The sequence below is a fragment of the Melanaphis sacchari genome, unplaced genomic scaffold, assembly GCF_002803265.2.
Source record: "Melanaphis sacchari strain LSU unplaced genomic scaffold, SCAv2.0 Contig28_pilon_pilon, whole genome shotgun sequence".
NCBI lineage: Eukaryota > Metazoa > Arthropoda > Insecta > Hemiptera > Aphididae > Melanaphis > Melanaphis sacchari.
This window is the reverse complement of record NW_020271162.1, coordinates 2,936,509-3,008,597: the sequence shown is the minus strand read 5'-3', so window position 1 is coordinate 3,008,597 and position 72,089 is coordinate 2,936,509. Positions and strand designations below refer to the sequence as shown.

General features: G+C 31.0%; 2 protein-coding genes across 2 annotated transcripts; both read left to right on the top strand.

Moving 5' to 3' along the window:
• The first annotated feature begins 196 nt into the window (after window positions 1-196).
• Window positions 197-11,845, top strand: LOC112595626. The gene is made up of 8 exons (XM_025340903.1): window positions 197-385; window positions 5,044-5,189; window positions 5,281-5,430; window positions 6,946-7,096; window positions 8,792-9,027; window positions 9,400-9,555; window positions 9,628-9,723; window positions 10,428-11,845. The coding sequence occupies exons 1-8, from the start codon at window positions 336-338 to the stop codon at window positions 10,526-10,528; spliced, it is 1,086 nt and encodes a 361-aa protein (XP_025196688.1). The 5' UTR covers window positions 197-335; the 3' UTR covers window positions 10,529-11,845.
• Window positions 11,846-30,627: 18,782 nt separating this feature from the next.
• LOC112595613 (protein Wnt-1) lies at window positions 30,628-56,378 on the top strand. Its single transcript, XM_025340886.1, has 4 exons — window positions 30,628-30,950; window positions 39,698-39,960; window positions 48,096-48,388; window positions 55,113-56,378. Exons 1-4 carry the CDS (start codon window positions 30,838-30,840, stop codon window positions 55,755-55,757), a joined length of 1,314 nt encoding a protein of 437 aa, XP_025196671.1. The 5' UTR covers window positions 30,628-30,837; the 3' UTR covers window positions 55,758-56,378.
• The last annotated feature ends 15,711 nt before the right edge of the window (window positions 56,379-72,089 follow it).

Sequence of the window (72,089 nt, the reverse complement as noted above, 5' to 3'; positions counted from 1 at the left end):
ATACACGATGTCATTGGGCCTGGGTGTACGAAAGACCCTGCAAACTTTACCACCGGACCGCCGCCGTCGCCTCCACACTAGCCGAAGCACGGTGGGTGACGAGGTATTCCGACGACCGTCAGCCGACCGCGAGAAATCAATACTCGCGTCCTATATCGTGACGTTCGCCCCGCCACCGCGGGCGCAGCCCGGTCATCATCGCGATGGTTACGCTGCGTTCACGGAGACCGCGTGATAACACAACAGTTTAATGTCAACACGCACCTTATCAGTGGATTTATGAGTTCGAAAACCTCGGTAACAGCCGCTGCTAACACGCTGACGACGACCACGATATGCCGACCAAGTATTATTCTGTGTACAGTCACCGGTACATGATCAGCAGGTAAGCCGCACGTGATGTAGGTAAAATAGTTCGGTCGGGGTACATGACTTCACGGGCGCGAAACGTCACTCACAGTCGCGAACGATAACACACCGGGACACTTGCGATTTACGTGTTATTATCGCGCTGTAATGTCACCGTATAATGCTCAGGTCTAGTCGTGTGTTAATCGATCGGCGTGCTTTGGTGGCCCCCTAAGAAGTCGTCGTCGGTCGTTAGACGGTCGGTCGATTTCTTCTTTTAACGGGGAGGGTGGCGTTTTTATTGTATTTTTAATTTTATACTGCTATTACGTCACACGCCGTGCACATTAATTTTACCCTAAAGGTGTGGCGTAGCATTATTATTTTTTTTACATCATTATTTATTTTATTTCAAGAATTGTTTTTTTAATTTTATACGTTCTTGTACGATTAAACAGTATTTTGTTTTTGAGCAAGTTCTTAAATATATCACTGGAAGTGTTTCTGTTTCTTCTGTTGTTATACTAAGAAAAAAGAATGATATTTTATTAAGTATCTACCTACATTAAGTTGTATAAATAAATCGATATAAGTACCTATCGGTCTATAATTATAGACTATAGCGATCCAATACTTATATTATATAGGTAAACATTTTTCTTGACTGACATAGTTACGTCCTTATTTAACTTCAATATAATAAAGTGTTTTTTTTTTATACAATAAAAATTTGTAATATTAAGTATTATGAACTACATGAAGTATCGATAACAAGTTATGTTTTATGGGTTTTGATGCAGATACAGCAAAATTATTTGTATTTATGTCGAATAAATTGCCTATATGGTACCTTAACATTTCTAAATAAGGTAATATTATTTAAAAAGCTAACTGTCCAGCTAGATATTACTATAGCCTATAAGAAGCGTTCATTGTTTACATTACTGTATATTTATAAAGTTATATTATTATTTATTATGTTGATACTATAGTATATTATGTCATAATTAATTCTTAAAATATGTAATTATAAATATTATTTCATTTATCTAAATTTTCTAGAACCTTCAATTTTAGTATAATATACATGATTACATAAGCTGTATCAGTTTAACACTCATCTTAGCATTTTTTAAAGTTTTTTCTTTAACTTATCTATTAAAATAAGGTTGTCATTATAGATACTCGTAAGTTGAAATGTTATATACGCAAAATATTTAATATAATATAGTAATTTATCGACTCCTAAATAAAATTATACCAAAAAATTATTTATTATATTAATAATAATTATATCCTATACCATAGTAATAATAAGAGCAAGGACTTTCAATAATACTTGAAAATGTTCTGGTAAATTCTATTGTAAGCTTACACCATATAAACATGGTTGATATGCCTATAATATGGATTTATTTTCTATTTGTATGAGTATTTTACATTTATAATTGAAATAGAAAAATAATAAACATAAAAAAGTGTAGTATTTAAAAAAATATATTTTGATGGTAGTCTACTATAATAATAATTAAATAATGATTCAATATTAAAATTTAAATATATATATAATATATATATATATATATATATAGTATAATATTAAATCCCAGAAAAATATGATTTTTAATATTTTATTTGAAAAAATGAATAAGAAATTTACTGAAACACAGAAACATTCGTATAATTTCACCTATAAACTACACAGTAAGTTACTTATGAACAGTATTTATAATTATTTAAATATTTAATTTTTTCACATATTATAATCAATTTATAATTATTAATAATTTACTTTTTATGTTAATTACCAATTCTTTATTGTTATTTGTTTAAATAAATTGGTATAGTACGTAATAAATAAGTTTTTCTATATTTAGATTTTACTTTTATTTTAAGTAAATATATCATAATTATGTCAATTTTATTTCAAAACAAACTTAAAACAATAGTACATTGACATCTGACACAGTTTTAATAATATCATAAAAATAATTTGTTTAAAGAAAGTTATTAACTATCAAATACAATCTTCGAAATTGAAAAAGAATTCGCAGTGATAATTTTATAAAAAGTAAATTTACTATATGTGATTGTTGGACTTAAGACGTACGAATAATAGATTAAGATAACAAATCCACGCATAAATAAATATAGTTGGTTCACTAATTGTCTAATAACTATTGTTTACTTAATAGAGAATCATTAATCAATGATTCAACTATAATCATATAATAAATTATACTAACAGTAGTGAATAACGAAGATAAAAAACATGCATTAGTCATAATATAAAAAGGTTATGATTATAAGGCTTTTTTAATCAACGTTTCCACGAATGAATATTATATTTTTTATTGTTATTATTTGTTTTAGATTCTAGTACTTGGTTTAATAATGAAGTGTGTTTTTTTTTCTGAGCCTGATGTCACTTTTAAAAACAGTAATTAGATGAAATCTTAAACTTTGACGATGCTCTCTTTGATACCTGATTGGAATTATTTTCCATTAAAAGAAAATTAAATATATACAAATAAAATTGCAGTATATTTCAAAATAATTGGAAAAAAATTAAAAATTTAAAAATATTTACACAAAACTAGTTTTCTGCAAAATCTATTTGATTTTTTATTGACATTCATGATCATGAAGTTGGATTACCCACTTTATACAATTAACTCCAAATATAAACTAAAAAATAGTGAATAATTAATAAATAGCTGATTATTAGTAAATTGGTTTTCAAAATTAATAAGTAATTTTTATATTTTTTATGGTTAATTTTCAATTAAGTGAGGCAAGTTCAGGTAGTCCACCCATTTTATACGATTCGCTCTTAATGAATAAATGTATATCAAAAAATAGCAAATAATAGCAAGTTGATTCTCGAAATTAACAAGTCACTTAACAAATAGCAAATTAAATTTTACACTGAGTGGGCTAACTTCAAGTAAGTCTGTCCATTTTATTCGATCCACTCTAAAGATAGGTTTATATGCCGAAAATAAAATTAACCTAATATTTATCTAATTGAAAATGTATTACTTACAATAAAAAAAATAACTCGCTATTATTTGTTTTTATTTGTAATTTTGGCATATATTTGAAGTGGACCGGATAATTTGGGTACTAAATGGACTACCTGTATTGGGCTTTATTTTGAAAATGAACTTGCATCATTTGCTAATTATTTGTTATTTTTTTTTTTATTTATTTAGTTAAATTTGTGGGACAAATTTTAGGAGAATTTTACTGCACTTAACTCAAAAATTAATAACCGTAGAGACTTTATACATTCACCAAATATGTTTAAATTAGCTTTTTATATTATTTTTTTTTTAAATAGTGGTTTGTTTTGTGTGCTTTAATCTGTAACGTTTTTTAATTTTTAATTTATCTATTTTAGTTTTTTTTTTATTTATGTATGATACAATTTTCGTTTGTGAAAAAAAACTTTGAAAATTGAATACATGGTTCGTCATAAGTTTTTCTTATAGTAACCTAGAACTATTAAAAATACATATTTACATTTTCATATAGATATAACAAATAAAAATTTACATGATTGAATGTTCAAACAAAAAAAAAAAGATTAAAGTTATTTTGCTGTAATTCAAAAATTTAATTATTAGGGACTTAAAAGTTTTTACTATTTCATTAATTATTATTTACTAAATACAATAAGATACAATTTTTAAAATATTTAAGCAATTTATACCATGGAATCTCTTTAAACTGTTTTACTGTCCTAACCTGTAAGATAATATACGTAGTTAGTAATATTATATGTGATATTATTATGGTTATCATATAATAAAGGGGTTTTTTTGGCAAAAATTAGTTCAACTTAAACCTGTTATATTAATAACACAGAAATAGATTAATAATAGAATAAATATATTATAATTAAATTCAAATTTAACGCAGACATTATAAACCATTTGTATAGCGATCTACTTAATTATGCGGTGTATACTCAATATATTTTATGCAGCAGAATGAATTGTTTATATTAACAATGAATACGATAAAATTAAAAAATTTAGTAAATCTAATTAATAGTATTTTTTTAAATTTTTTTTTAAAACAAAAAAGTCGATAGTAACAATACTAATAACAAATATAATTTAATATAGATAATTTTTTATGATTTATTATAGTATAGTGTACGTATACCTTTAAATGTGTCCAGAATATAACTTTAAAGTAAATTAATTTAGATACTTATGGTAAATATTGATTGCATTATTTAAAATATTTAATAGAATGATTTGGTTTTATTTAAAATCGACATACTTGACATTAATGCATTTAAACTGTTGTATCATAGCAATAAAATAGTTTATTGTTATTACTTATTTATTTTGTGATAAAATTATTTAAAATATATATCATATGGAAAAATAATGAATAAGATGAAATAATTTAAGGTTAGGTACATGGTGCATAGAAAACATTATGTTTTGATAATATAAAATATTATTTAGTATTAAGTATTTTATAACTTTTTTTTAACTTTGTTTAATATTAATTTTTTTACTATTTTATTATACATATATGCTTTTGAATTATTTGAATGAATAGTACATGGATCATTTTTATAAATTGTATATGTTTAATATTATTTTTAATTATTATCGCATTTGTATTTGTATTAAATATTAATTAACTATTATTATTTAAATTGCTTGTCTTAAGGAATTTCACTAGAAAATATAAGAGAAAGGACACGTTGGGACTGTTGCCGGTTGTACGTGACTTGAGAAACGGGGCCGGCAATAGCGTAAGTGATCATAGTAACAACAGAACGAGAAAGGACGATTCGCTTTGCGACATCCTGTCGAGTAAGCCAATACAAACGATGATGGACTTCACGGAAATAACGTAATTTTTTCTTCGATATCCTGATGTGTTATTTTTTATATATTAAAATAGGTCCGTCATTCCGATTCGTTATCTGCTTGATCATCGTAATGGTTGTCTTACTATACAAGTCGGTTTACATGGATTATTTTCACCTGAAGAATGAAAAATCTTCCATAACAACTATGAAGACTTCATGGAACTCTACTAAAATGTTATACGGTCGGTAAATACGTAAACTTTATGCGTAATTAAATATTTAATTTATAAAACAACTTGTATAATGTTTTAGTGTATATACTAATACTATACAATATATTTTTATTAGATAAGTAGGTATTAATCATAAATTCATACAAAATAATTTCATAAGATTTTAAAATTTTCTCGTAATATGACATGGTGTTGCACATTTACACATGTTATTAAAAATAAAAATATAAATTCAGTTTATAAGCCTTATTTTTTAATACAGACTTATCAAAGAATTCATCTTTAGCTGTAGTGTGGAATTGTTATATCATATTATTATTCCTACAACAAACAATCCTTCTATCCACTAAATAAATTTAATCAATTAGTCTAGCTTACTTTTTATAAATAATATACTATTTAAGTACATATAGTATAATATATGTATTTTTAGGTCTTATATTTTTATTTGTTTCTCAAGTTTAATTGATTTCAAACATGTTTATTGGGTTGATACTTGTTATTATATCTAACTAATTTAAACTCTTAAGTTTAAATTATTATTAGGGTTCGTATTTATATGTGAATACATATTTTTATATATTAAATAATTATTCCATTTTCCTCACATATTTAAATAATTTTGATAGTAAATACGTTAAAAACTTTTTTGATGTATGCTTTATTTTTCCTCCAGAGTATAAAGTGATTAAAAACTTTTCATAAGTAAACTAATTGTTATGAATAGTATAATTTAATATCATCGGATCGGTGGTTTCGACCAGACGTATTTTTACATGGCTATAAACGTTGCTAGGTCAAACGATTAACGAATGTAGAACTCGACGTGTAAAACTACTATTATATTTTTTAATTATTTCTTAATACAATTTTTTCGGCTGAAATATCATTTCATCTTTAGACATACTTAACATGCAATATTGTTCAATAACATCGAGCTATGTTAAAAGATATTTTAGTCGGTATAAAACAATTTTACAACAAAATCGGTGATTCTTTGAATTTGAGAATTTAAATGTGCATGTCGTTATAAATTACAGCTAAGACAATTTATCATTTACCAATTAATATTTATTAATTTTTTTTGTTTAATTACTTAATTAGGTTTCATAAAACATAATACATTTTTAAACAATAAATCTAGGTCGTAAATATTTTGAGTTTTATAGCACATATTTATATACATGTTTTTATTATAAATATACACACATATATCCGAACACTTATTATAACATATCTGTCTGTTATTTAATTTGACAGTTTATAAGTATAATATATATTATTACCAAAAATATTATACTTACCTACCTGCTTAGATTAATTTTATTTCAAAATATGAGTATTGACACATTTTTAGACGAGGAATACTCAATTAGTTTTACAAGGTTATATTTTAATTAGAAATATTACTAAAATTATAATAACTTTATTATATTTTTATTTTGTTAGTACCTACATTTTTTCAATTTTTACTGATATAAAAAATTTTATTGATTACTAATCAATTTATATTTGTATTTTTAGGATATGACAACGGAAAACCAACAATTGAAGTAATTGAAATTCTACCAAATTGTGGATTACAAACCATTTGCTCGGACAATGCTTTTCCAATTCATATATATACAGGAAAAAACAAGACTGACTTTCCAAGATTATGTATTATGGGCAAATAGTATGTATTAAAACTATATTGATGAAAACATGTATAACACTTAACAATCGTAATTGAAAATGCATATAGTTATAATTATCATTAATCGTTTATAATAATAGTTTTACAACTAAATACATATATTAACTTTTACTGATTTTTATAATATTTATTAATCATTAAGTATACATAAAAAAGGGTAAAGAAAATGAGTGGACTTTGTCATCAAAATAATAATTTTTGAGTGGAAATCTAATTATGGGTAAAATAATCAGTATTTATATTTAAAACATTTTGTAAGACCTACATATTGAGTTTACTTATAGAGCATAATTAATACAGAGGTCGCCATCTTTTTCAATTACTCTAGAAGATTTGTTTGATGAGTAAAAATAAAAGATCAACAGTTGTTGACAGTCGAGTAATTGAGTTACAACTGATAATAATAAACTATTTTCATTATTGCAACTGACCGATAATGATAAATTCAATATACATATATGTAATATATAGAATAAAATATAGAATACAATATAGCAATAAATTATCTGATTATTTATTACGCGATTGACTGATAATGGTAAAATTAATTGTTATTACTATTGACCTATATTCCTAGAAAGGTTACTGGTTAGTGGTTGATAACTTCGGGTTTATTTTATGGATAGGTTAGGTTAGCTGAAAATAAATACCTTTTACTTTTTTTTTTAAATATTTGTAGAATTTATATTTTAATTTTACATGATTCAAAATGTTTATCGTAAGTCATAACTCGGAGCCATAGTTGGTATAACTGTATATAGTACCTATGCTATGAGTATAGTCTATGGAGGGGTGGCCAACCCAAACGATTTGGAAATATATTATAAAAGCTCACAGGCCGCGTACAAAATTATATATTTTAGATTTGAAAAAACCAAAATAAATTTTGGTATATTAATCAATTAAAATAAACAGAATAAATTTATAATAAACAAACATAGATAATAAAATAATTTTAATTTATTTATTTAGTAGGATATTTTGTTTCTACAATTTTTTTTTTGCAAATGTATGATAAATTTTGTTGAATGCAAAAATTTTCAAAGCGGATCGTGGGTTAGCTATCTCTGGTCTATGGTATTATATATCTGTTATATCTAATACGAGTTATACCAAACTGTTAAGAATCATACTACTGTCTATATAATAAAATAAACAACAAAAAATATATTTTATAATGTGAAAATAGCTTTTAGTTTTATAATTTTGTTTACACTTTACCATTGATAATCACAAAATTACGCTGTTTAACTTATTTTTATTTTAAAGACATTTTGTTCACATTTTTGAAAAATATAAAACCGAATTTCTGTTTAATGTTATATTAAATTTCTTCTTCATATTTTTGATCTATTTTTATAAATTGTAACATAAAGTAGTTTTTAAATCTCAATGTCAATTTTTAATGATTCTGAGTGGAGGAATGAATAATTTGAGTTTATATGACAATGATTTTTTTTTGTGTGTCACTAAAAAGACATTTTTTGGAACAGAAAAAAATGTTTCAATTATATCAATAATTAATTTCAATATAATAGTAAAATCGTGTCACTAATTTGGAATCGTACATACAAATTTTAAAGCACTTAAATTCAAAACATAATCATAAATATTTTTTACTTACATGATAATAAGTATTTGATATAAAATTTTTTTATTTTTAAATTTATATAGCGTTATGTCATTCAACCGAACTGCAGGTGGTCGTGGTATCAACGTAGCTGTAATAGAGTCAACTACATATACTATCATGGATGTTAAAAACTTTGATACGTATGAGTATAATAGTTCCAATTTAGACGAATGGCTTGATCATATGGTTAAAGTTGGGGATGTAGTAATATTTTTTACATTCGATGAGGCATCTAAAAAGTTAACAAAAAACACAAGAAATGTCTTATATAATATGGGTAAGTAGTACTTAGTGTATTGAAACAATTTAATTTGTGACCTTGTTAAAAAAAATATAATTTAAGATAAAAAGTTTAATATATTGTATTTATCGTGGGTTCATATTTATACAATGTTCATTCAAATCGATTTTATATTTCATTAATAATTTTTTAACTATATAAATCGTCTATATTCTTTATTATTGGTTTATAAATATTATTATTTTTAAAATGCTATATGTATATATTTTAAAAAGTTACATGAAAATAATTATTAATCAGGAAAAATATCTAAACACACTTATAATTTAATTTTTAAACATAAATTTAAGCAAAAATAATATTCTGTAGCCCATAACAACACTGATATTTTTGTTTAATAAAATTCAGGGAGTGGGAAAATTCAAGATTTGTGGTACAGGTGTCAATGGTACATGGTGACACAAAAAGGAATTCAAGGCATCACGCCGTATGAAAAAATTACATACTCTCATAAGAACAATTGGGCAAATGTATTAGATGAAAAATTATGTGTTCCATTTCAAAGTAAATGAGAAATATTGGCAACCATTAAAAACATGGCTTATTGTTATGGCTTAATTTTTTTTCGATTTGCAGTAACAGGAAATCCAATTGTATCTGATGATTTATCTAATCAACAATTGTCGTTTTGTAATAACACGTTTGACGAGTATACAATGTATTGCAATGAAAGTAAGCCATTTATTATATACATTATTTTAATAATTAAATATTTTTTGAAACAAATAGTTGATAAGATTTTTTAATTATAGTAAATTATACATTTACAATAACTTTAAAAATAATGTAAAATTACTATGTTTCTATTGTAGTTAAGTTTTAGTTAAAATCTTTAAATTCCAAAATAATTTTGAATAACGTAATAAATTTAAAACATTTGCTGTAAGTTATTGTTAAGTGTTCGTCATAATTAAATAGGTCAGCGTTATGCATATGTTAGATTCAAACTTTTTTTTTTTTAAGTCGAAATATCTAATTTATGTCAGATGACATTATGTGTATATATGATAAGAGACAAATACATGAGTACACAGAATAAAAATTCAATAAAGAAGCCAACCAATGATGAGTGATGATACATTAATGTTGATTTTAAAAGCTGTGAAATTAGTATTTATTTACATGTTTTTTTATTTATTTTAATTTAGATTACAATTTGTAAAAGGTCAACAACCGTTTGACTAATTATATTTTATTCGCATATACATCTATTGATAAATTAATTTTTTTATCACTTTTCATTCATTTTATGTTCGTTTGTATTTTTTATTTTTATTTTTCATCTTGGATTTTTAATTTTTGAGAGAATACTTGTAATTAATAGTACTACAACTGTTGTTTTTGTTATGATTGACGGATGAAATACTGTGTTGCAGGTAATGAACATCCTGGAAGCGTTAATTACGGTTACTCGAGAAGTGAGTCCCAAGAAAGTCATCGAACAACAACTAGTCGATTGCTTGATCAAACGGAATAAATGGGGTAATCGCCACCGCGATGTTGTAATATATTATAATCAATATAATATGTTATTGATACCAGTAGCGAATCTGTAAGTTGTCTAAGGGGGTAGAAAATTAATTGTTTATACGATGTTTATTTTTATTGATATATTATATTTATGAGAGATTTTTAATATGTGAAATTCTACTGTCGACAAATATGTCTAGTTCATAATAATACGTATATTGTTACCATAAAATAAATTATAGAATTTCAGAACTATGTAAACTATGCAGCTCCTTCCCGTATCCGCAATAGATCGATAAAATGCGTTTTATTTTATTTCGTTTTGATTTTTTTTTTTTTTTTCATACACATGTCTTTGCTACATATAATATGCCGAGTACAAACGATATGTGTAACGTGCCGATTATTCGTCCCTATATATATATATATATATATAGGTGTAGGTACATGTGCAATAAGCATATTAATATATTATTATTGTTATATGCATGATATGCAGTTCAATAATATTATATAGGTTATTTTAGCACTATGGAATAAAAATGGTAGCGAGCATGATAATAATTTCATCACGGTGGTATACGAAATATCGCCCACACATATTATAATTTGTTAAACATATTGTATTCTATCCTTATACATAATACTGCTGTAGCAATGGTCTGTACAGGGCGTCAATGACGGAGACCACTCAACGATTAATCAAACGATCGCCCTTTCGACGACCCTTTATCTTTTTCTTTCTTTCCCCATTTATTTTTTTTTCTATGGGTGCGTTAAACGATTTCACACGGGCTAAGTTTTCTGAATAAGACACCTATAAAAGTAAATTATAAACAGGATACACACCAAATCCGAAGATAATCGAACAAAAATGTGGGTAGACTGCCCGAAGTGACATTGTAATACAATACAAATTCTTATTTATAATATGTAAAATGCGGTGTGCAAAACCTCCAAAATTATAGTGCCTTTTAAACGCTTTATTACAGTGAATGCCTGATTTCATTGCCTTTTTTTTTTTATGTAAAATGTTCATAACGACAGTTTATGTCGAGAGTAATATATAATGTCATGTTCATAGGCATATTGTAACTTGTAAGTATAAAATGTCAAACATGATTTACTCAAGTTTCATTCATAACTATTTAATGAAAATTTTACACGTATGTACATGTGCTTACCTATGGTACATGATGTAATGAAATAAATACAAAGTTTTTAGTTTATATATGCGTATGCTTTTTAATACAAAGTTTTTGATACAATCAACAAGCACAGTGCTAATACAAACTGTATTTTAGTAATTTAAGTAAATAAATAATCATAGAAATTAAATATAGATAATTTATAATATTTATTGTTTTAAATCGTAATAATTTATATGTCAACTAGAAAATTAAACTTTTTTTTTTGTCATCTTCTTTACCTTAAAAAAATCTAAAGAAATGATGTAATACTGTACTTACCTACAAGGCTACAAATACAATTTATGTTATGAATTTTTAAAATTGTTTACTATTAGATAGCTTGTAGGTACGTATAGCTAGTAAAGGTATTTAAAAAATATAATATTGTATTTTATATGCTATAATTTTTAATATATATATAAATTATTTTTTTAAATATTTAAGTATTGTACTTATACGTTTTATTATGTATTTACGGTTGATGGTTTAGAAACTTTTAGTAACGTTAAACAAATTTAATTTTTTTGTTGAAAATATAACAGTGAATAAAATAAGTATTTAGCATAATTTATTTAAATAATATTTGTTTATTTATAAATAGTTTAACGAACTTAAACCTTTTATAATATAATTGAAGAATTTAAATAATTAAAAATAATAAAATACATAATATATGAAAAATGCATAGTATTTTGAATGTTCCACGAATGCTTTAGGATGAAAGTTTTATATAATATATTTTCAAACTAATATCTTATTATTTATACACGGTTATATTATTATACTCAGCACCTATTGATTTAAACAAAGTTTTGCGTATATTGTATTTAGTTATTTAGATTACTATTTTATATTGTATTGTGTTAAAAGACTTGCCTCGTAAAATAAATAAAAATAAAAAATATTAGTCAAATTGATAAGTCAAACTCTCAAAAATATTATTATTCATAACTAAAGCGCGGATTTTTATGCACTTAAAAGTATCGAAATATGGCATATAATATGCAGTAAAAATAATGAAAATATGCAGTCAAAATTATGAAAATATGCAAAAATATACAAGAATTTTTTATTTATTTAAAATTTACAATAAAACTTATAATAATTAATTACTTAAATACTTAATAATAAATAATTTCTAAACTTAATTTATTTTTAAAATTGTATTTATTATTAAAATTAATAATCATATGCATTTCAAGTTTTTCTTCTGTGAAGTTGTATCATTTATCGATTAACATATTTTTAAAGACTGAGAACGAACGTTTGACGTCAACCGAAGTTATTGGGGCATATTTGAAGCAACTTAGTATTGTCGGATCTTGATAAAGATCTTCAAGATGAACGTTTTCACTTAATAACACTGAATTAATTTTTCGTAGAATTTTCAGACCTTCGTTTTTATTGGAAAGTTCGTTTAATTTTGTTGTAAGTGTTACACCTTTCAATCCAGGAATAGAATGCATTTTTTCTTTCGTTTCGTCAATTATTGAAAAGCTTAGATATAAAGTCATATTTCGAGTTTCCAGTTTTTTTTATGACTATTTTTATCACTAAAAATGCCAAATGAATAGATATAAATTTTAAATCATTCTACTTGACAAAATATTATCCTATACATTTTTTTAAATTTTCGCTTCAATATGCAATAAATTTTGAATTTTGTCAAAATATGCAAAAATATGCAATAACCTTCAAATATGCAGAAATATGCAAAAAAAAATTTCACCATTAGCTTCAAATTATGATAATTCGTGGAGATAACTGACAAAAATCCAAAAATATTAAAAGGAAAAAAATATGCAATGGCATAGAAATCCGCGCTCTATTCATAACATTTTGAATGGCAATTTAGCTCTTAGATCCCTAAAAAACATAGAAAAATATGATTTTGAGTGAATGTTTGTGATCTATATTACGTGTGGGCTTAAGGAGGAAATCAAATAATGCGTTGACATATTCTTAGGCTTTTACAGAGATTTGTTGCATTGGGAATATCTTATTATTAATTTAAATTACACTATAGTTTTTACTAAAGCATATAATTATAGATTATTAATTATTATAATTTATAAATTGTAATATTCTTAATACTGTCTTAAATATGTATATATTTAAGACAGTAAATATATACATATTTACTTTTGTAAATCTTTTGTTATCTTCACTTTCTACAGTCATATTTTCTTCTACGTTCATAAGATAATATGCCAGTCAATTAATTTTGGTTTAAGCGCTACATTTTATTGGGTTCACGTTAATTAAGGTTGGAGATGAGACTTAATTGATTTTTTTGATTCTAGTACTATAATACAGGTTCGTTTATAATTTTCATATTTCTTTCATTCAATATATATTATTAAAATTCTATCTTATGTTTGTCGTATACTCGTCTATACGTTTTGTTTCTAGTATCAAAAATTCAGAATTATTACCACTTATATAGTTACATTTCTTTAGAAATCTCTAAACTATATCTTTTGTATTTTTAGAATTTCAGTAACACAATATCAGCCATTAAATTACTATTTCTTTTGTTTTATACTTGACATATTTACTTTATGACAATATTTTAAATCTTTATACTGGTAACCCGTCCCGTCAAAGATAAAATGTAATGCCTTTGTTACTAATCCTTGTGACATTGTCTATCACTATTTGTCAATCGTCATTCTATTTTGTTTTTGAAAAAAATTTTCCTAATATTCTACGAGTAAATATAACTATAATATATACTTTCCGTTGTTAACCCATTATGAAGTCTATGCATACTGATTGTTATATATTAAAAATGTTCATTCTGGTTTTGTAAAACTGTAGTGTAATAATATATTATTTTGTATGTTTGATAAATGAAATTAATTAAAAAAATATAATTCCACTAAAATGTTTTGTTAATTAAATCAAATCAAAAAAATTAAATTTTTTTAACTCGATTGATAAAATTATATACCTAAACCTTACCAGCTCTTTTTTCAAATAGTTTTGATGGATTTATGAAGTAATATAAACATACAGTTATTTAATTATACTTGAAAGATGTGTTTAGAAGTTTCAGACTTGAAAACATAATATGATATAAATAATTTTATAAATGTTATCAATGTGTTAAACTTTTATAATTTTTAAAACTCAATGGCAGTAATAGACTTCACTGAATCTCAATATTTAGATTTAAACAATTTGTTGTCCTTTATCAGATAAAGTTTTTACATGCGATAATTATATACGATAAGAAATAATTCTTTGGAATGTCCAAGTAATAATATATTAAAGGAACCCATTTAAATATATAAATATAATATGTATAAACTGTGAGAAAAATGTGTAAAAATAGAGTTGGTAGGTATATGTTTTTTTGTGGATTTCAGTAGTATCGAACTTACGAATAATATCACAAGCGCATTATGTGAATATTGTATTTGTTTATTCACTATGTTATATTATATTATCTGTATCGTAAAAAATAATTAGATGATTTTGTTTTATGAGTTAATCTACCTATAGAGAATATTTTTCCCTTAACGTAAATTATGTATTATTTTAATACTTAGATAATGTGAGTAAAAACCTATAGTTGCATGGAATATGCCCTATATTGCCGTAAAATACCATTATATGGAGCCATTTGATGTACAAACATCATAATTTGTAATTTTAATCACGTTAACAAATATTTTTCTTCTTAAAAAAACAAATAGCTTCATCAATATTTTAGTATTTTTTTTCCTGTTCAAATCAATTATAAAAAAGAATAAAATATAAATAATATATATATGTAACAAAAAAAATATTCATTCAGGATGAAAACACCTAAATAATAAATAGTTCAATGTACCAATCATTAAGACATTATAATAAATTTTATGTACCAACAACATAGAACGTATGGTTAATATAATATTTTACTTATAATATATTTTATTATATTGTAGGTATTTAATAATTTGTTTAAAAATTAAGATATCGTAAAATAACCACTTATAAGTACATACCTATAGATGATGTTCTTACCATTAAGTTTGATTACAGGTTATTTCACTCTAATATTAAAGCTTAGTACACAAAATCGGAACTGGCTTTACACAAATTTACTATGCTGTGTGTAGGTTATGCATGTTAAAGTTTACAAAACAGACACAAAACACACGCGCGGGTGTGGCGACCTCTTAATAAATTAATAATAACTACTTCTAGAACAGATGATCGGTACTATAATGTCTGTGCAATGGTGCGATTTTATACACAATAACGACAAAATGAATGAAATCGCAGTGGACAAGTATGAGCGATTTATTCATCATAGAGTCATTTATAAACGATACATAGGTAGGTATTAAACGAAGTGCGCAACGTGATTTTCGAGTGCAGACGCACATTTTCGTAAAGTGGTACTTACCATATAATAATAATACTGCTAAAATTAATAAAACATGCCGGGTATCTGTAAATATATCAATAATTTACGACGTTACATTATACAATTTACAATTCCGTGCGTGTATATATTATAATTAATATAAGATACCTATATTTATATTAAAATACTATAATACAAAAATGCAAAATGAAATCGCGTATAATCTGTTAATTTTTAACACGCGCACATCACTTGCGGTTTCCAATACATAATAATATTACATAATATCGTTTAGTGGTATGACGTACCGATATAATAATAATAATAATATTATGAATTGGCTTTATTATTATAATTTATTAATTTTTTTTTTATCTTTCGAATTTATAACACGACGGTAAAAATAACGTTGAAAATAAACAATCACACGTAAATATAATAATAATATTATAAGACATACCTATCATATTTAAATTGTCGTGCAACTCACGCGCATACCCTGCAACACCACAGATTTATCATATTATATTGTTACGCAGACGAACCGGTTTAAAATCGGTGGATATCGCGTGCGCGCATAAATAATATAGTATATTATTATATATTTTAATACGATTATTATATATTACTAGTTGTATAACCCCACTTTGCCCGTGAAAAGTTAACAAATATAAAATACGACGCCGTATAAGCGCGTATCTCAGTTTTTGTGTGACTCAGTTCACGGTCAAATCGGTATCAATGTACTCACCTCTAACCGAGATGAGCTATCTGCCCTAGCGTTCGGATACACTTTCAAAGGCAGTTCAAATTGTTATCAAAATTTGCTGCCTGATGTCTGTAAAATCTCTGATATTTTCGTCAAAATCAGTGGATTGTTTTGATTCTATTAAAAGTACTGACATTATTATTTGAACAGTGTTTTTTAATGAACCAATGTCTTAATAACAAACAATAAATTATTTATTATGTAATTAAGATTCAATAGCAATGCACTACGGCCGGTCGAATAGTCTTCATTAACTTTTATTTTTGTGATTGATATTGACAAAAAATATTCGATTTCCGTGACTTGGAATGAAGTTCATATGATGTGATTAATCTTATAGCGGTCTATTGAGATTGAAAATGAAATAAAGAACAATCGAGCCTCAAGGAATATGACTTATTCAAAATTTGGTGCTGATTTGTTCAGTAGTTTCCAAACCTGTAGGTTTAATAAAAACGCACTATAATTTATTTTTATATGTTCATTACAATATTATTATTACTAACTGATCTTTTACGGCGTTGCCTGTAACAAATTAATGACTGTAGTCCAGGGATTTACAATTCTTTAAGCTCTATTAATTATTTTAAACTTTACTGATTAAAAAAAAAATATATTCGTTTTTTTTTAAGTCAGAAACTCCCTGTGTGAGCCACAAAATATAAAATTTAAAAATTTAGCTTCGAGGTGCAGATGATTGGATATAGCCTATGAAGATAACTTAGATACCAAATTGCAGAACTAAGTACGATAAATTTGGCTGTGGAACACTTTTGCACACACAAACATTTCCTTGTATTGATGTATATACATACTCGTATCATAATAATATAGATAGATATTATTAATATGTACCTATGTCATACTAATACGTGATGTTACAGTGTTGTGCACCGTCACCAGCATGGCTGGCACTCACCATTGACCAGGTAACCGATTCGACCGTGAAGCTCTAAATTATTGGATATCAAGTGATAAAAATGTCATCGCGCCGACGACAATGGAGAGCCGATTGATTTAAAAACGGAGGCTTGCAGGGGATGCACGCAGCCCGCTCTTTACCCCCATAATAACAATAATAATGACTATAGTACCTAATAATAATAAATATAATAATATAAAAACGTCCGATTTCAGTGTAGGCGGCGAATCAAAGCGAATCGAAATAGTGGCGGTGACGGGGGCGCGAGCGGCGCTTACCACCGAGCTATTTCCCCGTATAACGATTTTAAAAACATTTAAAAATGTATATATATATATATATATATGTGTGTGTGTGTGTGTGTGTGTGTGTGTGTGTGTATACAATTGGTTTCCTTAACATTTTTATATTCGCTTTAACGAACACCTTTCCCACGTAGGTATACGTATAATATAATATGTACGTATCGCGTATATATATAGGTATTATACGCTTATTCTTTATATGATGCGTTTTTGTCGCAGCGCAGCAGCCGACGACGCCGCCGCCGTCCAAGGGTTGTCACGTATATCCACATACCCTCACGGAACACGTTATTATAATAATATAGGTACTATTATATTGGATACATCGCGTGGGTGGCGGGTACGATATAATTTAATAAATTTTTGACTTGCGAGGGGTGGCGGGCTGCTGGAGTGGATTAGGACGGGCGCGTGCTGCACCCCTCGCGCTTTTATCGTAATGCTGAAGTTATTATATACCGATGCGTGTCGTAATTAAGTGTATACAAGACCATATATATACAGTGCTGTAATACACGGATCGACAATATTATAATGTAACGCGCGTCGTCGATGTATAATATATACGATGTGTATCGTATTATATATATGATATGTATTGTATTATTACACGAGATTCCATTGATCCCCGCCGTCATCGGCGCGATTGTGACCGTGTATAGGTAGTGTTATATTATAGCGGCTACTATTTATTTCGGGAAAGAGAAAGAATTAACGCCGCGGTGAAAGACGAAAAAAAAAAATTACCAAAGGTGGGAAAATATATTATATAATAGTAATAGCAATAATAATAATAATAATGCCGGGCAGCAATCACGGACACCTGCGCGCCTTGGACTCCATACATATACATAAATACGTTTACGCACACACACACACACACACATATATATATACATGCATACATACATACACATAGGTAATAGGTATATATCATGATATTGGGTGGCGCTGAATGCGTGTGGTCTGGCCGGCGGCGACCGGCGACCGACACTCTTGTCTCTATATAAGATATAATAATAATATCATACACGCGCACATATATGCACCGCCGCTGTTTTCCCCTCTGGGCGCACGCGCGTAACTTACACCCACACTTTAGTGCGACGGGTCTTCGAGAACGCTGCGGTGACGATGGAGCCGTCGCGTGCTTTCGCGGGACCCAGTCGCACTATAAAGCGCGTAGTGCAATAATAATAATAATAATAATAATAATATATAATTTGTAAATTGTTAAGTTTTTCGCGGCGTACGTGAATGATTTGTTTTTGAAAACAAACCGAGTGAGGATGAAATGAGCGCTTAGGTATGTCTGGCTCGCTCAAGGGAGAACGTAAGACTATATCAATTGACTATTGGGAGTTTTAAAATTCACCAACTGTTTTGACACTTATTCGTCTATAATTTTTCCCCCCTTTTCGCGTTCGAAATCATAATACTTTAATGACGTGTAAATACTACAGGTGTACCTACGTGTAAATGGATAAGTCGTGGTAACACCACCTCGCTCGTACCGTATACATTATATAACAATAAATTATAATAGATAAATTAATATTGCTGAAATGATATACATAAGTATATCGAATAACTACCAAATACTGTTTCTGTATTGTACTTTTCGTTTTGACTAAAACTACGCAGTATGCGAATACAAATTTTCCAAATCATTTGAATATTTTGGTATCGGTCGATTGGATAGTTTTGTGATAGTCAATAGTTTTTTTTTAGATTTTTTGGCGATAACTCAAAAAAAATAAATAATCTTACGATTTAGATTTGAGTTACGGCTATTAATAGTCTATTGTTGTCTATAACGATGGTACTATATTAAATAGCACACCTATAATTATAGGTAATGTATTATAAATTAAAACAGTTTAATTTTTAAGACTTATGTATATATTAATATTGAAAATTTAATATTAATAATGAAAAGTTTTAAAAACAATTAGTGGTTCGTGTACTGGTATTGGTATAGGTATACAATATTTAGGCATGTATTTAAAAAATATATCCCTATACATAATATAATATACTGTCAAAACTATATGTATCTGTTAGTTGTTATTTAAGTGTTTTTTTTTTTTTTTAAAGTGTAAAAGGTTAGAAATGTAACGCCTACATAATGAATACTAAAATTAAAGAACTTAGAATTGTCCAAATATTAGAAACGTGGGTGGCGTAATGCAGCTCAGATTTCGAGAAAAATTATAGCCTTCCTCAGACCATACTTGTGTAGGTAATAATAGATACCTGTATATTATAAAACATATCCGTTCAAACGTTTTACCATCACGTTTTTCATTTATTAATAAATTATGATTTACAATTTATTACGGTTCGATTGATTTATTACACTATATAACCATGATAATATTACACCTATATTAAGGTAAATGGGCCATATATTATCATATTATACGAACAAGTGTCAATAAGACAATATTATATTATCAATGGTATACACATCACAAAAGATCTTTTGCTTTGTCGCTTTATTCAAAGGCTAGTAAAGGGTAAACCTATAAGGACTATAAAGACATATTTTATGTACGACATTATTCGAATCTTTGGAACACGATTTCGTTGAGACGGGGTACCGAAAGTTTTAGATGATGTAGGTAGAAAAATATGATTTTCTATAATATGTGAATTTATAATCCAAACATAATAATGTTGTATAAATCTAGCCATGGGTGAAACTGTGAAAAAATAAGTTTTGAATTATAATATTTGTTAAATATTAGAACCTTCCATTAAAAAACCCTACCTATATTTTATTTCATAACGTGTAAGTTGTCGAATAAATGTCTATTTATTTTCAAATAATAATGATTATATTATAATATTTTATAGACAATCGACAAATAACATCAGTCATCAAAATATAATATTACGAAGACGTTTCACCGGTATGTGTGTAATGTAGTTACTTGTATCACTTTACCTAATCTTACAAGTGAGTAACATGGTAATTATTAATGTTTAGCAGTTTCAGTAGTTTTTATATTTATAAATATAGAGGGCATTTATTTATTTAATTGATAACTTTAAAGGTAACAAGTCTTAATGCATTTTTCAATATTTAAATTGTAAAGAGAGTAAAAAGTGTGTAAAATATTACAATTTTAAAATGCTATGTGGTTAAATATTAAATGTTTATAACTAGTTATTACTCTAAACTCACTCTGAAATAAATAAAAAATTCTCGTTTTCTCTTTCGAAAAAAAAATCATAGAAGAATTAGTTGCTCCCTTTAAATTTAATGATTGTTAAATTCACTCATATAATATTTAAGCTAACAAAATACTAAACCCGAATTAATGAACGTAATTTATTTTTCTGATGAAGTCAACATTATAAAATGTTAGTGAAAGATGGTCTATTAAAAACATTATTATTTTGTTATTATTATATGTACTTTTTTTTATAGTTGTCACAATTTTTAAAGAAATTATACATTTATATTAATATATCGAGTTGCTAAGTCGTAAAGATCGTACGAAACGAGTTTTAAAGTAATTTGTATTAACTATTAACATACAATGTACGAATACAATATGATATGTTGATATTTTGGTAATGCAGTGGAACGAAATAAATAGTATTTATTTTATAAGAAAACGGAAAATATATTTTTGGAATTTAAATAAGACTTTTGGTAAGGTAATTTTGAAATTAAAAATAAAGTAATTTTGTTAGCTTAAGAAAAAAAACTTATTTTTAAACAACTGAAAAATCAATGAAACTTCGATGAACTTTTTTTTTAAATGGCATGGAGAAAATATAATAGATATTAAATAATATTTATATTTGTTAAGTATGAAACATATATGTATGATAAGTATTTATGCGTAACCCATAGGTAGTTAATTTTATTAATATACATATTATATTTTAACTATATATAAAAGCATATTTATTTAAAAAAATTTGATGGGTTTTGAGTAAGCTAATTTCCGATTGGAATTAAATGTTTTTTATAGGGGCTAAAATTATGAGTAACATTCACTCACTAACCACAATTATTTTATTAATTTTTATTATTGCCGTATTAAATGTATATATTATCACAATTTTTGTTTAATTTTATTATCGTATTGAATAAATACAATTATTTTATGTCAAATAAAATGTTAAATTTATTAAATATTAACAAGCTAATTATATTTATCTGGGATTTTTATCGGGTAAATTTATGAGTATTCTGTATATTAATATTAAATACTAATTTCGAGATCATTTTTCATTATTACATTCTTTATAACTGTATATTCATCATATTCATTTACAAAAATAAGTTTTTATTGCTAATTTTATTTTATTAGGGATATGTTATTATATTATTACACATAAGTAGTATATTACAAGAAAACACGGTGATTAAATTTAATGTTTTACAAAGTAATAATTTATAAAAATGCGTAGTCATTTTCTCAATTTTGCCATATGAATAGATTTAAATGACATTTATTGCCAATTTTTATTTTTAAAAGAGAAAATGTATATTATTGTTACAAAAGTGCTTTGTTACAGGTGTATATTATATTAATACCTATATTACATTGTGACGTCAGGTCACGTTTAATCCAATAACTTTGTAGTATAGGTATATCTAAAGAATCATGTTAGTATTGTTTAATTTCGTTCATTAAATTCTTATAAGTACTGAAAACTAAAAAGGTAGCTATTGCCTATTACAAATTTGTATAATAATATTCAATTAACATTTAATAACATTGCAATAATTATCTTTTAATGATTTTACAATTTTAGAAAATGTAACATTTTCATTTAAATTAATTATGCTTAATTAAACTTGAAACTTACTATCTTGAATATAGTACTAGATTTGAATAGTGAAAAATATATAAAACTATTTAGTTTCTATAGCATTAGTATATTCTTTAACTTTTTTGAGTTGGAAACTCGAAAATTGATAAATTATTTTTGAAATACCTTAGACGATACTTTCCTAAGATAATATTTTCTAGCTAAATTACTATTTTAATTACATAAGAAACTAAAATACTAATTTTAATTTTTTTTTTAAATTTTAAAGTCTTTTTTTTGTAGCTGTAAATTGTTGTTAACCAATTAACAATTAAAATAACGACTTCTTTTGTTTACGATGAATCCTAATGAATTTAAATATTACTCATTTGATAAAATATTAGTATATAATTAGTATCATATCAGATATTAATTGTGTTAATTTTCACATTTAATGTAAATATTTGACTTATAAAGTTGAATCGAATGCATTCAAATTTAGTTAAAAAAATATTATTTATCCTGGTATTTCTACGGTTTTTAAATTGTTATGAGATTTTTTTTTGTTTATAATTTTATTGCATCACATGTACCTAAATTACAGAATGTAATGATTAACATTTTTCCTATAAGTACATTTTTAGTTATTTTGTTTATCATATTATAAATAAAATTATATCTCATTAATGACGCTTCTTAAATTGATTCAATTATAACTTACATATTCCTACCTACTTTGACGCTGCGCTAAATTATTTAAGCCCACTTGAATGGGTATTATTTATTTCGTTCATAATTATTAAACTTTTGCAGTTATTTAATTACGTTTCGATGTTTCAAGGTAAACCTTAATGATAATATAATAAAAACAATTCGAAAAATACCCTTTTTATACTATTTATGTCTCCACGCATACAGAAAAATGTCTATAAAACTGCCATACGTAACATCGGAATGTTCTAAACAGTGGTTAAAAAGTAAAGACAATAAACAAGTTTTTATCATGAATTTTTTTGTTTTTTTTTTTTTAATTTTATTATTCTCGTTCAACTATTAAACACAAATTACCCAACTCACTGTAACAGCCATGCCGTTCTATGGATAACACGTATTTATATAATTTTGTAGTTTTTACTTCAGGTTTTCACACCAGCTGCATAATTCATCAGATATTATACATTATACTACTGTACAGTATAATATAATGTATATATAATCTATATAAGTATAGTAGAATATGAGCCACAAAAAATCACGTCTACACGCTACAAAATATAGCATAATATGATGAGTAGAAATCATGAACGAGGGGAAGGACGTACGCTATATACATATGTACATTCGTTGGATCTTCGTCCTTGGATATTATTTAATTTCTCGTCTATCCGTCAATGGTATAGTGTAAAGTATCACTATATTATAAAAATTCACGTATTCAGTGAACTTATGTATAAAATGCGAACTGTGGTGATTTGTATCTATTGTTAATATCCGAGGCCGCTTCGGTAGACAAATAAATAAATACATAAATAATAATAATGAAAAAAAAATCACCTAGAAACCTACAGGTTATTCGGTTCATTAGCATAATATTTCCGTGTACTTTTCCCACGAAAAACTCCATAAATCTCCCTCCAGAGTGTACAATATACATTCATTGTCTTCTGGTGTTTCAGGACCCATCATCGATGATCACTACATATATATATATATATATATTATAAGTTTAATATGTAGGTATACAAGTCGGAGGTCTTTGTGTAACGGTATACAAATACTTTACAAATACCTTACGATCGCTTAACATTTTCGTTTTATCACTTGATGAATAAGTTAAGATGATATAGATAAAACATTTTTTTTTTTTATAAATTATAAAAATATATTTTTTAGTTATAAATTATTATATCTTAAAAGTATACTACATTTTAGCTATCTGTAAAGTTGACCATGATATAAATTGAAAACATATAATTTATTAATATGATATATAATACTACAAATTATCAGTTAATATAATATAGTTAAAGCTGTATATTATATAAAGATTCATTCATTCATATTTTATATTATATAAATTCATGTTAATGTGTCCATTTATTTGCGTAGATATAATTGAATAATTCAGAATATGATCGTATAAATATTTAAGTTTGATTTCATTACACATGAATGAAACACTGTCAATGGAGTAAATTGGGTTATACGTATATATTTTTAAGCTCTTAAAGTCAAAATATTATACTCAAATCATATTAAACTCAAATTGTAAGATAGTGAAATTAAGTGAATTCTTGGGCGAGTACCATGTAGCGTTCTATAATGTGTATATTTAACATTGTTCAAAACTATAGATATTTTATCTATGTGCATTATTATATCTTCTTACATAGTAATAGCATTAATAACTCTTTCAATAGGTATAATGCACATAAGTACATGATAACTAAATATTTAAAAAGTAATGTCAACACTAAAAAAAAAAAAATAAAAATCGTTTTCCGTTTTAACCTACACTATGTATGTACAGGTAATATGATCTTTATTTAAATACATACCTGACCGCCTCGCGTCTGTATACATAATTTGAAAAGTCAGTTTATATTTTTCATCATAATATATAGGTATGTATAGTACGGCTATTATACATTAATAAGTTTTATACAAAATTATATATACATTATAAATGTGTTTTAGAATTTAATAATTTAAAAAACAAACTCTCAAATTTATTTTAATCGATGAAAATTAATGATTTTTACTATAGTTTAATATATCCCTAAGACATAAATTAAAAATTTTTTTAGAAAATAAAAATAAGTTAGTCAAATTAAGTAGATTATATAGGTATAGTTACCTACACAATACACATTCATAATATGCTACATTAAAAATGTTAACTAATATATTGTATTTATCATAATTTGAGGAAGAGGAAATTAATTTCTTGTAGTTATTGTACAACATAATACTTAAGGTAATGTCGAAAATTTCATTAAGATATAAATAGTTGAGTTTAGGTTGATTAAAATTGTATAAAATATTATTACTCATACTTTATATATTTATTTATAATATGTTATGTGTGTTTATATTATCATATTACAATATTCTTTCTCGATTTTATACAATTTGAATTGGAATGATTCTATAAAACTAGCTGATAATATAATACATTTTTAATACTATTCCTTTAAAAGTATAATCATGAGAAATTTGTTTTGATGACCAATTGTTTAGAATCATAATAATTGTATACATTATTACTTATTAGGTACGTATATCTTGGTTAATTGACGTAGGTCAGGCAAGTAAGATAAAAAAAACATTATAATGCAGTATTAATTATTTATGAATGTGTAAACATTATTGTAAAATAAACTACACTATATAATGCCTGTCGTCTTTGGTCTACAATGTGCCTACCTGTAATTAATTTGGTTTAATAAAAAGGTGCAAACAAATAGAGGTCATTATAATATTATTATAATTTTACAACAAACTTACACGCAAACCATATGTACCTACTACCTACAATGTGTGTACTGTGTACATATATAGGACGTACCTATAGTTGTTAATTAGCATTGCGTGTATACAATGTAAATAAGTTAAATCGTGCTTCATCATTGTTATTATTATTCTTAGTAACTGAACAAGATGATACGTCATTTAATATGGCAGGGGGTACGCCATATAAAAATAAACGAAACAAGGATTTTTATAAATTATATGATGTACATTCAATACAAGAATATAATAAATTATTGCTATGATATTACTATATATTATCTGTACGTCACACAAAAATATAAACTAATATGACATACACTATATGAAATTATTCGATATTCCGAATATTAATGTGAAATATTAACTTAAGATTTAAGATTTTATGATCACGGTGTAATTATTCATTTATAGGTATTACACACTGTGTAATGGATCATTTTTGTTGTAATAATAATACCTGCACTCAAGCATGCGTTATATAACCTTATTAATTTCTGTAATGATTTGTGTGTTTTTACATACATAGCTCAAGACGTTTAAGTCTTATTGTGATACTTAGGTAAACTGCGATATGTTCTAAGTATAGTAATAATATAGAGTTACTTGAGTACTGTATATAATTTATGATATATAATCATTCAATAAATACAAATAGTATTTAAAATGTTTAAATACTTAATGTATTTAACCATATTACATTAATATTATGTACATATTTTTTATTTTCTGTAATAAAACATTCAAGACGTACACGATACAATATATGATTCATGCTAGATAAATAGGTACAGATATATTCGTATGCTTATACATAATATAAGTAGATATACATATATGGTTTGAACTTAGTTTCGTTGTTCTAAGAAATCGAATAACGATAATGATAGTTTAAGTATTTATCGTTGGGTGTTGGTGTTATTTTTTAACACTTTTGGTTGTACCTACTAAAAAAACGCCAACATTCTCAAACACGTGTTAATCACGAAGCAACATTGTCCGTCAGAAATAAAACGGCCTGTGCAGTAATCATATTATAATATAGTATAATTATTTATAAATATTTTATTTTTATTTATTACGTACAAAATGCGTTTAATAATACGCAATAATATAAAATAACAGACATTTCTGAATTTAACTATAGGACAGTATAGAACAGTAAACAATGCTTTTTGTAATTCGATAATTATGGTAAAAATAAAAATGGCTGTTTGATTTTGTTCATACTACCTATACAGTACACATTCATAATATAATAATGTAATAAATTAAATAATACCTCAGTATTTGCAAAAAAGATAATTTTATAAATATATAATAATAACGACTTGTGTTGATTTCTCATCAATTATTATACTAAGATACTTGTGAAGTCTTAAACATTGAATACCTATATATTTATGAAAGCGGGCTGATTTAAACATTTGAAACCGATCGTAAAATTTTATGAACTCAATAATATACATATATATATATTATACGTAATAAGCTAGAGGTAAAAACCAGTGGGAAAGAGAAAAACGTCATCGTTATTACTATGGACGTGCGAGGAAATAGTAATATAATATGTATAAGGTAATATAGATAAATATCATAATAGTTGGGCGTAGCAAAACGACGAAACGTTCAAGACTAACGAACCAAATAAAATAATATTATATCCAATTGTATATTTCAATTATTTATATGTTTAAATTTCACTACACATAAAATACATATCATAAATATACGTATACGTATACATAAATATAAATCTATGTATAGGTAGAATCAATTTACCGCGCTATGGGCGAGTGCGTATATATATATATATATACACGCAGTGGTACATAATATGTATTTTTATATTTATCGATGTTGTAATTAAAACGGACGAGACATTGGTACTCACGTATTATATTATTATTATATTTAGTTGGTATCTATTTCTACCAATATATATATATATACACCTTAGGTAGTGAACTCGCGCACGTTTTTTCAATGGCGTCGGCGGTGTCCGTCACAAACATGGGTGGCTTTTATACATATATATATATATATATATAAACGGTATATTCGAATAATATATATTAATGTATTTAAGAGGGTATAAAAAAACACACCAAAACGAAACGGTTTGAAATCGCGATTTTTATTTTCCATCGCATAGGATGATATTATCTATATATACATTATACCTATATATATATTATACATACATATTATTACATATTATATATATTTATAAATATTCTGTCTATATATATTTATACGAGCGCATATGCGGGCAGACAAGTGTACCAAAGTCTTCGCAGCCGTCGCACATAATGTCGCGTGACGCGTGTGCGTTTCGGCTCGTAAAAAACCATCGAACGCGACGGGGACGAAGACGATGTTATTACGACCGTGCCGAGTGCGCGTGACGACGCGGTCCGTGCGAAAAGTTAATATTGAAGGATTATCCGACGGCCGGCCGCGGCGTGTCTCCGTCGCGAATGCACGCGATGCTGTGTACGACAGCGTCACGAATCACTGCAGCCGAATAGATGCGATAATGCATTATGCTCATATATTGTGTATATGTATTTGTGTCTGAAGTTTTTTTGGACTCTGCGGTGACTCAAGCGTCGCGGTAGGTGTATTATAAGTACATATCAATGTAGGTTTATCCTCGCTCGACGACCATCCATTCTGTCCGATATTAGTTTTCTCTTTTTCACGGCAGTGAACGTGTCTCTCTGACAGTCATAAACTCACAACTATATATAATAACGCGCGTCTTAAAAACACAAAACCCGTTGATATTTTCACAGTACCTACCTAGATAAATTCGAATTTTCGGCGATTGCCCGTAACGGATCTTACATATCAATGTACATCCACGGTGCCCGCACTAACATCTCAATAATATATAATATAATTTAATATAGATGGAAAGGGACTCGAGCTCCATAAAACTCGTGAGACTTATCGAATTTTTAATTATTAAAATCGGTCGCGTCATAATATATCTACCTATACCTTGCACCACACTTAATCATTATTGTTTTGATTTTGATTTTTTTTTTTTTTTTTTTTTAGGTGCAGAAAACTGTATAATAATCATTCTGTTGCGTTGTTTATAATAATATTTAGTAATTTATACTCCGAACACACATTATAATATCGTTATTATAATTTATAACATATACGATTCTAAAATCAGTATAATAATAATATAGTTATTATAATGTCATTGTATCGCAATAGGCGTAATTTAAACTCAATATTATATAATATTTGACTGTGAGTCATTTATACAAGCTCAGCACTACAGAAATTTAAATCCTATGTAGATAATAGTCGCGTAACCTTTGCGGTATAAGACACTCGCTGTATGTACCACAATATTGCGTCTACACATCATATTATACCTACCTGTTATATATTTATTTTTACAATATTATACGGTAAAACCGTTGAGGAATTATACACGGACGTGCTCCGGGTTAATGGCTATATTAATATTATATATTAAAACGTTTTAATTTTTCTGTTTTCCCCCCCCCCCCCCCCCCGTCGCGAATAAACAAAACAAATCCTAGACATACGAATACACACAATATATAAATGTGTTTATATGTATATTTAATATATATCTCATAACAAGGTGTACCTATGTGATATATGTGGCGCGTATTATATACCTGCCTATATCGTATTATACGACGGCCGCGGCAGTGGAAAGAGGCGTACCTGCAGCGTGCTCGCGTGCGTGCGCGAAACCAGCAACGTTCCCCCTTCCACGGTTGCCCAATAACCGCTCCGGCCGCCGCCAATAACCTGTGGTAACCGCCGCCAGACCGTTTCCGTCGCCGTCTCTCCTCCGCCCGGCATGTCGTCCCGTCTCGGTCGCGCGCGCGCCGACCGTACCTCGGACCGCACGGCGGTGGGCGGCCGGCGGGCGGAGCCTGGCCGGCATCCTCCTGCCTTGGTCCTCCGCGCCCATCCTACCGGACGGAGATGATTTTTTTCCGTGGTCCACGAGGACGGCGGTTTTCCTGCGACCCGAGATGTCGCGCATTCACGATCAGTCGTTCTGCTCGGCCGGACTGGGGTGCGTTCATCTGATTGTATCACCGCGTAGTGTTGTATGATATAGTCGTGTGTACCAGTCGTTCACAGACTCCTGGGGAAAACTCGTTTCTCTGGGCCGCGCTCACCGCGTTTCGCGTTCGTATCGTTTTCTTATTTTTTTATTATTATTATTTTATTATTTTTTTTTTGTACATTACGCATTATAATATCGTATTGCGGCCGATACTCTGTTTTTTTTTTTAAAAATTTTCCGTTTCGACATTTTTTAACGTTTTATTTTTTTTCGTCGTTGTGTCTCAACAACCCTCGAGGGCTTCTACACAGACGCCATTCGTGTCGTCGTCGTCGTTTGCCGGTCCCTATCGCTTGGCGCTGACGGGACATTTTTTCCACCCCATATCTGTGGTACCTAGACATGTGACATGAAGGTCACAATTGTAATCAAAACAATTGTACTGATGACCCTCGTGGTCGACGAGATCTCCAGAGCTTACGCCAAACACCGCGAAGGAAAATACAAAGGAACCCACTGGTGGTGAGTAATTTTGTTATCAGATCTCATTATTTAAAAAAAATTATTATAGATACGTATATTTGCGTTATTTATTTGTTTTTTCACGTTTATATACGAATCTTACTTTAATCATATTATTATCTATTTATTTGTGTATGATCAAGCACGGTCGGTCATACGTTGTGTGTATTATACTAATATTATAAAATCTAATTAAGTGTGCCAAATAGTTTTATCGAATTAGAAAATTATTTTATATTTCATAAATGTTTGATGGTATTTGATTTATGTTTTTTTAACTCTAAATATATAGCACGGTTAGAATTTATACATACATAAATATTTAAATAATAATGTGTGCATATCTTAATTCTAATTATTACAAAATCAAAATCATTTATTTTTAAGATTTATATTTATTTGATATATATTATGTTTAAACATACTCATCTTAAATAATAATTCAAATAATAATATTGCGTTAGATATAAAATTTAGTTAATAAAATATTAAATTCAGATACTTCAAATTTAATAGTTGTCAATGGATAGAGTAGAATGTCATATTATATATTTTTTTAACTTAAAATCATAGAGATTAAAGAAAACATATTTTATCAATATTGTATTGTAGTAAAATATAATTTAGTTAAATGCAATTATATAATAGTAAATATGTTAATGTACGTAAAAAAATAAAAATAAATTTAATATTTTAACAAGGTAATGAGAAATTTATAATTTTGTAAGACATTGGTAGTAGAAAATAGATTTTTGTTTCATAGAACATTTTATTTTTTATTTTTGAAACTAATGATAAATAATTGCTTATTTTCTTTGAAAATGAGTTTTAGTTAAGTTATTTCTATCTATAAATGCCTTAATTAAATAAATAAATAAATAAAAAGTTAAATTATAACTATATAAGCTTCTTCACTTCCTTATTATATATTTTAATATTTACTATTATTTTATGGCGTTACACGTTTTTCTCAATAATATCAAGAACAATCGCAAAATTACATTGATCTATACCTATATAATATTAAGTAGATACCTAATGGTTATACAACGGATTTAATTGTCATAAAAATTGTTCTGTGTAAAAATTTAAAAAATAACATATTTAATTATTGTGAAAATAATTTACTCAACGTTCCACAAGAAAATTTAAACTTGTGTAAATCTGTAAATAAAATCAAATGTATTAACTTACTCTGACCTATATAGTGTTATTTTAAATGTTATGCATGCAACTATTTTGTATTTACTGATAAATTTTGTGAGTAATATAATTTGTTGATAATTACTAATTATCAATAAAAAAATATAATTATGGTTAATTTATTTATATGATATTAATTTTATAATTATCATTAAGCAATAAAATGTTCAATATTTATAACACATAAAATCATAACTAATGAATCATCAAAAATTAAATGTTGCTTAATTTTGTTGTAATTCACGATAAAATTAATTTTTAAATGTCACAAAATGTCTATAAATTAATATCTGATAAATAGTTTTTATATATAGTTTAATTACAACCCAAAAGATACTACAAATTTGTAATATTATAGTAAATGTTTTATTAAGTTTCTTTTTAATTATTATTCATTATTAAATGCATATTTTGTTTTGAAATATTTGAAGTAGGAAATTAAATAATAAACTTCAAAATGTTAAAAAAAACTTAGTTCTTAAATATTATTTAATTCGTTAACATAAGAATAATACCTTTTATTTGTTTCACATCTAAATTTGGGGAGTAAAAAAAAAGAAAACAATATCTGGTAGGCGTTGTGTAAACGATATAAAAGGAAAACGAAAGAGGTAAAAAAAATCTAAAAAGAATGAAAAGAAAAGACAAATCTTTTTTATTCACATAACACAAACAGCAGAAGATCCAACATATTCTATACATTTCTATTGAAAATAATATTATTATAATACCCTTTTGAAAAATTTGAACCGTTCGATTCTTTCAAACAATTCAAGTGTAATCTAATTGGGTACCTAGTTTAAGGTTTATTATTTTATTATAGTATGCGAGTCAACGGTTATGACATAGAAACCGGAAGGAATGTCACCACGATCTCAGCGTGAATTATTTGATAATGTTACCTAGATATTTTTTTCTTAAACGTTTGTTTTTTATTATCTATCAGACATTAAAAGGGGTGGACAGGGTCAATTGAGAAGAACCCTAATAAGAGACATAGGGAACCCACCCAAAGTGGCCGTCTGTATGTCTAGATGGCTATCTGAGACTATTGTGAATAGTTGACAGACATGTATATACGCACGCGTTTCTATAGACGGCATCATCGAACCCCCCTATTAATTTCAATTTGCACTGATCGTGGGGGGGATTGCTCCAAAAATGAGGGCAATATATGTATAAATACGTAGAGGCTTTTACGTTATCATTTTTTTTTCATCTTTTAAACCATTGTACTGATATATGAATGAAAAAATACAAAACGCATTTTTCGATGAAACATTTTTCTGTCCCTTCAGTCCGAACAATATGCTTCGATTTCCGGCATCTTTTTTATTTATTTTTTTTTCTTATCTAAGGCAAATAATTAAGTTCTTAAAAATGAAAAAATAAAACAAATATCCGCTGAACAAATGATGATGTCATACACATACACACAAATGCGAGCACGCTATACACCATACATATATATTTTATTTGAATAGCTATAAACGTTTAAAAAATATAATAGTAGGTACTTATGATTTTTATTTTAGGTTTAATATACCGAACATATCTATTTCAAACTTGAGACGTACTTTTTTATTCTTTTCTTTCGCTATTTTATAACAATATAATATATTGTATAAACACATTGTTATATATATATATATATATATATACATACATACATAGAATATAATGGTCTGTGTCTACGCACTTGAAAAATAATACGATCGATATGTCTCTATAAAAATAACTGTTTAACCATTAATTTTATATTATATTATACAATAAATATAAACAAATTATAGGATGTACGTTGCGCTCATCATTGAGAATTATTTTTACTACGATTTAATTATCTATTTTATTCTTCTGGATTAAAATAGCGATATGCCGCGATATTGATACACGTGATAGAAGTAAGGATTATTTTATTATTTTTTTTGACTCTCTCGATAATTTAAGTCACTGAACAATAATAATAATGAGAATATGACAAGTACTCAAGTGATATTCTCTCACGATGACACTCGTAAGTCAAAACGGTTATAGGTTTTTTTTTCTCAGGTCCATCAATCTGTTCGGACCTGTTTCCGTCACACAAATATATATCAACGCCGCCCTTCGTAGACGTCTTCGATAATATATGACTGGTACACTCCAAATTACGCGTCTTAGCCGCATCTAGCGCGCGTGTATTATGTTATACTGTGGTGAACAGTAACTATAAGTGGTAGTAACAGTAAGTAGTAGTCGTCATAGTAATAATGATGAAAATAATAATCATAAAGCTGAGGTAAAAATCATTTAGAACGTTAATTACCTACCGCGGTATACCTCTTTACCATGGGACGAAAAATGTTGTTTGTTAATTAATTTCCGGTTTAGGATGTCAGGCCCAGGTGGTAGGTAGTAGAGTTATTATTACTATTTTTTTCTTCAAATTTATAACCAATAATAACACAACAGTATACAATACATGTGTAAGTATAAAGGTAGTGCATACATCGCGGGTTCGTTTCGAAATATGCTCGCGCACTGCACTAATGACACTATCTGTTATACAATATTATATGCAAGGTGGTGGCGGCGGCAGGAGAATACTATTTCGAGTGGTCTATTCACATGAAGTATAAAAATACTCTTGTTTACCACGAAATTCCATTTTTTGCCGCGTATAAAATACCATAATGTTCACAACGTCATTTTCTTTTTTCAGTGTTATACCCAAGTATATTATAATTATACGATATTTTACGACTGTTCACACATAACCTTTTTCAGTATGGATATAATATACCTATAACAATATATAGTCAAATCATTATGTATAACATGATAGTATAATATTATAATATTGTTATTTAACTTCTCACAGCAGTAAATGAAAGTCGTGTCGTGTTTTTATAAACAATTCGGTTGCGTTGGTGGAAGAAAATATTTAATAGTAATATATGTAGATGTATACATATATGAAATTTAACCAATATAGCATTTAAAATGACCTTTTCATATACCAATGATTGCTCTTGATTATCATCAATGTCTATAGATTAATTTTGTGCTTGGTCATATTTATAGTTGATGTAGGTACCTGTTTGCAATTGCTCTATATACAAACTATTGGTCATTTCAGTTTAAAATATATAAAAATAATCTTTGTTATATATATTACAAGTTTAGATGGTTAATTAAAATTAAATAAAAATATACAATTATAAATATTTCAGTGTTTTAAATACAATAAAAGTAAATGACAATTGTACAATGTTCATAATATTAATCATCTAATTATATCATTGTTGTAAAGTATTGTGTAGTACTGTAGTGCAACGAACCTATTTAATCAATAAACAACTTGTGAAAATTAAAACTTGATTTCGTTAGGCACTAAATTAATGTATACTTTTTTTTGTTGATTATAATAACATTTCATAAAATTCCTAATACTGTTAATTGGCTCCTATATTTATAAATTGATTCAACTATTATCATTCTAAATGCAAGAATATTTTTTAGTTTTTCGGAAACAAAATATATTTAACTAGTCATTAAGTAATTAATATTGATCGATTGTTTATTATAATATATAATTTTTTATTTTCAATTATTTTAGAGTAATGTATAATGTTTAATAATTTAATGTAAATTACACTAAGTAGGTTAAAAACATATTTGTCATCCCTGAAAGTAAAACTGAAAGGTAAGCGCAATATTAATATATTGATCATAAAATTTGAGAAGTGCAATTGGTATACAATTAAAATTAAAATTTTGTTTTAAGCGCAATTGATTCATAACCAATAGCCATATATACATATATATGTATATATAGAAATATACAATGCTTGCCGTAATCTTGGACCTTAATCTGACGCATTTTCATCAGTGTGCTTTGAAACGATTGGTTATAAATTATTATACTATTTATGTATGAACTTTTTTTGAATGTATTTTATTCTTGGCATTTTCTCGAAAATAGTTTTCTTAAAGTAATCAGCTCTTCTGGCAACGCGTGATACCAAAAGTTTGGCAACATGTGCAACGTGTTTAAAAATCGTCGACGCTGACGGGAGGGGTACCATTTTCTTTAAGAAAATAATAAATAACCACGTCCCATATAAGCGATGAGACATTATTAAGTCTACAGGTATGCACGAATTTCTTTTTATACTTCGACATCCCTTTATAATTTTTTTTCTTATTCACTAGCCACGTCGATATCACTCGCGGTTTGCTCATAACTGCACATTCGCGTGTAACACCCGCGTCGCGAACTGATTACCAAATATCCGCGCACACACACTGCATATACCTTTAGGTATACGATAATGCGTTTTTCGTAACGTAATAATATACTGCGAGACGTATTGACGGTGTAGTGGTGGATTCGTCTCGTCTGCGGGTGTACGCGTACATAATATTATTATATATTATTATTATTGCACAACAACGACGGCCAATAATAGACACAGTTCGTCTCGTTCGCAGCCGTCATTGTAGCACAGGTTACGCAGTCAGTCTTCTGCCCATTGTTATCGGCCGTCTTCTCGTGATGATGTTACGACAGCTCCCACTCGTCAACGTCCGACGACTTTAAACGTTCGGCGGCGGCTGTCGTCCCGCCGAGCGCACAACTCGTCGCCGCAGATCGGACACGACCGTCGTCGGCTGATTTGTCCGTTATCGGATCTATCGGATCGAAACCAGCCGTACCCACACACTAGTCTTTTGTGCGCCGCGCGCGCGTGGTACTACAATGAAGTCGTATCGCGTCGTCGTGTCTTGTGCGCTCGTTCGAACTATGCGCCGCGTTAGTGAACCGTGTAAGTTACGTGTGCGAGCGAGTGTGTGTGAGTGTGTATTTGAGTGTGTGTGTGTATAAATAAAATAAGAATCGGATGATTAACGACATTAAGAGACCTAAAATATAAAAATGTCGACCGGAATGAAGCCAGAACGCGAATATTCCCACGACAACCGATGATCAAGGGAGATAGGCTAGAGCTGAGCTAGTGATACTATAAATTACACTACTCACACATATAAACGCGAGCGCGCGCACGCGCATGGCGCTGTCTCCTCTCTCTCTTTACTTCTCTCGTACTCACAAAAACAAAACAAATTTATGAGGTAAAAAAAAAAAAAAAAACAAAAAACAAAACGAAACGAAACAAAAAGAAAGAAGGAAAGAGAAAAGAAAACGAGTTATGAATATAATACACTTACTTACTGCGCCCGCTCGCCTTGCCTACAATACTTTTATACATTTTTTTTCCCTCCGGTTTATATAAACAAGTAAATGTCTACCGGAACATTCCTCACTGATTTATCTTTTATCTTGCACGTCAACAGTTAACGTTTTACGATAATCACCTTTTAAAGTTACTAAATTACACGCGCACCGCTACAGTTGTCACGTCGTCGACCGCGCGCGATGACGCGATTCAAAAAATAAAAATAAAATAAACGCTGTGAATAATATCTCTTCGCCGAGGTTTTTACCCTCCGTGCGTGCGCGCGTACCGCACGAGCTTTTATTGCCGGTACATCCGAACGGGCAAACAGGTGTAGAGACGAGTAGGTACGTACCTGCGTATTATTAGTGACAACGTGTGATCGTTCGTGTACGAAATTAGGTGTATATAATAATAATAATTCACGTGCTTGATTTTTAAATGCGGGCAAACGGACGACGTCGGATAACGCGCCACACTAAATCTTCTTGATGCACGAGGCGTGCGTATGATATACATTTTTATAATATTATTTTATTTTTCACGTCACGTCGTATAACGTAACACTATTTATTATATAAATAATAACGCTGGCAAAAAAAAAGAAGTCTCGTCATCTCGAAAATTACATGCCAAAAACCAAACACACTATATAATAATATATTTAATCTTGTATACCTGCAGCAACGCCTATATTTAATATGTTATAACTTACGAGTGGTGTACCTATGTTGTGTGTGTGTGTATGAATGCTTATACACATTCGTTCTCGGTGTTGGTCATCACACGCGGGTAGTCCCATAATACTGCTGTACACAAATGTGTTATTTCTTTCTTTCCTCACATTTTTCTCTTAGCTCTCAACACTGCTGCTGCTGCTTATTTCTTTCCGCAGTAGGTTTTAAACATTTTATAATATATATACCGCCGATACGTCGACACGTTCAACAAATAATACATCCCTGTTTGTCCATTATGTGCTTAATTTCTTCATGTCCACGCAGACGGCATAAGTGTGAGTGTGTATTTACGAACACACGGACACATATACGTCGATCTCGAGTGCTTGGATCCATTGTCCGGGCATGTCGATTTCCCTTCATTCCCGTCTCGAGCACGTTCTATAGACGACAACGACAACGACGACGACAGCGACGACACTTTGACAGTGGCGGCCGAGACACACTTCAGACCTATCGCGTATTGTGACTGTATATGTAAAGGAAACATCTCAATGCATAATATTGACCGTCGTCATCGCACGGTTAAAAGACGAGTGTTTTTCGTACGTTAAAATAATAAAATACACCGGGCATAATATAACATTATTGTTGTGAGATTGAAAAAGTGACGGTTTCTGACACACACTCACACGCACATATTATAGCGCCAACGCGAAACTAATCTTCCGGTAGAGTTAATTCTGAGTTATTCACATCCTATTTGACATATTTTTATATCGACGTTAGAAAAAAATTAATAATCCGGTATCACAAACTTAAGTTGTATATATATATATATATTTATAATATTGTTTTACCATATACCATATAACTATTCAATATGTTAAACGAGTTGCTCATTGTAAATAAAGCCTTATGGCCGGGTTAAACATTATAGTTAGTCAACTACATATTATACACTACTTAACTTGAATGCACATATAATAACTATATATATTCAATTAGTTGAATTACTTTCTGTATAGCTATCATTTGACACATTATTCACATTCGTATGTCTTCTGTCTATATATTATTTTAATGTTAAGACCCAGGATATGTACAAGACAAATTGAAAAATGAATTGATCGTTTATTGGGAACGTTGAGATTGTGTATATAATATATATATATATATATATATATATATTAACATAATTTTTTATTTAGACTATCTATCATATGCATTATACTCGTACGCTTAATTTATAGATAATATTAGTTTTAACAAGAAGTATAGAGTGCATAGACTCTTGGAATTATATAATTACTTCGCAGTAGTTTTTTTTGTGATAGAATATAAAGTATGAAATATTATGGTATCTGTGCACTATGAGCTATTATTCATATTATTATGTTGTGTTTATAACATAAAAATATTTATAGGTATATGTGATTTAATAATAAGTATTTGTATTTTTAATTAATTTATAAAAAAGAACATTTTCAAAAATCGGTGAGAAACTTAGATCCTGTATTTAATATAAGACGTTTGGTGTCAATTTTTTACTATAGTTTAATATTTTTTAATTTACTTTTATAATAATTATATAGGTTAATAACAATTGTTTAATATATGCTTTATTTTTTATAAACAATAGGGGAATTGCAAAAGCTGGCGAACCTAATAATTTGGCTCCTATGACTCCTGGTTTGATGCTTATGGACACGTCATCGTTGACATTACTGCGCAATAAACAGAGGAGGATGATTCGTGAACATCCAGGTGTATTACAAGCAATCAGCAGAGGCGTCAACATGGCACTGCAAGAGTGTCAGCACCAGTTCCGAAATAGGCGTTGGAACTGTTCAACTAAAAACTTCTTAACTGGCAAAAACTTATTTGGGAAAATTGTGGACAGAGGTAAATAATATATGTTATATGATATATTTTTAAATTACCTAATCATTTTATTTTCTCTTATAAAATACAAATAAAATTACGCCATATTAAAAATAACTCTATTAACTTATCCATATATTGTAGAAAATAAAATATAATTTATTAGTCGTTGAACAATAATTATTGTTCTATACATATATACTCGTGTATATAATATATAATGAGTAATGACGAATCGTTGAAGCCTGTCAAAAAAACATTAAATCTCTATATCGACTTAATCGCGAATTAACACTACTACGTTATCAACGTTGACGATGACATACAAGTTACAAAGCTTTTACCCAGGAAAATTGTTAACCAGTTATGCCCTGGGATTGGCATATGGCTGTACCTAATACAATGTATTGATTATTATATTATAATACCGTTAAATTCACGTTAATTATGTTGAAAGCGCATTATACTTGTAAGTTATGCATTGTTCGCCTTCCAAATGAGGTACATAAAATATTATTATTATATTAAGTAGTCTGTGCGGGGTGATTTTTCACAGAGACACGTGCGTAAATATTCTATCAATAAAATTATTATAACAATATATAAATCATCTTATTGTATATAATATATACGAGGTAATGGTGTATTATCAAGACTTATTTATGATATTCGTGTTCTCCATCGTGAACATAAACAATTCGACTGACGTAACGAGAGTGTTATTGTAGTATAATACATATATACGTGTACGTGTATGTAGTATTATATCATTATTATTATACCTAGGTATGCCTATTTATTATTTCATGATTTTTAGTAACTAATAAAGTGAACATAATTATATAAACACGAACTACAAGTTTATATTGTCTTACGTTGATATGTGTTTAGATAAGGACAAAAAAACTAGTAAAAACAATTAATTGAAAAAAAAATTATTCCTTAACATTTTATCGACACATTATGCATTGAGGTACCCAGATCACATCTTCACAGACAGTGTTATCGTTGGATCACGCACGTGCCATAGCCGTTTGCTGTATTCGGAATAATCCTTAAAGAAATATAGTTTCATGTCATAATTTATTAAGGTATTTTACAAATTTTACAACATTGATCAAGTATTATTTTTTAAATAAAGTCATTATTAAAACAATAAATTATTTTACAATATATTTTAATTTATTAATACTCCGTTTTTCGACAAAATTGTGTCGTGCATTCGAAGCTTAAAATTGTTCGTAGGTATTTATAATTTTATACCAGATTACAGATTTCTATAATATTATGTTGATTTATTGATATTATGATGCTATTAAGACTAAATTAATATTAATCGATAAACAAATAACGATAAATTAATGTTAATGACTAACCGATTATACAGTCATTATAAGTCACAAATTATTCAAAACAACGGTTGATTTAAGAAGTATTAGTAAGCCATTACTTATAATAATAACATCGATAACATAACGTTATTCGACCGTTTTAATGTTTCATTAATCAATTGACGTATGAATGTAGACAAAATCTCGTCCCAATCTCAAACACTTTTGCACGTACTCGGCGTATATTATTATACTACGATATTTATAAAGACAACTCTACGTTATAACATAAAGTTATCGTGGTCAGATAAAAATTGAAAATTTTTTTATTTTATTATATCTTTAGATATTATATATACGCATATGTTTCAGAGCTGAGGACGATCGGGGAAACGATAGTGTTATTATTTATTATACGATATATCGACGGTTATCGTCAATCTCATTTCGTACGCGTATACACGATCATTATTATATATTATATTCCGGTCGGCAATCGTACAAGTGTACAACTACATATATATATATATATATATTTTTTTTTTTAATATTACCTATGAAACTTCCAACGTTTTAACAATATTACGTTACGACTTTAGTTCGACGAGGAAACATTATTATTATTATTATTATTATTATATCTGCGTACGCGTGCAGTGTATAATAAACACGACGACGGGTCGTCCAATATCGTAAAAAATATTATTGTCAAACGCGTATTATATTATTATCATATTATATATATATTATACATGTACCGTGTGTATTCTACCCGTCCCGGGGACCGGGTGTCCGCGATATTTATGTACTCTGCTCTGAAACGTAGTAATATCTTTGTATTATAATATTATATTACTTATACTATATAATAATAATAACTTATAGGTACGCATGTTATTTACGTATATAATATTATGGTGTACTTATAATATTATTATTACGTAGAGAGACTGAGAGAGGTATATTCGTTCTCCTCTTTCGCGCCACCGTTATATTGCAGTCACCGTCGTGTAGGTATATATTACTATTTTTATAGGACAGACCTGCAGACCGCCACGCTACTATACACTGACGATTATTGTTATAATAATATGTATATTGTTATTGCCGCCGCCGTCCGTTTCGTTTATTATTTAATTTTTATATATTATAATACATATATACACACATACACGTTTTTTTCTACCCAAGTATCATTTCAGTTCGGGCGTGATACGATTTTATCGCGAACGCGTACATGACCATCATACGACGTCGTTGACGATCACCGTGTGAACGGGGTGGGAAAATTGAGAGGGAAAGATAAAAAACGTGTCTTTATCACGTCGCATCCGACTAGAAAATATAATAATAATAATAATAATAATATTATTATTGTCGCGCGCGCCCGAGTTTATATGTGTGTGAGTGTGGCTTGACGACGTGTCCACCGCCTCGGGTACCTATATATACGTATAGGTACTATACGAGTATGTATATACTCGTCGCGGGACAGTATATTATATTTTTAGTAGACGCGCACGGGGGGAGGAGACAGCAGAGGGGATAAAAAAAGATTAAATTATGTAAACGAATCGTGTGAACCGCATGTAAAACGACGTCGTTACATACGAACGCCACGATATATATTTTAATGGACATTATTTTTTTTCTTTCACGAAAAAAATATAATAATAATATATAGGTATTAGGTATCTACCTGCCTCGCGCCATATTCCGGAAGATAAAAATTGTGTTCAAACGGGTTTAAGCGCGAAGAGTTTTTTCGCGTGATTCGGCGGCGACGGCAATCAATTGTATTGAATATTATGTACACCGACTGGAGCAATAAATTCGAATTATCCGCCGTTCGGTGTTATACGTGCTGACGGCGGCGCTGACATATTATTTCTGTATATTATTATATCGGGTACATTCAGGGTATACAGGAAAAATGTTAAATATTTACATAATATTAGTTTTTAATTTCTTTTTTTTTTGTTTATATCGTACATATATTTGGCAGTGGAATAAACACACTGTTTAGATTCGAATCTCGCGTAATAATTAAAATCTGAATACCATAATATTACGGCATTTCGTTATTAATATTATTATTAAATAAATCGTTCGGATATTTGTCGGACAACGACGGTTGACCGCCGTCGCCCGCCATCGAACACACGTCCCATAAGGCTATATATGTATACTTACATAGCGCACAGACAGACAGACAGACACACAGACCCACACACACACGCGTACTATGCGATCTAACTCGTAAGTTTCAGATAAAGTATTATTATAACCTACCACGGTTACACGACGATTATAATATTCGGACGATAACGATCGGATTCTTATGAAAATTCATTACACGGAGGAAAACGCATATAAAGTCGTTGGATGAAAAATGTGGTATCAGTATTAAGCATCTATGGACCGATGTAATTTATACAAATCCGAATGTATTTATATATATGTATATAGGAACCGAGGTAGGAACGTTTAAAAGTCACGTGACCGCACGCAACCCATGGTACACCGCCTATAATATATTAATTTGTACTACTGGAACCTAAACGCATTACGATTACTACACACATTATTACTAGGTTGTATAGTATATCTATATGATAGTGGTACGAACATGCACACACACACACACACACACACACACACTATACACACTTACAATGTGTCGTATCAATCGAACGTTTAAAATCTAACCCGTTTGTCCGGCGGCGAAACCGCAACGCATTTATCCGTCCGAACACACTCGGACGTCGTCATCGCCGCTGCACCGGCAGTCTCTCAATGAGACATCATTTATACCTACTAGTTACTACCTACTGTCATACAATTTAATAATAATAAACGCAAGCGTAGAATAATACATATATAGGTATATATTATTATTTATACACATATAACATATATTATTATAACATCGTCATACGCATAATAATAATTCACGGCAGAAAAAAATAAACAATAGTAGTCGCGTACTAATGCCGTTCCAAACGTTGGTGAAGAGAGGTAAGGGGATAAATCGTGTATGTCGTGTGTGTACGAGCCGCGACGACGACGGGAAGAAAAGAGAAGAACGTGTTGACATTAGACCTCCCGGCCGCCACCGTCGGATTATTAGTCGACTAATAACGTCATCATAGGGTTTCCCGCGGCGTGCCCGAACAGATCCCCCATCCCCCGTCCGCCTAGCATATTATTTATTACACGATTTAAGGTATACATACGTGTCTTTTATTTGACGGGTTGCACGCTCACTGTAAACCAGTCAAATTATTTCGTTTAGAAAAACGTGTTTGTGTGTGTGTGTGTGTGTAAGTGTTTTTTTTTTCGTCAGGTACTTTAATAATATATACCTGTCGGTGGCGGTGTATATAAACGCGTATATACAACAAACGCGTAATATGGTTTTTATTATTACAATAATAATATTTTAATGTTCGTCGTATTCGCTCTTACTATTACTAACAACTACATCGGAGCACCCGTTTTTCGAAGAACGTTTACAAATTTTGTGTGTGGGATTTGACCATTACGCGAGCGTTACAGGGGTCGGCGGGCGCCTCGAGCGTGCGTAACGGAAACGCGTCGAAACTTTTGGAAAACTCACGCGACGGGTATATCGGATTTCCCGAGTCGCCGTCACCGTTGTTTCCGTCACCGCGACGACGTACAAATCGGTCGTGAAATCCGGTTTGGACGTATAAGAATACCGGATTTCGCGTATTATTACCAATATATAATATTTTAGTGCACAATAATATTATATTCGGTGGGGCCGGCGTTTATCCGTACAAATTATTCGTTGGTAATCATTTAACTGCTGTGCTCAATTGATCGGTCGGTCGTGTCGGAGAACTACGAAAACGCCGCACGACGCGGCATAATGTACAGTACAAGATCGTAAAATTACATCCCTCCGCCGCTGGTGCATAATAATATAATATCGCGTAACGTATTCTAGATCGCGTAAAATATTATACTGTAAGGAAAAGCAGAGAGGAAGGTATTTGGATCTGGGCCACCCGCTGGTCGGCGACGACGATAATGGCGCGTAAACTTTGACACGCACGAGCAGATAGGTGGTGGACAAAAAAAAATAAAAAGAGAGAATAATATAAAACGAGTAGCCACTCTGCGGTGGTGGTGACATAATACAACAATGTGTATTAATAATAGCCTTTAGTATACTCGTATATAGTGTAGGACAGCGCGAAGGACGTACGCGTTTCGTATTATTATCGCACACCTTTCCCACCTTTTAAGTTACGCACATTATATATATACAAGCCGTATGCAATAATAATAATAAAATATATCACATCGATATGCACGGTGATATGCCCGTCCGGGGGGTGTCGTGGACGCGACTCGCATACGACCGGTCTGCAGATTTATGCCCCGTACATAATTTCCGTTCCCGTTTTTCACGCGCGACGACCGTGGCATTACAGGCATGGGTAGGCACTCTGCTCGTGCAGTGAAATACGCGCTTACCTACCACCTACCTATATATATATATATATAGAATAATACGAGGTATTGTTAACCCCGTGCAGTGCATATAACCCATAACATATATGGTATGTGTATAATATTATAATAATAATAATAAATGCTTATATATATATGTAGATACAATGCTCTTCGTGCCTCCGCCGCAGATGAGGGAGGTTTTTTTCTTTCCATCGGCCGATTCGCGACGCCGCGTCGGTGGCGGAATCCCGCAAGAGCGGGGGTGCTGCCGTGTAAATGTACCGCACGTCCGAACACGCTCCCACGGTGCGCGTATATACCTTCTATACCTCATCGCACTGCTGTAGCAACAGCAGCAGCACTCACGTGAAATCGCCACCGTTACGATATTACTATATCATCGTCATCATCGTCATCGTCGCGGTATTGTTGTTGTGCGAGTTATTTATTCGACGGGTTTAGGTCGGGAGGTTTTTTTTAACATTTTTTTTTTTTTTTTTATTATTATTCTTTTCTGTTTTTCGAAAAGGGGATCGGTCACTGTACGCGCGCGTATATTATGCCGCCGCGGCGTGAGGTCGTCATCGCAGGTCTTCCCGTAATATAATTATACGCACGGCAGTAGTCGTCGTCGTATGGCAATTATCCGTATCGCTGTCGTCGTCGTTCAATGCTCACACGTATAATAATAATAATATAGTATAGTCGCGACAGGCGTTATACATATTTTACGATTTTACCGTCGTAAATGTATACGAACGACGGTATATTATAATAGTATAACGCGTAATCGCGCTGACGTTCGATTATTATAACATTTATAACTATTGTGTACGCTTTGGTTTTATACGGTTTTCAAAACGCGAACAATGCACGACCGATGTAGTACTGTTGCTATATACTATATAGTATATAACACGGTAGTATTGTAAATAATTATATTACCGTAGTTAGTAGGTACTGGTATCCATGACTATGTTTGAAATAATAATATTTTATACGCCACGAAAAAGAATTTGGACCAGTCTGATAGCAAATTAATTTGTTTTATATTTAAATTTATATAATATATGAAACAGGCTTGCGCCCACGATTCAACAGATATTCTTTGTATTTAAAAATATATTATAACATATTCTGTGATAAACGATTTTACGATTATTGTTAAAAAAAAGGAAAACATTTAGTATGAGCAATTGATAATTTAATATAGATAATGACATAATACACGATAATATACATTATTATTATCATTAATTATCGATCCGATTTCATTACATTGCAACCGATTAATATTCAGACGTGCGTGTGGCCAGAAATTAAGTAATTGTCTGGTTTACTCGGCAGACAAGAATAAAATATACAAACACTTTTTTTTTAAACAAAATTTCAATTATGTCAACTTGGTTTTATAATTTTATGCTCCGGAAAACACGTCCAATTTATAATCGCATCTATATAATATACATAATATTATATTATTTCAAATATAATAAACATTACGACACGATAGTGTGTATGTTTTTATCAAATTATTCATCGATCCATGTTCAAGATAAATATTACTTATAATACCGTGTACATTATAGTAAATATCTTTATTTGACGTTTCATGGTGGCTTGACGTGTAATGTATAACAATATATAAGTATAAAACGCCTCTTTGACTCTTAGAAGTTAATTTTAATTAACAATACCTACTTTTTTTTATCAATGTTTACGTAAAAAGTACAGTTAACGACCGAATCACATAATATTTGAGTAGTATCTATGTTTTAAATGTTTGTGCGCGCACGCGCGCAAACGAGTTTCTTCGGTCGAGAAGAGACGACGCCTATGATGACGGAAGTATCTCGCGCAGTCACAAAAACCGTCGTCGTCGATGTCGCTGTCGCCGTTGACGTGCATCTTAATTAACTGTATTGGTATGCGATCGGAATTCGTGTTCAAACACGCGCACGTGCGCATATACTTATTATTATATAAATACAAAGTGCATTTACCACTCTGGTGGATTCGACGCGTTGATTGATTAGACCGTACACACATGAGCGTGCACAATATACACAAGCACGTAAAAAAAAAATGTTCTCGTGAGCGCGTGACTGTGTGGGTATTATCATACACACACACACACACATATATATATATACACAATATGTACATATAACTGTCGTTTATAAGTGTTTTTAATTTTCGGTTTTGGTATTTCCTCATCACCCCACATCACTTTCTTCATCCATCGACGACTTAATAATGTTTTGTAAATCTTAAACGGTTAATTTATCGACAAAATTATTAACATATGCGTTGTGTGGGCGTACGTTGTGTGATCCACAGGTTTCAGGGAGACGGCGTTCATCTACGCGATCACCAGCGCGGGCGTGACGCACGCGGTGTCCAGGGCGTGCGCGGAGGGCGTGATCGAGACATGTACGTGTGACACTACACACCAGCGGCGTGGACCGTATATTCAAAACTCGGTGCCGGGCGTCAAGGACTGGGAGTGGGGTGGTTGTTCGGACAACATAGACTTTGGGTACAAGTTTGCCAGGATGTTCGTGGACACTGGCGAGCGGGGCCGCAGCCTTCGGGAGAAGATGAACCTGCACAACAACGAAGCCGGCCGTATGGTGAGTATCTAACGTCTCCCTTAATATCATAAAATAAATAGTTTTATATGGGTAGCACATTATGTTTAAGTTATATAATTACATTATACGAGGAATTACTCAGGCATATTGTTTCAGACATTTGGGTGTAGGTAAATAAAATTGTAGTCTAAATTAGATAAAATATTTATTCTTTATTTTTCAAAAATGCGTAACCCATTTTTTATAAATTCTTCTACAGCCTCTTATTATTATCATTACATACGTGTTATTTAAAAAGTATCAATAGATTTTGGTATCTGAGAACTATTTTGATTGTAAAATTGTTTTCTCTATTATAGTGGAAAATTGCAGAATTACAGCATTATGGTTAACCGGTTTTGTGGTGGAAAACAATAACTATCACGTGATGATATTGCAGAAATAATTTTTTTATAATAATTGAATTGCGCGTTAGAAATAGAAACGAAAGAAAAAATTCGTGAAAGGGGTCAGTCGAAAATTTAGCTCCTTAACCAAAACGTTCAAGTGACACACCACTGAGAATTATTAGTATAAGTGTGTGCGCTACAACAATATGTAATAGCAACAGCAGTAGAAGTAGATATAGGAGCAGCAACAGCACCAGTACAACTAGTAGTCACTAGTCGGGGACGAAAAAAAAAAACAGATAAATAAAAAATGACAAAAAACCGAATCCCGGCGGGAAATTTTTTCAAATATGTTTCAACAGATTTTTGTCGCATGAACGGCTTTGGTATACTGCCGCCGCCGCCACCAACCGTTGTTGCACACACACACGGTATATAGTAGTTTGATTAGTCGTTTGGTATGCGGTTTACTCTTCATATTTGTTATTTTTATTTTTTGTCCACACACACATACACACATATATATTATATATATATATATATATGTGTGTGTGTGTGTGTGTGTGAAGTAATATTATTCATTTTTATCCACGTCTGTTGCCGTTGACCGTTTTCCCATCGTCTGGTTGGCCCGGGCCACCGGTTATCCTCCGCGCGGTGATACTACCGCCGCCGCCGCTGCCGTCGACTCAATTTAAATATAACGTAAACATCGAAAATACGACAAATCGGCGGTGGCAACCGCGTGTATATGTTATAACACATAATAATATTATCATACTTACTTTACATTTTAAGATATTATGTTCCAAATAAATATACGTATATAATACTATATACTTGCTGAGGGCAAGTGTTCCGGCGCGTGAAACGGATATTATTTGCATAGTGGTCGTTCATGTATAATGTGCAAATATATTACGTACATCCGGTGATTTTATTTCAGAATAAATACTAGAACATCGGGTCTAGTCGTCTAGACGCTGATATACAAGTCGTGATATAAAACGGTCCATTGAATATTTAATCATAGATTTTTTAGCGTATATTTTAAATTTTAGATGTAGATACACGATACACGTTTGTATTCATGCTTTGAATTCATTAATTCTTGGTGATTGTCTAATGCACCAAAGTCAATACTAAGATAATATTATTGATCTATAGGCTATTGGTGAATTTTTAATATTTTGTTTTCGGTTTCAATATAAATTTTCTATGACGTATAAAAGAGTTTGATTTCGATATTACTTAATACATCGTAGAAAATGTTGAACGTTTTTTTTATCCATATTTAAAATGAATTATGAAATTATGACTTATGAGCTTGAAGCTCATATCGTATACTTTTGCGCCAGTATTAGGAGCTTCAACCCCCAAAGCCCCGTTTTCTTACTACCTATCCCTTGTCTACCTTTCGATCGTGTCATCAAGTCCTACGCAGTAATATACACGTTAAAATATGTACGATATACATAAACATATACGTATATATATATATATATATATATATATATATATGGGTACTACAGTGAGACCGCACTGAAGCTCACGGGGAAAATAATAAAACGACTGAGCTGCAGATATATAATATATATATATATATATATATATATAGTGTGTATGACTTAAAACAATTAATAACGATCGCTCGTGCACGCGAGAAGAAGGAAGAAAAAAATCACCGAACTCGGAGGGGGCATCGCGCACACAGCGGCGGAATACCTGTGTACCTATATATATATATATAATATTATCGGTATTATTATTATTATTATTATTATTATTAGTACGTATATTGTTTTTAATTTATTCTCTCCTAACACCGTGTGGTCTGGCGGCGCGCGAGACAACGGCGGCGGCGGCGGTGGGCTCACGAGAGAAGTGTATCTAAATAGATTTGTGTGCGTGTGTCGGAACCAGCGAGAGAGCGACACACACGGAGAGAGAAGGAATGAGTGAGAGAGAGACGGACAGATAGACAGATAGCCGTCGCCGTACATAATATAATATTTACCTCGCGACGGGTCGTACAACGTGAGCGGCATCTATCATAATAATATTATCGTGTACCGTATATTATTATTATTATTATTATACTGCGGGCAGCATCATGACCCGCTGGCCGCCGCCCCGCGCCCGGCGGGTTTCGCTACGCTTACCGCGCGCGCTCGCCATGACTAAAACGCCCCGCACGGACGTTATCGTCGCGGTCTTTGTCGTCTTCGCCTTCGTCGTCTCCGTCCTCGTCGTCGTCGCGCTCGTCGTCGTAGTCGTCGTCGTCGTCATCGTCGCGGTAGTCGTCGTCGAGGGCCACCCACACTCGCGTGTGTTTACCGCGGCGCGAGCTTTACACACACACACACACACACGCGCGCAGTCCGTATATTGTAATGGGCCCTGGACAGCCTCCTACCGTCCCACCACACACCCCGCTCGGCCACGTCGTCGCGGCGGCATATCACAGCGTGCGGTTTCCCCGCCGCCGTCCGCGCGCCGTTTGTTGTAATTATTTCACTATATTACTTCCTATTGTACCCGACTGTATTATACGACACGGACCACGTATGTATATATATTATATAAATATATATATATATGTACATATACATTACATACCTCGACCGCGGTCGTAGTACCCGGAGCAGTATATTATCTACCACACGTCGTATACCTACTATATTAATATGATATGTATATCACGTTATTATTTATGCGTTTGTGTTCGTGCTGCGTGTAAATACGTATATACGACGCGAGCACGTAGGTATATCTATGCTGCGCATACGGCACGGCGGTGGCCCGGCGATTTGGGCAATCGATTATTAGGTATATATCAACTTTTTTCCTAAATATAGTTCTGTATTCGTACGCGCACAGAAATCTTTGTCGAATGCAGCGCGATGCGCGCCGACCCGGCTGCACTTGCACCACTGCAGGCGTGTTTGAGCGCGCCCACTGCACGCCACTCTCTGCCAATTAATATAATATAATATAATATATGCGTGTCAGACCGGCGTAATATTTAAAATTTTACTCGTTTCTTTGTTAAACATATTTTTCTCGACAAACTCCGATACGACTAACTTTACAGTTTTCATCATAGGTACTCGTCGATATTGATTTTTACGTCTGCGCACTACAATTTTTTCATCAAGTGATCGCACGACTGGCCGAATTATATAATAGATATATACGTTAATGTGTATACGTATTTGGTTTATGCCAAAAACAGTAATAAGTAATAACTAGACATTTTTTTTAAGGACAGGCATAGGGTTTTGGATGTTTTTTTCTGTTTTCTATAAAACTCGCCGAATGTATTGTGTTTAAACTGATTCCACGAGACTTCCCACCCCTAAACAAATAAGTCTGAATTCCGTCACTAATTTGCGGGTCGTTCAAGTCTCCGACGCGAGGAATGGCACACGGCAAACGTCGTTTCGCATTGTTACAAACACACACGCGTATACGGTATTCATTTATTATATATATTAGGTATTACATAATACAGCGAGTACGTTGTATAACTCGATCGGTATAAATTTAAATGCGTTTCGAACGGGTGACTATATATAATGCGCGCAGGAACGGTGAGAGGTTGTGTAGAGAGAGCATGCGACAAAGTGTGCGACAACGAGAAGACGAGTCTGCAGTGTATAAAGCCGATGGGAAGAATCAGACGAGGACATTATATTATATACTGTGGTAAGACGGCATAGATATATACGCGAAATAGAAGAGGCAGGGGTATATAATAATACTATAATGTGGCTCGTCGTATACGACAATGATATTATGAGAATAAGTGATGATGTCGCGAAAATAGTCGCCACCAATGAAGAAGGCTGCGCTGCGTAATAGATAACCGCGGTTGACAGCGAGCCGCCACCGCCGCCACCGGCCCCATTGAAAAGCGTTCACAATAAATTTATCAACAAGACAGTCAGCAGCGGCGCACACTGTACCGCAGCAGCCCCGGAGCTTTGATAGATCGTCAATACGCGTGCGCGCACCAATTGTCCTGTACATTATTATACGTATATACATATATATATATACCTGTACGGCGTACGCGATGTACGCATAACGATGGTCTCCGGACCGGACCGGACGACGACGACATGCGTATAGTTATATGCGTCGTCGTATGAGCTGAAGATGCAGTGGAATGAGCGGAAAGATAAATATAAAAAATATAAAAAAAACCACACTTACAGAGCGAGAGACCCACGGAGCGTATGTGTGTGTGTGTGTGTGTGTGTGTGTGTGTGTGTGTGCCCGGCAGCAGCATTACATCAAACGGTGTAATTGACATGACAATACGAGGAATAATTTTAGCTTTCACCCCGTTTGACATTGTCAATTATATGATCTCGAATCTTACATGACGTTTCTATAGTCTTGGTCGGTTTTTTTTTTCCGTCATTGATTTTCGCTCGTCTCCGCGTCTCTCTCGCACTCTCTCTCTCGTCCGCCTTTTTTTTTTCACAATAGACCTTCTGCAATATAATACTTTTTAATGTATTTTATTATTTATACTTTACCTTTTCAACAGTTTTTCCTCGACGGGTCGCCGCCGTCGCCGTTGCGCCATGTGAAACACAAACGCGCGATGACAATCCCGACGCGACTCGAAACCGTCTAATTACAATTTACGATAAAAATCGATATGCACGCGTATCCGTTTACTTTATATTTTATATAATACGCGCATTAAAATAATAATATAATACGACGATGGGCGCAACCGCCTACCCGCTGGAGGGGTATATTATACACGTACAATTATACGATGGCCCGATATAGTTTGTATGCATTTGTGACGATTGTGGCGAGAAGTGTTGAGGAGAAGGTACCTATCAGCGTTGCGTCTGTTCCGCGCAGTGTTATTTGTTCGTTCAAAACAGCCGCTTGTATCTTTATAAATTATTATCATTAATATCATTACTCTTTCCGCGTCCATACTGTTTCAGTTGTCTCGCGATAATAAGCCAAACGATATGATAATAATAATAATAATTTCCAGTCGGCGGACGTTTTCGCGGTACGCGCGGCGGCGCTGGATAAATATTATTTTATATTTCACGTATACTGCTGAACGTTTGACGTGCTTATAATTTACGCACCGTCCCGGGTACGCCTATAATACAATATTTTATCGTATTCTATTCCGCGCGGTTTCGGTTTTTTTTTTTTTTTTGTATTCACGTTTTTGTAAAATATATACGCGTAGGTACATTGATAGGTTTAATATGCATGTTATATATTATATATATATTACCTCTACTACTCGTGGGTGGCACACGGTGAGATTAGTTTCGGACGATTGCGCCGCGCGTTACTTTTGAATTTCGACCAACGTAATATATAACATTATATATTATGTATATAATATAAGCGCGTACCTCCTATATGTATATACGTATATATATATATATATATATATACAGCTATTACGGCGAGATCATTGTGCACCGGAATCACGGTACGCCATCGCCGTGGTAGTTTATTATAATATTATTATGTATAATATACGTGTATCATCATAATAATGTATGTATTGTGATGAGCACGGGCAAAGAGGTCAGTGTTGTGCGCGTACTTTGTATAAATTATACATGTGTAATGTATATATATATATATATATATATATATATATATAGGCACTGGCTATAAGTCAAGCGGTCATCCGCAGTCGAGATTTTTCAGAAGATCGGTCGACCTGCAATTTAGTGACGTGTAAATGGGCCATGACCCGTTGATTCTATACGCGTTTCCAAGGTCGTCTCGGCACGACATTGTGTGGTAGTACCGTGTGTCGCAGAATTCCTGGTCGGAGACCTGATTATGGTAAATCACTAGACTAATCGCTCAATAATTTTATTCTCGTTGTATCGCACCGATAACCACTCGTAACATCACAATATTCATGTATAGATATCTAAATAATAACATTATATAAGACCGTTATATTTGTTATACATTCGACTGGCCTCGCAGCAGTGCAGATGACGGCAGTTTTAAATCGTGTTTACTTCGTCGTCAAATGTCCCGAAAACAATTGGAGTTCTTACTCGACACTGACTAGGACTGCCCCCTACTTCGGTACATGGTATAATATATTTTTCCTATATACCTAGATAGGTACCTATAATAAAAATGTGATTATTATCCTCAAACGTGTAGCTACAATATTTAATTTATTATGTATATATGTATAACAAAGTATTATTCTGGGGAAAGTAAATTTGAACGGTTGCTGATCGACTCTATATTTTTAAGGCAGCCTAACTGTTTTATGTAACAGCTTTACCACAATAACCATTGTGTAACGTGTTCCTAACCTCACCTCGCGGTTTCTAATGTTTCAGCACGTACAATCGGAGATGAAACAGGAGTGTAAGTGTCACGGCATGTCGGGCTCGTGCACCGTGAAGACGTGCTGGATGAGATTGCCCATATTCCGTTCGATCGGTGACAACCTTAAGGACCGGTTCGACGGCGCGTCCAGGGTGATGGTCGGTAACGCGGGCGGTCTGCGCCGGTTGCGGAGCAAGGACAACGCGCAGAACAAGCACTACGAACAGCAACAGCAACAGGATCAGCAGCAACAGCCGCTGCTCGAACAGCAGCAACAGCAGCAGCAACAGAACGGCGGTGGAGACGGAGGCGGCGGCGGCGGCAGAAGGCGCGGCGGCGGTCGGAACAGGTACAACTTCCAGTTGAAGCCGTACAACCCGGACCTGAAGGCGCCTGGCACCAAGGACCTGGTGTACTTGGAACCGTCTCCTGGATTCTGCGATCCGAACCCGCGCCTGGGCATACTAGGCACACACGGTCGTGCCTGCAATGAATCGTCCATCGGCGTGGACGGGTGTGACTTGATGTGTTGCGGTCGCGGCTACAAGACTCACCAAGCCCTGGTTTCCGAACGGTGCAACTGCACTTTCCTGTGGTGCTGCGAGGTCAAATGCAGCGTGTGCCAGTACCGGAAGACGATCAACACGTGCCTGTAGACCGCTCGCCGCACGCGCGAATGCACCCACGTGGACCAGCTGACGGCGCACGTATGACATCATTCCATACATCCATCATTCCTAACGCACATGTACAAACGTTGCATGTCCGATTTACGGCATTTCCGTATAGCGTGCGCGCGTATATAATAAATGTAAATCATGATAACCATATGATTTCTGTTCTATAACCATTTTTACATTATCAATTTTATTTTTTATTTATAATATTATTATAACGCGCGCGATCTATGAAAACGAACATTCGGCACACGGCACAGTTCGCAATATCTCAGCAGCGGCCAAAAGTCCGTTCGCTCCGTTGCCGTTTTTTGAATCGTATATAGTTATTATAATGGCGTGTGTGCGAGACGGACGAACGACATACGAAGCGCATTTCGTTTCATAGATTTTTTTTTTTTTTTTTATTATTTTTAATAATACTTCTACTTTCTATTTTCATTATATCGTTTTTTTTTTTTTTTATAAAAATATTATGACACCGTCAAAGCCCAGAATTCTAACCGTTATTTTACACGTATTTTTGAATGTACGTCCTGTTTACCAAACGTCGTTAAATTTTTTTTTTAAATTAAACTCTATGCATAGAAAACAGAAAATGGTTTAATTTTTCAAGTTTTTATTGTAATTTTGTAATTATTATTGTGCAGACATTTAATTTATTATTATTTTGCGATTAATTTATTATCATTATTATTATTATTTTTTTTTTATATAAGCAAATTTTGGTTGTTTTTTTTTTATTTTTTTTTTTTTTTTTTTTTTTTATGAACAGTATTGAGTACCTCTTAACTAACATTGTCATGAACTTTTTTTAGTTTATATTATTTTTATTATTATTATCATTACTATTATTATTGGTTAAATTAATTCTTATAACTATAGTAGTATTCTTATTTAAAAGTTTAGTTCCTTTAGCTATATTATATTTATGTAAAGTAAATTTGGAAAAATAGATAAAAAGTTTTACTTAAAACGCAATCCTATATTTAAAATAATAATATATATATATATATATATATATATATATATACATATATATATTAATATTTAATACAAAAAAATTGAAAATTGTATTTGTATACTATTTAATAATTTTTAATTTTAGCTAAAGTACGCAACACTATACTTAGTTCTCCGACGAGATATTGTTGAAAAATACTTTCCTACTATAAACATGTTTTGTAAATAAATGGTTTTGTAATATTTTTGTATCTCTGTGTACTCGTTTATTTTGTATTCATCTGACCCGCTATACTCGAGGACCTTGGAGTTCCTATTTAAGTAAGGATGAGTGGAAGAAAAAAAATGAAACAAACATAATGCCTGCAATCACTCTCACTCACTCTATCTTTCTACCTTACTCTTGATTGCAAGACTTTTGTGCTAGAGATAAACGGTTATTATTAATTCTGCGCCGCCAAGGTTTCTAGAGGTTTTTTTTATATGCTTCGTTTTGATAAAGAATAATCTAACTACTATAATATACACAAACGACGGCGCAAACAGATTCTTAAACACGCATGTTATTGTAATACTTGGGCGCATTTAAATGCATATATGGTCGGTAGACGCAACCTGCAATGTAGCAAGGTTTAAGCAGATTTTTGTGTATCGACACAATACTTGCGCTGCATTCGGCAATGCGGTCATCGATACCGCCGTTATCCCACACAGATATTATAATATTCGAGTACCTACCCATCGACGACCGCTCCAACTACCATCACAACCGTGACCTAACATAATAAAACCTTACTTAGTCTGACGTGATAGTTCACGTACGCTAATGACAGAACGACAGAAGCGCTTCTATAAAATAATTTAAAAAGCGTTAAATTAAATCATGAAGGTTTTAAAATTTTTTTTCTTAAGAATCGTCTTTTTATCATTGGTATATAGCTGAAATACACTATACGAAATTTATCATATTTATAACGTCAATATGTCTATAACTTAACATTGGTGGTAATAGTAACGTAAGCATGCTTCATATTAAAATAATAATACGTTCATATTAAATTTATTAAAAAAAAAAAATCAAACGTGATTACGTTAAATTGAAATTTTTTTTTTTGTATACTCTATTCAGATTATTATTATTATTTATTTTTTTCGATCAAAATTCATAGTATAGTTATAAATTGTTAACACATACATTAGAAATACAGGGGTTTATTTTTTTTGTAGATTGAAGATGACTGTTTCGAACAGGATACCACCTTTTACAACCTTTACAATAGGAAAGACTAATAATAATATTATTAATGGAAATTTTTTTTTTCATAAGCTATTTAAGTTTTAGGGTAAAGCATTATTTAATTTCAATCTTTTTTTAAATTTTTAAAAATATACTTTTCTTTTATTTAAATTCTAAGCGGTGTGATGAATATTTTAATATTGTACAATGGTTTATAATAACGATTTTAGTTTAAATTTAAAGAGTGGTTTCAGGAAGTAAATTTATATCTAAACGATCTAGTTTGTACTCAAGAGAGATCAAAATAATCGTAAAAATAATAGGAATTTTTACTCAAATCCAGTTTTCAACAAAATTGGCTATGTTTCTTTAGTATAATAACTCTAAAAGAATAATCCATAGACCTTATACTCAGTACCCTTAGTATAAGGTCTATGGAATAATCTTAGATATTTGAAATTTGTATCAAATGTTTAAATGATTATTTTTAATAAATGATATAATTTTTGATATACTTATATTATTTTTGAGCTATTTGAAAATTTGAAATACCTACTGCAGAATTAAATTTTTATATAATATTATACCTGGATGTGTATTTATGTATAATTTGATTAAAGTTATCAAAGTAAATTAAAATGTTTATTCTATACTTAATTTACTATAAAGACTAATAATTATTATATTTTAAATAGGTTTTATATGTTCTAATCATTATTAATACGTCATAGATAAATCTAATTTACTTAAATAGTAAATATACACAAAAAGATACCCCAATTTTTTTCCAAACTTAACCCGCATTGTAAATGACTTTATTGTGTCATAAATATTAAATTGAAGTATAATAATCTTTTTACCGCAAAGTAATAATAAAAACATATCTATCAATCTATTTAAAAATTATAATAAGAAAACGTTCCAGTATTTTTCGGAGCAGACCGTCTGGTCACGGGATTTCAAACGTGTGTATTTTGTATGCCAACAGATTTCTCCGCGGGACGAGTGCCGCCGTCATCGCTGGTCCAAGACGTATCGCCTTTCACTGGATATTCTACTTCTATTTATTTTTTATATTTTCGTTACATCGAATTAATTTATTTTCGACAGATCCTCGCTCGTGACATATCCCGTGAGCGGTAAATATTATTATTGTCATCACCGAGAGTCGGCATTCTCTATACGCATATTTGATATTTATACGGTTATGGTAAATATACGAGTATACCTATACTGACCGTAGTCGGTTAGCACAAGTAGTCGCTTAAAATGATAATGTAATAGTAATACTCGTATAAGAGATATGAAGCATTTAAATGTTTAAAAATATCGCAAAAACCATCATAAAATCATTTGCATTATAGTCTAAAATAATAATTTTTTATTTTCATATTCAACTATTTTTTCATCACAGTTTACACTTCCATAATCAAAAGTATCACGGACTATAATCTATAGTTTAGAAGTATTTACACGATTTTTCTTTACTAATACATTTTTTCCACTTATGTTATATACTGAATAGATAATATACGAAGAGATATGTTTAAAATTTTAAATGTAAGTTTATCGCCGTATGGATATAAATCAATTCTTGAGTTGAATGAAATATAATAATATATATTATATGTGATTGAATTTTGTATTTATTGAAATTGGTTCGAAAACCATGAAATTTTCTAACCAGATTTTGGGACTATTGTCAGTATTGAAAATCGGACAACAAACCACTACTTTAGAAACGATCACTCGAGCGTATTATTATCGGGCTTGTTGTCGTTGTACTGTCTATACAAGATAGTACAATTATTTATAGGTACCTACCGATGTGATTTGGCTTGAATGATTGGTCGAAATTACCCGCTTGTCATTTTCCCCTCCGATTTATTTGACAAAGTGTCTTTCGCCGGTGTTATTTTTTCACTTATATATTGATCATTGATCAATCATAATCACGGTTGTGTCTGTCGTGCAAACGCGGATAAACGTTTGACAGAAAATCCAAGTTCGGGAGCTAGACATTTAAACAGAATTATTTAACTAAAACACGGACATCAATAAATAAAATTGTATATCGTTAAAAACTCATTATATAAATAAATGCAGATCACTGTGTTGTCGGGCTTATTTTACATTGACATTGAAACACAAACGTTTATTCTATTGTTAGTTACTATAGCGCACTAACACAGGTATATTATGTATATAATGTTGAATTAATATTCTACTGCTGGAAATCACATTATATAAAATATTTCTGCCAGACAATTTTCTCGATAAAAAGAAAGAAACGATCTCGTGAAATGATGCAGTATTTTATAGGTAACTAAAATAATACTAATATTACGATAAAACATTAAGAAAATTAGTTAAATTATTGTATCCGATTAGGAGCGAATTTTCATTGTGATATATTAATACAATTATGTGAAATATCAACACGTATAATACCTTATTGTTTTTTAAATTTCAAACATACATGAGTTTATTTAACAATGGGTGCGTAGAAAATTATATAGGTAAACATACTAAACATGAATATGATTGGATTTAAGTCGACCCTAATCATTAATTGGCGCTTTAATTATTTTTTAATTAGGTATTAACAGTGTCATCCCCTATTGTAATCAATATGAGAACATTTTACGGCATAATCTAAAAAACAAAAAAATCATATTTTGCTCTCAGGTTTGGAATTTAAAAAAAAAAAAAAAAAATAATAACAATCTTTAAAATACAAACATTTGATTAATATACTTGTTGTTATCTAATTTAGTGATAATAATTGTAGCCAAAAGAGTAAAATATAATATTTTATGTTATTAATTAATAATTATACATAAATCGTTAGCTTCAAGAATATGGCGCTCTGACATTGCATCATAATTATTAATACTTATTTAGTATTAGAAATTTCTATAAACGGTTTATTCGTGTGCGTTAAGTCTTTTTTGAAAATCATCTTTGCATATTTGAATTATTTATCCTTGTTTATAATTATTGATAGGAACACCTCATAATTATAATAATTATATCGTAGACGGTAAAGTGTTTGTGATACCGTTTATAAATAGTGTATATAGTAATTTATGATCTACCATTATCCTGCTGTATAATATGTACAGTTTGCATATCCGCACAAACAGTATATTATGTAGGCAGTATTGGAAGTTATATAATGTGTCGAACGAAATACGATTTTTCTTCTCGAACACGCGAATTCGCATCACGTCCGTCTGTCGATTCATTGTTACATATCAGTTATATCACTTACTGTTTTTCATCTTTTTTTTGGGTGAAATTTCACGTACTATGGAGATTGCAAACAATTTGTCCAAACAAAAAAATAAACGTATTTTGAATTTATCGCGGTAAACACGCGCTGCAGAAACAACCTTAATAATATATAATATAATACATTATCCGTGTATTATATTGTACGACACACTGTATATGCGATTATATATATATTAATAATATGTCGTGTCCTGGCTGTATTTTGCGCGTATACAATGCGTGATCTCTCTGGTCGGTGGCGGGAACCCCGTGGGTGATTGACGACCCCATCACTCTACGAGTGCGCGCACACAGTGCACACACACACACACACATTACAGTATACCTATATGTATAATACTGTAACGATATTGAAGCACATTATAATGTCGAGTACGCCTACGCATATATGCATTATATACAATGTGCATTATGCATATACATATATTATATTATATAAATTTTATATATTCACGCGCGGATGCGACATGCAAAAATTCCACCGCCACTGACCGGTGTCAAACTCAACAGGTGCATCAGCAATGACCGCACTGCCGCCGGTATCCGTTTTCGGTGTTATACAACACATACATTTATATATAATGATATAGTGATGTGGTGCCCATATTATTATACCGACGAGAGCACGATATGACATATTATTTCTATTATTATATTATTATTATCATGTTCCGCGGAGGACGCGTACAGAAGAAATAAATACATGTACTGGCACATTATATTATATATAGGTACGCGCGTACATAAAGAGACGGCGATTGTTAAGATATATTACTGTGTCTCCGCTTTTGTACGCAAGTATATTATTATATTATTATTATTTATTATTACCATTATTATATATACATACTCGTCTTCATCTGGCCGTCGCACAAACGCTACCGTACAACCGTGCATGCGCATGTACGAGTAATACGCGCATTCGGTTGACAATAATAATCGCATTTGGTATATATACAAATAAAGGTATATACAGTACTTCGCGATTATATGTATTATATTATATTATATTATATTGTAGCGATTTTTTTCTTCTTCAGTGCAGTATTCAATGAATCTTGAGTCCGTTAAAATGTGAATTCGAAAGTAAATTGTATATACATACTCGTATTATAAGCATAACTATTAAGCATACATTATATACACATGACAATATAATCTCGTTGAATAAATCGAATCCACCAAATCATAATACACTGTAAACAGACTTTTTTTTTTTTTTAAATAATTGCCAATATTTTTAAGTTATATTTTTATTTTTATTGGTTTATTTATATTTATTTCTACAGGTAGTGTAGGTACATACTATACTATATTGAATAACATTTAATTCAGATCCGTGTACAATATAATAATTTTTCAATTATGTAAATAATTGTTTTATATTATTGTAAAACATCGATACGTTTCTTCCATATAGTTATACAACTGAAACAAAATCACAAACTGTATTAATTTTTTTAATTGATCAATATTCTATACAAAATCGAAACACGTGGGCTAGGTTATGCCATATTACTTAAATGTAACCACACCGTGCCCAAAAGTAACTATAATAATTATTTGAAAATATTAACGATTACGGTTATAGATAATAATATATTACATTATGTCGAGTGTTTGAGAGTACATCACACATTACGGGTTATTGAATGTTTATTGTTCTTGGCTAATATTTGTTTAAGATTACCCATTTCTGTTGTCACATATTATTATTCATTTGGTTTTTTCAGTTTTAAATGTCATTAAATATTATACTATAGGATTCAAGTTAAATAAAATGTAAAAAATATAATTAAAAATGTAAAATAATACAAGAAACGAATTAAAATTCTATGAACAGTCATTTTGAACTATTTAGATTGCCAGATATTTATGACTCATTCGATAATTTCTGATTATCACATGCGGGTGCAGTATATCATTATTTCAATGTTGCCATACTACAAAATATAGTAAATCGATATGATGTCAATTGGAAGAATGAATTTGAAGCAAACCAAATGATTTCAAACATAAGTTTTCACTCTATTTATGCTTTTCAAATTAAATTGCGCAAATGATAGTCTTGAATGGTGGTTAATAACTTAAAATTCCAATAATGGTTAGTGCGCCGCCATATAGGTTAGCGCGAGAGATATTAACGACCATATAGTTAACAAATTCTTCTAATCTATACGATTCACTATAATATATACTTACTACTACTCTATTAACATTCTTTCACTTCGGTTGACTGTAAGAACATTTTCCGACAGTCAGTTAACCGTAATACGCACACGTCCCAATTATAAATATACATACACACACACACACACACACACACACACACATATATATATATATATATATACATACTTAAGTGCATACGTTAACTGTAATATAAATCATTATTAAATTGTGTAGATTAGTAGATAACTCCACTCAATACAAATGCCCAGCTAAATAGACGCGATTGTGACTTATATACGATATTTAGGCCAAATGGAGTTTATTTCAATTCATTATTATTAATTTTAATCCTATACATATATCGACAGCTAAGATGACCATTTATGGATCAACGTTCAGCGAGATTCGAAATCGTTTTCATATGATAAGTTGTTTTAGAACGTATTGCTGCAGATTTGTCGTTAGCGTTGTAGCACAATCCAATTACAACCATATAAACGTATTCAAAAAAGCGTTGCTTTAGATATTGATGGTCGTTAGTGAAATTTATGAATTTGTAATTAATGACTTAATTTATAGGTAATATTTTAAAATACTTAATTCTATTTTTGCACAGTAAAATGCAAATCATACAAAAATGTTGTTCCATATCGTTTTAGTTTATACCTACTATATTATATACGCGTATAAATAGATATTACAGTTAGTATCTATAGTTATATCGCTACCTATATCATATAATTGTACAAAATGTTAATACATTTTGTACAATACAATAATTTTATCATCTCATGAGTTTGTATATTATGAATAGAAAATATTCATAAATTATTGACGTAATCGAATAAATATATATTATGATTGTATTTAAGTCGTAAATTTTCAGTAATACGATAAAGCTCATACATACGTTTTTATTAACTTACACTTGACTGATTGTATGAGGTTAAAATGAATAACAGATTAAAAAAAAAAAATAAGAAAAAAAGATTATGTATATTGTAAATCGGTTTAATAGTCATTATTGAAATCGTAAAGTCGTGTTGCCATGAATCACGTGTCCGCGGTGCGCATTTAGCGTGTGTAATTAACATACGCCGCAGGACGTGTATTATAGGTGCTCAAGTCTGAGCGCCCGAATGATCGTTTGATCGCACTCTGGGAAGAATTTAAAAAGGTTAAAAAAAAAATAGAAGACCATCATCTAATGGAAAAAATGGATATTTGAAAGAGAAAACTAACTTAAAAACATTCGCAAGAGTCCATCGAGCTTTTCTGCCGCATGTCTCAGCGGACGGAGACGCCGTTTCCGCGCATAAATTTGTAGTCACATATAGACTCACACACACACATACACACAAATATATTATACATATGCGTTAACGCAACCTCGCGCTGTGTCTGTTTCAAGGTTGCAGTGTAGTACTGCTGTTTACGACATTCCTGGGGTGGCGGCGGCGGGTGGGAAGTTTTTTCCGCCTGTAGAGAGCTTACAATGCACAAATATGTCGTCGCCGTCGAGATACCCTCGTTATATATTATAAGTGTTAATATATTACATGTGCACATATATTATAAATACGTAAGCAGTATGTAGATATAGATAGTTAGGTATATAATAGGTATAGGTACCTGCACATTGCACATGCACTTGTGCACAGTAACCGAGTTCATCGAGTGACTCCCAGGAGACCGACGAGTTGTGTTGTGTACTCGTATTAAACGTAGAATATACATGATAAAGCTTGAAACAGAAAATGAGTGATAATGATAAAGGGGTGCACCAAAGTACTCAAGATATAATGATGCCTTATATAATATGATAGTTTAAAATAAAAGCGTGCTATATGCTGCGAAAGCGCACATAAAATATAAACTCTATTATTACCCTTTATTGTCCACATATTATTGTATTATTTTTATATTTATACAGTATGACATCATTCTAGACGAAATCATCAAATTTGTTGATTAGATTTATTGGCATAAGTACATAGTGCGTTACTCTTCGTTATTACAATGAACGTGAAAATCACTACGGAATATACTGTACAACTGATTTTAATGTCAATCGTTCTGGGGGATTAAAGTTTGGAGCACGCATTTTTTAATACCATATACGATATACAGATTGAAGTAACTAAATTTCGTTTGTATGTAGGAATTATAGATACTCCATGAACGTGTTTCTAAAATCAAAATTTAATTTTAGCTTATCGATGTTTAGTTGAATAGAATGTAGGTATTTCGTTCGACAAATCGTTTTAGTTAGTGTAAGGGAATTATTTTTTTTTTGCATTCGAATGATTTGTAAGCACTTTGAAACAACTTTTTTTTTTTTTTCAATGACTTGTCTGTTCACACTATATCGTGATATCGGGATAATTATATACATATGATGCTTTCCTATCAGTTCGAAAATAGTAAACTCAAGTTATAAGGATAATAATGTATATATATTATTTTACTTGAATAGTATAAGTAGTAATAACTAATAATATAACTATTATGCACATTAAACATAAAATGAGGGTACCTATACAATTTTATATTATGGTGAACATGGTTTGTAGATTGCTAATATACCATCAAATGTATCACAGATTTTTAAATTTTATAATTGTCTAGAAAGACATACAATAGTTATAACACTAATATGTAATTTTCTGTAAATCGTTGTATTAGATATATTAATGTTTGCAAGCATCATAATACCGCGAGTATATTGACTTACGTAAAAATGAAATTACACTTTTGTGCGCCATAATAATAATGTATAATAATACGATCGAATCATCAATGAGTGAAGATTTTCAATTGATGTTGACCTGCAGGATCATCGTACGCGCACATAACGAATATACCTATTAAGTGTATGTGTATACATGTATAACTAATACATATTGAGTAGGTACATGAGAATTATGATAGGCGCACGTCTTTTACAATACCGTCGCAGCTTGTCATGAAAATGTCGACCAAGACGCCGAAAAACCGGATTGGATTCGACTACTCGAGACATCTTTGAAAATCGCTACTCCTTTAAATATTATGTATGCACATCGGACATGTCGTCGCAGCTTCCCTTCACCGTGTCATAGGTATATGTATATATATAAATATATATATATATAAAACAGTGCTACAGGTGGTAGCGGTGGCGGCGGCGGTGGCAGTATACCACGTATAGGCGTATTCCTTCACAGTTCCCGCCGCCGTTATAACAGAGTAACCTTTAATGCGCGCGGAATGCCGCGTATTCGTGTGCCGGATTATATTTCATTTAGATCGAAAAATTCTTCACTTGAATCGTTAATATTTTAAACGTTTAATACATATATATACACATACATATAAACATATATATATATGTGCGTGTGTGTGTCTGACGAGTGTGCAACCGCCGATCAGAGAGAGATCAAACCGGTGGAGGGGCACACGCGTTTCGTCGTTTCTGGGAGCGTTATAATATTCGTTTGCGCGCGCGCTCGCGCGTGTGTGTGTATACATTACGATAATATAATATAGTCTCTCGCCCGAAGATCGGTCACCCGGATAAACGTCCGTATTAGTATATAGTAGCAATAGTATACGCGCATATAAACAGTGGAAACTTGGAATTCATTGTCGGGTCTGTAATATACGCGTATAATATAGGTACTTGTGTGTGTGTGTGTACGCGCGTGTGTGTTAACTGATGTCCCCGGAAAGTCGTCGTCGTATAATATGTCATACGCCGTACATAATATAGGTATATAGGTAGTCGTCCGGCGCGACGACAATCCGTCCGGATAAATGTATAAGTATAATAATATTATAACATGTATTCGTATTCGACGAGCGTATCATCGCCGTGTAGAATTTGTTCGGACCGAGTAAAACGTATACCTACATAACTACACAAGCGTACTATATAATATGTAGGTACTCGCACTTTTCAGATGGGGTCCGTCGACGACGGTTTGTTATTTGGTCAACGTCATACTATGTACACATATTATATAAGCTCGACTATAGTATACATGATATACGAGTTGAACAATGTTCATTGTATTCGAGCTGGGTGAGTGGATCCGAATTTGTATCTGTAGTACGGTGTATGGCTATACTGATACTGCTGCAGTGGACGTGTATAAACATATAATAGCGTTTAGTTCGCAATTCAAAACATTTGTTTCCGATTTGAAATCTACAGAAAAAAAAATAATAAATAAATAAATAATAAAAGTAATAGTAATAATATCAAAAAGGCAGAATACTTTGATAATTATGTCAGTTGATTAATATAAGGTAAAAAAAATCCAACAGCGACGGTCGAGTATGTATAAAACACACAATATATATTTATATATAAGCGGTCGAAATAAAGGGCAGTCGCAATTTTTCTCACGGGTGCTCTTTGAATGCTCGTTGTTCTCATCATCGCCGCCGCCACCGCCATCGGTAGACACGAAAAAAACGCGTTAAGGTCTCCTGTGATACACCGAATTTTTCACGCTTGCAAAAAAATAAAAAAATAAACGAACGACGTAATTGGTCGGACTGGCCAGAAATATGTGAGCGAAAAGCAATCGTGATGTGCGGATATCACGGGGAGGTATCTGTACATACATAATATACGGTGCGCGTCTATAATATACCAGACGGCCGTCATAGAGAAATCGTGTACGTATATAATATATATATAAATATTATGTGAAATTTATAAATGGTCGTACATATACATGAAAAGTGGTCGATTTCAGGGTTCTTATGTAAGCCTGGCGGGGTGGGTGAAAAAAAAAATCGTCTCTGTTTCGCACTTGCGCAAAATTGACATAATGATAATAATTGAAGAGCGGACAGTATGTATACGTATATAGAAGATAACAGAGGAGAGAGAGATAAACAGTGTGAGAAGGAGATGAAGTGGGAGAGAACGTGCGTGTGTATGTGTGTGATAAAAGAGAGAGAGGGAGAGAGAGAGAGTTTGCAGTGTCAAAAGGGGTCGTCTTCGGTGACTTCAGCCAATATAATATATAATAAATATATATGTATATATATATATATATATATGCGTGCGTGTGTGTATATGATACCTATATACGTAGACATATAACTACGTATATATAAATGAAGCGTGTGAAAATAACTTTGAAATTTACAATGGCTCCCGCCGCCACCGACGCTCGTTGCCTTTGCTGCCGCTGCTGTTAGGCTGCCACCGCCACCGCCACCGCCACAGCCGCCGCCGCTCTCTGCCAGTCAATAGCGAGCCGAAATATGTGCGTCGCCGTGGTTTCCTTCGCGGCCGTATGCACGCATAACCCCCCCGAGACATATTTGCTAATCAGTCGGACTAGAGCTCGCGCGAGAGACGTTTCGAAATTCCTGGAACGGTTCGAAAATGTCACATTGTTTATTGTTTTTTTATTTCATTTATTTATTATATACATATATAAATACACACACACACACGCACTGGCTTATTCTGTCTTTATCTGTCTTTTTCTAACTGGCTTTCTGTCTCTCACTCTCTCGACCTCTTCTCCGTCTCTCGTCCGGTCATCGCGGTATCCGACGAGAGCTGGCGTGCGCGCGCGCTCGCGCTCGTCGCGCAATCTTCTCTATTAGACGCAGCGCGCGACGACCGGAAAATATAAGGCGAGCGGTAGGACGAAACAGAAATTAAATGGAAAAAAAAACACACAAATACTGAACTCAATAATATCTTTAACTGTGGGAAGCCGCTGCCGTCGTTGCTGCTACTCGTCCGCTTCAAATATATATATATATATATATATACAATATACCTTCGACCATTCGTTTTACCCGTTTTATATTGTCCGTCCAAAGCGTGGGATAAAATACTTGAACTGCGTATATTTTTCGTCGTCGCAACGACGTTCTTGTACCCTCTCTCTGTCTACAATTGTGCACTTATGTAAGCAGTCGTCTCGTGATACTGAGTGGTGCGCGCGCGCGTATCTGACCTTCGGATAAAAAATATTATTAGATCAAAAATCTGTGGAAAAAAAAAACTCAAGATGAATACGATTTTCGAAAGCCACAGTGGTGGAATGACATTTCTCTCTTTTTTCCTTGCGGCGCGAACCGTTGGTATTTAATATTTCGCACAACGCTGCGGGCCCCAGCGTCCGTCCGTCGACGTCCAGAACGAAACGCGCATTTCATTCAATTATTGCTGTTACGAAAATAAATCGTTCATTATAATAATATATTGTATTACCCATAATATATATACATACTATATTATTTAGTTTTCTCAAAACCGAGTATATTGTTGTATAGACTTTAGTCACGATACGACTATTAAAATGACGTACAAGGTACAAGCATATTATAATATCATGTACATATTTTAAATATTTTTTATTAGAATATTTAACGTCAGATTTTCACAAAAAATATAATTAAAATAAGGTCAATTTCCGGATTATAATAATAACTGTAAGTTATGGGTTTTAGCGATGTCAAGTTAAAAACTGAAACAGACTTAATTTTTACTGCAGCGGGTTAGGCGTTTCTAAAACGTATATTGCATTGCCTATATGTTAATACTTTAATCATGTTTATAATATTATACAACACTTGAAGGTGTTTCGTTGTAATATTATTGTTAATTAAATTTATATACTAGACATTTTTATGATTAGGATCGTGTAGCGTTCTGATTTTATGTGATATGCGCATTACAATAAAAAACGATGTCATATACTTTCAAGATGTAAATTAAATAATATTTTGATTTACGAACAAAAAAAAAAGAAAAGACACACTTCAGTATATTATAGCGATAAAATTAATTGACTAAACGCGAATAAATTACTATATACCTACATGCATATATGTATATAACAGCATCACAACGCTGAAGTGTGTGGTCTTATGATTGTGAAATTAGCAATGAGGATAGACTATTACATTTTTACGCCCGAAGTGAATTTATCGCTTTTAAAACTATTCACGTCACTGACTGGTGCAGGACAGAGTATATATAATATATATATAATACCGTATATATAAGTAAACACGATGTGAGCGCCCGTGTAATAACAAAAACACATTCTCAACATATTAACCCCTACGAAATCCTATCGTAATAACAGCCCTTTTTTCTCAGACAGATCTTGCACAACCCGTATGTACGGGATGTGATATCTATATGCGTAGGGAGACGAAGAAGAAAGGTGGATCGCAAAAAAAAATACCCACAGCAAGTTATTAGACGTGTATGTACGGATTTTTTCCAAATCCGCTTATTATAAGAATACCTACCTATGCTTTATGTCCTAATATATATTATATCAATGGTGGACGTAGAAAAAATGCATAGGGTGCTGAAAAATATCACAATCCTTATCGTTTATGAATTATTGTGGTCCTATATTTTTTCTTGTGTTCCGGCGAACATTAGTTTACCCTCTGCGTGGTGAATTTGTTCCTGTATAATTTATTATTTTCATAATTATTGATAATAAACTATCGTAATAACATAAAATATACACATATTGTAAAAACGATGATACAAATATACAATATTGTTCAACCAATCAATACTATTATTGCGTAGGGTATATAACTTCTGCAAGAGTATCATTATAATATATGAATATATACGAGTATTATTATGTATATGATGGAGCCGTAAAGCGATATGCACATATCTTGCAAATGTAATACTTCCATAGTTAAGTCGTAAAGTATTATTGGATTTCTCCAGTGCAAAAACGAAACGATCATTCACCGGTATTTAAATCCATTCGAACCGCTAAGATATCGATATTCCCCCGAAGTTTGTCGGCATCCCGCAATGGTTTAATAACTTTACCGTCATCATAACTTCGCGACCCGAGAACATAAAATGTGAGATTTGTTTTACGACGTTGCTTCTCTATGCAGCGGGTCAATATTCAATTACAGTATGACCTTATCAAATGAATGAGCCAAATACCACGAACCCCTTATAGAAGATTAAAATTATCAAGTTCCGGCATATTGTTACGTCCCGTCTTTACCAGTAGCTACCGTTCGACGTGGTATGGTAAAGTAATGTTTATATTAACGAGGTCTCGGTGACTAGACCTCGGTATGTAATTTTAACTCTAAAGATCAGGGACTAAGGTCACCTTTTTTTAGTAAGGTAATCGATTCTTGATAAATATAAATAAATAGATTTAGCTTATATTGATAAAATATAAGACAGATAATGTACAATAAAATATATATAAATAATATGAAAGTTACCGATCTAGTTATGGTGTACCGATCGCGGCGTGCCGTGAGTGTGGGTGTTCGCTATTGACCGTACTAATCTTCTCCAATGTCATATTTCTGTTCGTGTCGTAAACTCTCGCCAAGTGCGCATCGATCATTATTATAAACCACGATGCGTGTTGGAAAATCTTAAGTCAGTAGTCGGCCCTGGTACTTGCTATTTATCACATTCAGTATATTAGTTGTATCCAACCTGAGGAGAAATAAACGGTGATCGTTGTAGTATGAATGCGGACACGCAAGTATAGATTACATGGATAATGTTTGGTGTGGATGAAGTAGTAATAATGACGCATTGAAAATTATTTTTCAAACATTATTTATCTCCCAACAATTTAAAATTTTACAAAACTTTTGTTTTACGT

What these genes read in the sequence shown, in the direction of transcription:
- LOC112595626 (XM_025340903.1), top strand. Translation starts at nt 336, where the DNA reads ATGCCGACCAAGTATTATTCTGTGTACAGTCACCGGTACATGATCAGC. An exon ending in CACCGGTACATGATCAGCAG is followed by an intron (nt 386 to 5,043) that starts GTAAGCCGCACG and finishes GCTTGTCTTAAG; the next exon opens with GAATTTCACTAGAAAATATA. An exon ending in AAATGTCTTATATAATATGG is followed by an intron (nt 9,028 to 9,399) that starts GTAAGTAGTACT and finishes AATAAAATTCAG; the next exon opens with GGAGTGGGAAAATTCAAGAT.
- LOC112595613 (XM_025340886.1), top strand. Translation starts at nt 30,838, where the DNA reads ATGAAGGTCACAATTGTAATCAAAACAATTGTACTGATGACCCTCGTG. An exon ending in TACAAAGGAACCCACTGGTG is followed by an intron (nt 30,951 to 39,697) that starts GTGAGTAATTTT and finishes TATAAACAATAG; the next exon opens with GGGAATTGCAAAAGCTGGCG. An exon ending in ACAACGAAGCCGGCCGTATG is followed by an intron (nt 48,389 to 55,112) that starts GTGAGTATCTAA and finishes CTAATGTTTCAG; the next exon opens with CACGTACAATCGGAGATGAA.